This window comes from Diceros bicornis, chromosome 11, assembly GCF_020826845.1.
Source record: "Diceros bicornis minor isolate mBicDic1 chromosome 11, mDicBic1.mat.cur, whole genome shotgun sequence".
Classification (NCBI taxonomy): Eukaryota; Metazoa; Chordata; class Mammalia; order Perissodactyla; family Rhinocerotidae; genus Diceros; species Diceros bicornis.
Genome location: NC_080750.1, coordinates 46,126,418 through 46,198,506, shown reverse-complemented (window position 1 = coordinate 46,198,506; position 72,089 = coordinate 46,126,418). Strand labels below are relative to the sequence as shown.

Genomic DNA, 72,089 nt, shown 5'->3' with positions numbered 1-72,089 from the left:
AACATGCTACTGAACAACCATTGGATCAATGAAGAAATCAAAGGAGAAATAAAAAAATACCTGGAGACAAATGAAAATGAAAACACAACATACCAACTCTTATGGGATGCAGCAGAGGTGGTACTAAAAGGGAAGTTTATAGCAATATAGGCCTATCTCAACAAACAAGAAAAATCTCAAATAAGTAATCTCAAACTATACCTAAAAGAATTAGAAAGAGAAGAACAAACAAAGCTCAAAGTCAGCAGAAGGAGGGAAATAATAAAGGTCAGAGCAGAAATAAATGAATAGAGACTAAAAAAACAGTTGAAAAGATCAATGAAATTTAGAGCTGGTTCTTTGAGAAGATAAACAAAATTGACAAACCCTTAGCCAGACTCATTAGGAAAAAAATAGAGAAGGCTCAAATAAATAAAATTAGCAATGAAAGAGGAGAAATTACAACAGATACTACAGAAATACAAAGGATTATAAGAGAATACTATGAGAAGCTATATGCCAACAAATAGGATAACCTAGAAGAAATGGATAAATTCTTAGAATCATACAACCTCCTAAAACTGAATCAAGAAGAAATAGAGAACTTGAATAGACCAATCACAAGTAAAGAGATTGAAATAGTATTCAAAAACCTCCCCCAAAAACAAAAGACCAGGACCATATTTCTTCTCTGGTGAATTCTACCAAACATTCAAGGAAGATTTAATACCTATCCTTCTCAAACTCTTCCAAAAAATTGAAGAGGAGGGGAAGCTTCCTAACTCATTCTCTGAGGCCAACATTACCCTGATACAAAAACCAGACAAGGAAAACACAAAGAAGGAAAATTACAGGCCAATATCGTTCATGAACATAGATGCAAACATCCTCAACAAAATATTAGCAAATCAGATACAACAATACATTAAAAGTATCATACACCGTGATCTAGTGGGATTTATTTCAGGGACATGGGGATGGCTCAAGATCCACAAATCAATTCGTGTGATACACGACATTAACTAAATGAGGATTAAAAATCACATGACCATCTCAATAGAGGCAGAGAATGCATTTGACAAGATCCAACACCCATTTATGATATAAACTCAATAAAATGGGTATAGAAGGAAAGTACCCCAACATAATAAAAGCCATATATGACAAACTCATAGCAAACATCATACTTAATGGTGGAAAACTGAAAACCATTCCTTTGAGAACAGGAACAAGACAAGGGTGTCCACTCTTGCCACTCTTATTCAACATAGTATTGGAAGTCTTAGCTGGAGCAATTAGGCCAAAGAAGAAATACAAGAGATCCAAATTGGAAAGGAAGAAGTAAAGCTCTCACTGTTTGCAGATGACATGATTCTATATGTAGAAAACCCTAAAGAATCCACCAGAAAACTATTAGAAATAATCAACTGCAGCAAAGTTGCAGGGTAGAAAATCAACTTAAAAGATTAGTTGCGTTTCTACACACTAATAAGGCACTAGCAGAAAGAGAAGTCAAGAATACAATCCCATTTACAATCGCAACAAAAAGAATAAAATATCTAGGAATAAATTTAACCAAGGAAGTGAAAGAACTATACACTGAAAACTATGAGACATTATTGAAAGAAACTGAAGAAGATATAAACAAATGGAAAGACATTCCATGCTCATGGATTGGAAGAATAAACATAGTTAAAATATCCATATCACCTGAAGCAATCTACAGATTCAATGCAATCCCAATCAGAATCCCAATGACATTCTCCAGGGAAATAGAACAAAGAATCCTAAAATTTATATGGAACAAAAAAAGATCCCAAATAGCCAAAGCAATCCTGAGAAAAAAAGAACAAAACTGGAGGTATCACAATCCCTGACTTCAAAATATACTGCAAAGATATAGTAATCAACACAGCATGGTACTGGCAGAGAAACAGACACACAGATCAATGGAACAAAATTGAAAGCCCGGAAATAAAACCACAAATTTATGGAAAGCTAATCTTCAACAGAGGAGCCAAGAACATGCAATGGAGAAAGGAGAGTCTCCCAGTAAGTGGTGTTGGGAAAACTGGACAGCCACCTGCGAAAGAATGAAAGTAGACCGTTATCTTACACCATACACAAAAGTCAACTCAAAATGGATTAAAGACTTGGATGTAAGACTTGAAGTCATAAAACTCTTAGAAGAAAATATAGGCAGTACACTCTTTGACACCGGTCTTAGCAGTATCTTTTCGAATACCATGTCTACTCAGGCAAGGGAAACAAAAGAAAAAATAAACAAATGAGACTACATAAGACTAAAAAGCTTCTGCAAGGCAGAGGAAACCACAAACAAAATGAAAATACAACCCACCAACTGAGAGAAAATATTTGCAAATCATATATTTGACAAGGGGTTAATTTCCAAAATATATAAAGAACTCATACAGCTCAACAACAACAAAACAACTTGATCAAAAAATGGGCAGAGGATCCGAACAGACATTTTTCCAAAGAATATATACAGATGGCCAACAGGAACATGAAAAGATATTCAACATCACTAATTATTAGGGAAAGGCAAATCAAAATTATGTTGAGATATCACCTTACACCCATCAGAATGGCTATAATTAACAAGACAAGAATAACCATTGTTGGAGAGGATGTCGAGAAAAGGGAACTCTCATACACTGCTGGTGGGAATGCGAACTGGTGCAGCCACTATGGAAAACAGTATGGAGATTTCTGAAAAAATTAAAAATAGAAATACCATATGATGCAGCTATCCCAGTACCGGGTATTTATCCAAAGAACATGAAATCAACAATTCAAAGAGATTTATGTATCCCTGTGTTCATCGCACCATTATTCACAATAGCCAAGATGTGGAAGTAAGCCAAGTGCCCATCAATGGATGAATGCATAAAGAAGATGTAGTATATATATAATGTAATACTACTCAGTTATAAAAAAAGACAAAATCATGCCATTTGCAACAGCATGGATGGACCTTGAGGGGATTATGCTAAGTGAAATAAGGCAGACAGAGAAAGACACACACCTTGTGATTTCACTAATATGCAGAAGATAAATAAACTTATGGATAAGGAGAACAGATTAGTGGTTACCAGAGGGGACAGGGGTGGGGGGAGGGTGAAAGGGGTAAAGGGCCACGTATGTATGGTGATGGATAAAAACTAGACTATTGGTGGAGAACATGATGCACTCTATACGTAAACTGATATATAATAATGTACATCTGAAATTTACACAATGTTATAAGCCAATATGACCTCAATTGAGTAATTTAAAAAAATGGTGTTGGGAAAACAGGACAGCCACATGCAGAAGAATGAAACTCTGCGACTATCTCACACCATACACAAAAATTAACTCAAAATGGATTAAAGACTTGAATGTAAGACCTGAAGCCATGCAACTCCTAGAAGAACACATAGATGGTAAGCTCCTTGAATAGGTCTTGGCAATGATTTTTTCAATCCAACACTAAAAGCAAAAACAACAAAAGCAAAATAAATAAGTGGGGCTACATCATACTGAAAAGCACTGCACAGCAAAGGAAACCATCAACAAAATGAAAAGGCCACCTACTGAATGGGAGAAAATATTTGCAAATCATATATCTGATAAGTGGCTAATATAAAAGGTATATAAAGAACTCATACAATTTAACATCAAAAAAGAAATCTGATTAAAAAATGGGCAGAAGATCCAAATAGACATTTTTCCAAAGAAGATGTACAGATGGCCAACAGGCACATGAAAAGATGCTAAACATTGTAAACCATCAGGGAAATGCAAATCAAAACCAGAATGAGATATCACCTCACACCTGCTAGAATGGCTATTATCAAAAAGACAAGCAACAGCAGTGGTTGAAAAGGACGTGGAGAAAAGGGAACTTTTATGCACTGTTGGTGGAAATGCAAATTGGTGCAGCCACTATGGAAAACACTATGGAGGTTCCTCAAAAAATTAAAAAATAGAACTACCATATACTCCAGCAATTCCACTTTTGGATATTTATCCAAAGAAAAAGAAAACACTAACTCAAAAAGATATATGCACCTCCCCATTCATTGCAGCATTATTTATGATAGCCAAGATGTGGAAACAACCTAAGTGTCCATCGATGGATGAATGGATAAAGAAATTGTGGTGTATATATATATATATATAAATATAACAGAATATTATTTATCCATAAAAAAGAATGAAGTCCTGCCTGCCATTTGTGACTACATGGATGGACTTTGAGGGCAGTATGCTAAATGCAATGTCAGGCATAGAAAGACAAATACTGTAAAAAATCTCTCCTATATGTGGAACCCAAAAAAAACAAATAAACAAAAACAAACCAAGCTCATAGACAAAAAGAACAGATTGGTTGTTGCCACAGGAGGGGGATGGGAGGTGGGTGAAATGGTTGAAGTGGTTATAAATAAAAAAAAAAAAAAGAACCATCATTTATTTATTCAAGCCAGGGATCTGGAAGTCACTCGACTCCTTTTCTTTCTTCACTCCCCTGGATCTCACCAATCATTAACTGCTGTCAGATCTATCCCATAAATCTTTCTCAAATTCACTCCATTTCTTAATCCCTATTGCCACCACTTTAGCTGATGTCACCATCTGAATTATTCCAATAGCTTCCTAACTAGTTTCTTTGACTATCTTCACTTCTGCCTGGGGCACACTTGCCCCTCCATGTGCTCTGACTAATCCCTATTCATTTTTCCTTTAGGAAGATGAAAGAGAACTCTATACAGGAGGTTAGATGCTCTTGCTAAGTATTTCCACCTCCCCTCAAGCTTCTCCTATCTGTAACAGTTATCTTACTTTGTAGTATAATTTTCTTCTGCTAGCCAGTTCTATTGATATTTAAAATTGTGTCTATCTTACTCAATATTGTGTTCCTGGTGCCTAGCACAACATCTGAGACATAGGAGAGGCTTAATACATATTTTTGAGTGTTGAACAAATGAGTGAATGTTGTGTTTAGTATTCCTTTGGATGCTCTTTTCCCATTTTCATCTTTATAGTGTCAGAATATCACATAGGTTAATTATATACCAAGAGACAGCCCTTGATTAACACACGTCTCACTTGGTTATTAAACACCCATTATCTTGAATTTCACTCATGTATGGAATTTTTCTTTCATTGCTTGCAAAAGCATTTCTCACTTTTAAATTTATTTTACTTCCTACGTATCAGGGCTGTGAACGTGTATCATTTGCTGTTCTCTGGGGCCTCCTGGTTCCTCAGTACTCTTTTGTAATAATTAACTCACTTCTTTAAATTCATGAAGGTAAGTTTTCAATTAGAAGTATAGTAAAGGGTTTATCTATAAAGACAAAATATAATTGAATAGAGATTGAAAACCTTGGAAATACACCTGAGAAATTAGGATATTTACTATAGTAAACCTTTGAATTTTTGAATGATTATCTTAATCAAGCATAGTCTAAATACTTAATTTCTAAAATTAGAAACTGCCTCTGTCATGAATTTTATACACAGAATGATAAACATGTGGTGGCATGATGGCCACATAATTTAATGACACTTAACATAGGTTGGAAAAGTTACATCCTGGTGCACACTGAAAACTATTTCATTCAGAGTGGGAAATATCAGCAAACCAACACAGTATATAAAGTCACTTTCTAAAAAATCAAATATGCAGAAACCAAAGGAAATCAGGATATGCCACCCCAACATGTCCTACTCTGTCATAAGGATTATTTTGAGCTGAAGGCAATTGAGAATCAACAGATGCAGGAAGAGTTCTTTTCCCTCCTCTTTTCTGCCTTCCTTTGTGAAGATGTCCCCTTCTCCTGTTCCAGGAAGAGGAGAGCAACTCTTAGCACCAGAGATGAAGAACTGGCAACAAGATGAGTCTATAAACAAAACTTACTAAAATAACTCTTATCTTCCATTAGTTCCCCATATATTTCCTAGTCACTTTATTAACCCTCAAAGCCCAAACCCCTTTTCCTTTGTTAAAATGGTATATAAACCCCTGAGCTAAGTGCTTGAGTTTCACTTATTTTCTGTGAACTCCTATGCATGCAAAATATTAATGAAATTTGTCTTCCTTTTCTCCTGTTAATCCATCTTTTGTCAATTAAATTTGCAGGCCCCCAGGTAACAAACATAAGAGGGTAGAGGACAAAACAAAATAATTTTAACACTGAGAAAGAAAATGATAAAATCACTGTCAAAACTCTTTGGAAGCCTCAGCTTAGTGATGTTTATTTCTGGCTAGTTTCTGGTTTATCTAGAGAGCTCCCAACATGGATTTTTCGGATGGAAAAATCTTTGCTTCTTTGCAAGCACAGGGAGATGAGTCAATGGAAAGGTGAAAATGTTAGAGAGAGATGTAAATGAGTTTTCAGGTCCCTTAATAGTTGGGGAAGTTTGGAATCTAGGACGTGGGAGGGATTCATTTTAGAGAAGGATGGAGGGACAAAGAATATGTGAGGAATTATATATAGTAAAGAGGTGAAGAAGGTGACAATTGATGGAACTTCCATGGAATGGGCCTTATTTTTACAAGAAAGTAGGAGGCAAAAAGGCCTTTGGTTAGATTGGAGGCAGGAAATGTTACACAGTCTTTTCTGCTCTGTGTTTAGCACTGCACCTGCCTATTATGGGTTAAATTGGCTCTCTCTACCCCCCCCAAATTCATATGTTGAAATCCTAACCCGCAGTACCTCAGATTGTGACTTTATTTGGAAATAGGATCCTTGCAGATGTATTTAGTAAGACAAATCATACTGGAGTAGGGTGGGCCCCTAATCCAGTATGACTGATGTCCTTATAAAAAAGGGGAAATTTGGACACAGACACACATAGAAGGAAAATGATCTGAAGAGACATAGAGAAAAGATGGTCATCTACAAGCCCAGGCGAGATGCCTAGAACAGATCCTCCCTTCATAGCCCTCAGAAAGAATCAACCCTCTTGAGATCTGGATTTTGGACTTCTAGCCTTCACAACTATGAGCCAATAAATTTCTGTTGCTTAAACCATTCAGTCTGTGGTACTTTATCATGGCAACCCTAGCAAGCAAACACACTGGCCTCGGTAGTAGGAAGTCAATACATGGTGAATTGAATGCATGAATGAATAAATAAATGCATGGGTAAGTGGGGAAATGTCTCTCAGATTGGAGCAGAAGAAGAGAAATTTCAATCAATTGTTAGGTTATCCCAGAGGGTCAAAATAGTTCTCGGAGTTCAGTTGGTGACTTGGAGAAAATAGTAAATTTGCAGTCCAAATGAAGATAACCAGAAGGAAGGGGATAAATTAAAGGTTTAGCAGTGATAAGATGGAGCAAGCCAAGGATAAACCATTTTTCCTATCCCACTGAATTAGAGGGGAATTGGAAAAAGTGAACCTTTAACAAAGTGAGCAGCTGGGGATGTGTTATTAAAAAATGCTCAATATCTTTTCTGTACTAGATCTCATATTCATTGATAAGTCCTTGAAGTACTCAGGCTGATCTCTTTTAAGCTACCAGCATCCACAAAGCAGTTGGGTGTCAAGCCAGGAGCCCAAAGGTGTGTGTGTATACTAATATTACTACTTTGATAATCTTGGCATTCTTTTTGGATAGATCCTTTGTATATTTTCCTATTGTCTACCTTTATAACATTGTGAATGATTTCAGATGTTCTTCTTCACATCTTCTCAGGTGCTGTGAAGAGTTGGTGATATGTTGTAGAAGCCAAGAGAAAAGTATAAATGCTTTCTAGGTAATAAATGTCAGAATGTAGTCGTTAAGTGTCAAAATGTATTTTATAGGCAATATTTATGAAAGTGAATAACAGGTGATAATGAGTGCATTACCTTGCCATCGAAAATAAGAACACATTAAGAAATAAGGCACTAGGTTATAAATGTAGTTTATGTTATATTTGCGTTTTGGTGCCATAGGAAAATATTTATAAGATGATGTTGGACTCATGGAAGTTATAACTTTGCATAAAGGATATTTTGTGTGTCATTACAGTCTCCAGGACGTCAGTGGACCCTGCAGCATGGTGCTGATTGAGCTTTGGAGAGTCCCCAGGCTAGATTCTCAATGACCTGGGGGTGCTGCCATTTATTGGGCCTGGGTTCTTCTTACTGGAAAAGGCTTTCTATTTCTCACTTCTGTTCTTCCACTGCAATTGTTATGCTTCTAGTGTTATAGAGCTAACTTAAAAAAATTGTCTCTTGAAGTCACACAATTGACTCCTATCTCGAGGGATCATACAGAAAACATGTGTTAACCTGTTACTCTTATGTGGGCTCATTAGCAAGGGAAGTATGTAATCTATGAGAAAATTTGAGTTAATATCCTACTTCTCGTGTTGGTGAGGATAATTAACATGGTTTCCCTGCTCTGGGAAGTCATCTAGACCTATTTCTTTTTCTGTAGATCTTGGAGAGCTACCAAAACACTTCCTTTAACATGGGGTATAAGGGAAAGTATGCTTCACTACTGTTAGTCTGGGTATATTTATCTATTTCCTGCAATCTGCCATCTCCAAGCTGGAGGCCGAGGAAAGCCAGTTGTACAGTTTGAAGGCCTGAGAGCTCTGGGGATGATGTGGTAGGTTCTTATCTGAGTTAGAAGGCCTGAGAACCAGGAGTGCCAAGGGCCAGAAGAGATTGATGTCCCAACTCAATAATCAGGCAAAGAGCAAATTCAACCTTCCTCTCCCTTTTTGTTTTATTCAGGCCCTCAATAGATTGGATGATGCCCACCCACATTGGGGAGGGCTAACTGCTTTACTTAGTCCACAAATGGAAATCCTAATCTCTTCTGGAAACACCCTCACAGACACATCCAGAAATAATGTTTAACCAGCTATCTGGGCATCTCTTGGCCCTGTCAAGTTGACACACAATATTAACTATCACCACAACTCAATCCAGGAAGCTTCCTTCCATATAGAACTTTTTTTGGTATTTAACCAGTCACTAAGTCATGTTACATAGTTAACTTGTTATAGCTTTAGTAAATGAATCACAATCTTCTGGTTTGTAGCCTCTTGGCCTGGAGTAGACTTATGTCTATTTTTCACCTGTATCTCCCTTTCTAATCTGGATAATACCACTTGCTTTGGCCTGTTCCATGAATTCAACCTATAATGTCTTAGGCAAGGTCTTTTTGTCACTCCCAAGGGACCTACCAAATTGCTAGACACACAGCAGACAATGTAGATGTTGTAGAAATATAGAGTGATGTTTGCATAATTAATTACCTGAACTCAGATTGTATTCAAACAGTTGAGTTTGTCAACCAGACTGAGGTTGCCCAGGGAGCTTGTGGTTCAGTGGGCCTCTCCCAGCTGACTCACAAATACCTGGGGCAGTCAGGTCATTTGAGAACCAAAGGAAACTGGGTGAGAAACAAATGGAATGCTTCTAAATATCAGGTCATGAATGTTATTCATGTTTATTATTTTAGCTAATATTTGTTGAGCGTTTACTTTGTGCCAAACACCAGAGCCAAAGGCTTTAGATTTAACAGTAATTATGGGGAAGGTATTATTGTCTCTATTTTCAGGTAAGGAAATTAAGGCTTAGAGAATTAAGCAACTTGCTTAAAGTCACAGAGTTTCAATGGCATTTAAGTGGTCAGAATTTGAACCTAGTTCTGTATAAATTTATAGAATGTGGTCACAACCAGCGAAATACCCTTTGTTATTAAGTTACGTTTGAGAAATGGTGGACTCAACTGCTGTCAGTCAGCAAATATCTCAGTAGCGTTGATCAAAGGACTGTCAGTAGGTGCCTCTAACAACTCAGTTTCCTTCCCCAGCTTGCTCTTGGGCATTTGTTTAACTCTGCTTGACATTCTTAGGCATTTCCTATAAATGTTTCCAACTTTAGGTTGACTGTCTTTGTCCCATGTTCCCTTCAAAGGTCATAACACCGGTTTGATCTGAGGAAGTGATCTCTGCCTTACTATCCCTGCTACATAAGAATAAAGGGTCATCTGAGATTTCCTTACACAATTACTGCATAACCTACACTGGTCCCTACCCCTATAAAGGATATAAACTTACATGACCCTGGCTATTATTCCCAGGGTGATTTTAGAGTTTATGTGCGCATATGTGTGTGTGTGCATACACATTGAGAGAGCAAAGACAAAACATGATAAATTGTTGTTAACCTTAAGATCTCTTCATTTTCTTCAGTAATTGCACAAGAGTCACATGTGAAACTAATTACAGGTCACACTGACTAGTGAACCAGTTAAAATGTTTTGGGTTTATATTATTCATTAAAAGATTGAGTTTGGGGAAAAAAATCTGATTTTTTAAAAGTTATTTCCAAAAGGAGTCCAATAACTATTTAAAATCACTATAGGTGGGGTGTCCTTCTATTTCAACGAAATGATTTTCTGAAAAACATACATCTAGTCTTATTTACAAAGATCTCTGGTACATTTTATTTGGCCTTTTCTACCCACTCAACTCAGCAAAATTAGTTTTTACCCAAATGTTTTATACCTACTGCATTATTTGACCATCTATTGTCTTTCACACATTGTTGTTCTCTCTAGGTTTCATTTATTTATTATTTTAAAAGTTGTCTTTCAGTGAGTTGCCCATTTAATTACATATAGAGACATTCATGTCTGCCTGTGAAATAAAGACTACTGTCTTTTAAAGGATCACCATCATCCTACTTGGTAAATATGCACAATTCCCAGCTTGTATATAATATGGGTTTTCATGTACAGCTGTCAGTCTTGAGTGGTGGATTGCAATGAAGATTGGTCAAGACAAAATGGCACAAATACCCAGAGAATTTTTTGGATGAGGCACAGAGAGGGAAACATGAGGTTACAAGCTGGAGAAAGCAAAGTGAGTTAACACTGAATATAAGAAAAGCAGGTATCATAAATTCAGAGGATGAAACTGACCTCGGAGTTAAGGGATGGTGACATCAGAGTCAAAGGTGTCATGAGAAGGCTACTGAAGAGCTGGAGCAGAGACCTGAGGTGGTGGTGCAATTAGCACAAGAGACCAGGGAATAGAATTTAACGGAACAAGAATGCAGAGACCAGGAAGAGTCTCAGGGTCCAATAACAGTTGGTGAGTCCATACAGTTGTCTTATATAAATATAATTCCTCATCTCTGGAAAAGGGAAGGGTAATGTCTGGAAGTTGGGTGGTACTTCCAGCCTAGAGAAAGGCTTGACATTGAGGTTTTTCTGCGTAAATCATTTCAGTAAGAGGAAGACTAAGTCCTCCCGGGATATTGACTTCTTGACAGGCATATTCTGGGGAATAATGATATAATATTGGTAATTGGTAAGGCTTACTTGTGAATTATGCCATAAAATAAATATCAAATGCCGGTCTTTTTGATGCCAGATACCAGCTAAATTGTCTATGACCAGGAGTCTCAGCTATAAATATTTGCCCATCTTTTAAATAGCAATATTGGGTTTTGCTTTCAAATAATCTTAAAGCGTATCTCTGCAGTAAATAAAGAGGAAACCATAAAATTACTATAGAAATTCCAGTTTGAAGCTAGTATTCTCATGAAAATAAGCAGTCCACTGTCCCTATACAACCCATTCCTAATCAGCACTCATCACTCTTGTGTCAGAAAACTCCAATTTTGCTGGCAAGATTAGAGTTACCAACCACTTGATGAGGTCAGCAGTATGATTCATGGATGCAAAACAGGCAATTTTTGGAAAGGCCAGGTGCTGGTTTATGCAACTGGTCTGATGACAGATGCAGCAGATGGCTCAGAAAGGCAGACTTTGGAACACTACATGTGGATCTTTCCATAAACATGAATCGTTCTTGAAAAATTTATTTGGTTTATTGGATATCGTAGTCTTCTTCTCCATCAAGGATGAATGTTTCCATTTACCAATGTCAAAAGACTAAATCTTACCATTAGTTTAAGAAATCTCCAAGAGCAGAGCTTCAAAAGAGGTACTAGTATTTTCTTTTTTTAAGAGACATTTGAAACTCTGGCAAGAGTCTTGAACTATAATTTGTATAAGTTGGGATGCATTCATGGAAAAAGAGGTTATTGTACAAACTACTGGGATTCTGAAATACTGAGTTAATGTCAGTATCATAATACTAAATTAGTAAACCTACACTTTATTTCTCTTTCTCCTACAGATGGAATTTACTGGATGACCTTATATGAGTCATTCAATGTCTTTGTACCTCCATTCTTCCTTTTGAAAATGTACATTAAGTTGACACACAGTACAAATAAGAGATTATTTCTAATCCCTGGATCTTCAAGTATTTTGTATATGCTTATAATATTGTCTGTCTTCCAAATGAATTCATAAATCAATCAGATTTCAGACGAATTAGACATGGAAATGGAAAATCCTGTTTACTTCTTGTTTGAAACTGATCCATGACAGATAAGTGAAGTTTGGATCCATTGCATTTTTTCCCCCAAAATACTAAGTTTTCTTGAGCAAAACAGAATTGCTGCTTCTCCTTTCAATTTATGTTTCAAGAATCATTTGAATTTGCTCACTGTGTTTGTGAATAAATCATGTGTTTTTTTAAATAGGTCCTCCCCCTAAATATTTTATAAGCAAATTTTGTCTTTTAGGTCAAGTCTGTGGTCCTTCCTTTATTTTAGAATAATGATTTGACTCTGAGATCCTTCTTTAAAATTTAAAATGAGTGTAATATTTCTCAAAAATCATCCTGCACAAAATTAATAATAGAAGATTTTATAGAATTTGCTTCAGTTTTTACCATTAAAATACAAATGCAGCTTCTCTGGTTAATTTCAGGACAAGGAGATATCAGCAGAAAAAGAGGACATTTGTTACCAAGAGTGATCTCTAAATTAAATCACTGATTGATTGTGTTATTTTACCCGTTATATAATGAGATTCTTGATTCTAATTATATATGACAAAAATAATTTAATTAATTGGTTTTATGTGAAGTTGGTTGTCAAATTTGGCTGCTTAATGGAATCATCTAGGGAGCTTAAAATTTGATGCATAGGTCTTTCTTCCAGACACTCTGATCCAATCGGTCTGGATTTGGCTTTGGTATCAGGAGTTTTAAGAACTGAGCAGGCGGTTCTAATATGCAGCCATTGGTCTAGAGACAGGACATGATTGGGAATCAAAAAACATCAGCTCTTGACATCATAACCTACAAGTTTTAGGACGAGAGAAGAGCAAATTAATTCTGATGGTGGTTGAGAGTGGTGCCAAACACAAAGTTTTGGTCAATCTCTCATGTATGAGACGACTACCAAAAGGGGAGAATTGTTAAATTAATTAAACAAGGAGACCATTAGACTGATGTGGCTCTAATGCCATGGCGGCCTACATAAACAAGCCAAAATCTAAGCCTGTAAGCACCTTAAGGTTACAAAATTGAAACCTAAGGACAACCAATCACAACCAGCCAACTCGGTTTTAAGTTAGAGCCAATCAATAATTTTCTTTCTCTGCATCCCTCTTTTCTCTATAAAAGTCCTTCCCGTAGCTCCTGTTAGTTGAGCACTCCTAACCAACTGCAGTTTGGTGCTGCCCAATTAGAATCATTTTTTGCTCAAAAAAACTCTTAAAATTAAAAAAAAAAAAATAAAAAGACATCAGCCCCAGCAATAAGCTTCATTGAATAGGATAAAGTACCTGAGGAAAAGGAACAGGACAGAGGGTAAACATTACATTTACCACACCACTTCCAGCTAAGATAAAGTGTCAAGATGTCAGATTATGTTTTATTCTTCTCATCTAGAAGATTTGACCTTGTAAAATATAGCCTTGGATTGGCAGTGATGAAATCATCCTAGGCTTCTGGAGAGTTTATCTAATTCCTACTGTGTACATTTTCTGTGTTGTTGTAAAATGGGTAGGAATAGACCTTTGGCCTTTTCTAACCACAGTCTTCTGGCAGTAGTATCAGACTATAACAGGAGAATAAAAGCATTTTCTAAGACTCCAGTGTGATTTCTCTTTAGAAATCTTTGAGAACAATTTTTCTTTTAAGTATAATGGAAAACTTTGTCATAAATATTGAATATTTAGAAGGGTTTGAGAGACCTTTGTTCTAGACAGATTTTGAAAAATTTCTGGAGAAAGCTGGATTGGCTTTCATATAAGCATAATTATTCAGAAAATATACCAGGTTCCCTCCTAGCCAATAATAAGTCAAAACATTTCATCCTTTAATAAAAATAAGAGCTGCTACTCTAGAAAATAAAAATAGGAATGGTAGCATAAATCAGCATTTCTACAACTACAAATGTCATTTGGGTGCTTTGTCCTGTGTATACGTGGGTGACTGACTGTCATCTCATTTCTCAGCCTTCTGCATGTAACCCCGTAAGATGATCACTACTGGTTCCCAATTTGAAGAAATTTGAGTTTAGTGTGAACTGCAACTGAGGGTAGCTCTGAAGGTGATGTTGACACCTTCTGATTGCAAAAGTTACCTCTAAGTTGCTTTAGTTTTGAAGAGGCTCAGGAAGGCTCATTATGATGACCTTTCAATATTTGTTTGGTTGAGAATTAAAACATTTTGCTAATTATGTAGCAGTATTTAGAAATGATTCCAATATCATCAAACACTTTCCATATTGATCCAACTCACTGGGAAGTTAAACTAATTTATGTAATAAAATGAAAAACCTTTAAAGAAAATCTGGATGAGGGAAAATATAAAATAATGCAAGAGGGCCAGCCTCGTGGCTTGGCGGTCACGTGCGCGTGCTCTGCTGCTGGCGGCCTGGGTTCGGATCCCCGGCGCGCACTGACTTGCTGCTTCTCCGGCCATTGTGAGGCGTGTCCCACATACAGCAACTGGAAGGGTGTGCAGCTATGACATGCAACTATCTACTGGGGCTTTGGAGGAAAAAATAAATAAATAAAAATTATAAAAATAAATACATAAATAAAATAATGCAAGACAGGGAAGAAAGAGCGTAAGCATGAGGTTCTACATAGTTACTGAAGTTGAGCAGCAAATTTGGTTCTAGGCTTCCTGGTTTTCAAAGAAAAAGGGGAACAAGAAACCATGAAAGAGATGCCATCTATAAAGAGGTGTTTATAGAAGTCATCTATAAAGAGAAAACACACTAGTTCTCAGGGAACTATTCACATTATTCTCAGAAAAGAGAGGCAAGCACAATCTCCAGAAATCATTGTGTGAAGGGAGGAGAGCTTAATTTGCTCTGCGTCCTCCTTGGTAGGTCAGTAAATTCCTTAAATGTTAAATGTTTAGAAGATGTCACTTTTGTCAAGAACTTTGAGAAGGCTGGCTATCAGTCTATACTGGCTCAGTAGATGCAAAATGTGCTATCAGATCTTTTCATTGAGACCTCATCATCAATCAGATCTGAGGATTTGCAAGGAGGAGTATTTTCGTTAACCCACCAATTCTCAAATAACGTCACTACTACTGTTATATACATCTCAGTTGGATTCATTCCTGGAACTAAAATGATATTCGCATAAACATTTTGGATCTCTGTTTCTTTTAATTTACGTAGTATCTATAGATTGTTCAAGGTGTTTTTATCCCTAGCAGTGCCTCAGAATCTCCTATGGAAAAATGTATCAATATTCCCAGGCCCCATATGAGTTCCACAGAATCAGAATATCTGGTGGTAAAGGTCCAGTATCGATATTTTAAAAAGTTTTGCAAGTAATTTTGATGCAAAGCCAGGGTTGAAAATCATTTCAATAGTAGTTGCTACTGTTTGCCAAAGAAAAGAGATACACATATAAGAAGGAGGAAGAGGAGGAGAAAACGTTGGAGGAGGAGGAGGAGGAGGAGGAGGTGGGGGGGAGGAAGAGCATGAGGAACTATTAACAAGTACCTTAAATGATTGATTGGTACCAACTTTTGTATTTTACAATTGCCTCAGAATATAGCGAATTCTCGTAAAAATTTCTTCATGTGTTGTTTATAAAGACAATGGCATTTAAAAACCATAACAGCGTAGTTATTAATTACTTCTATAAAACATTTAATTTTACTTTCTCACTTTCTTCATTGTTACTCCGGATTTTCTGCTAACTTCTATAATAACAACTTGATCCAAAATAGAGGTAACTCCTGGTCACCTCTGTTTCATGCACCGATCTCTTACATTTTCATTTCCTACCTCCACTTACGTTAAGACAGTTTGCTTAAGAGGCCCTGAACAACGTGGAATGGAGATTTTGCAGAGCCGAGTGAAGTCAAAATGACCTTCAGAAGTTTCCTATTCATTATGTCTTATCTCTGTAGTTACTATGGCCAAGAACAGATGGTCTGTGAACACAGAGGCTGTACACAATGTTACCTTAAACAAATATCTCTGATGGTTCAGTGGTACAGATAGGTTATTGATCCTGAAATACTGTTTTCCAAGTTTGACGTCTGGCTTATGCCCGTCATGAACTTTATTAGTGCTTTTTTTCATATCCAAGTCTCATACAACATGTCAGTGTGATTCATCCAAAATTGGAATGTGTTTTAGACAAGACAAGTTATTTTGCAGTTTAAATTAGAAGAACAGAAAGCTTATTCTCGTTTGTGGCATGAGTTTGATACTCTACCATTTCATTGGGCTGCCTTTGAGTCTCAATCATATGGCTCATGGTGAGAATCCACCTCAAGATCCCCAATTCCTAGAGTTTAAAGTCCATCCTGTTTATCCTAAAGCTCTCTCTCTTTGCGTGGAAACCACACTTTTATGATAAACAGGTGCCAGAGATGCTTTCTACTTCCCATCTTTTCTTTCCTTGACGTATTAATACTCTACTCTGCTTCCTTCTTTTGAGTTTGTTTTGTTCAGTCTCTGGGTCTCTCTATCCATCCACCTGGGTCTCTTACTTCCTCCATTTCATCATGGGCTACAAGAATTAGTATCCCTCCTCTATCTGCTACTCACTTTGACTGGCATATTTACCAGCGGGCTGGGTAATTGCTATTATATATTTGGGAAGGAGGTCAGAGAGTAGTTTTTGACTCTTTATACGCCTGAGGTGTTTATTATTATATGAATTTTATTCTGTTTGGAGTTGAAAACTTTGACTACAATGTATGCAAATAAATGAGGAAGATATTTCTGTTCATTTGATAGAAATGAACAGATGAACTTCCTGTGACATTAGACATTTTCAACACTATTATAATTTACACTTACCTAGCATAGAAATATCAGTATCATATTTATTAACATTTATATATTAAGTGCTCGTTTGTACATGGCACTGAGCAAGGAGATGTAAAGCGTTAGAAGTTGTGTAACACAGGTCCCCACTCTCCTGGAACTTACAGTCTGGAGGATTAGAAAAGACAAAAAACTTCACAATAATTAGAAAATTCAGGCCATTTTAACTTGGAACTTACTTTCCCACTTTCTTGTCACTCCTGATATTCTGAATGTTGGTAGAGAATACTGCAAAACCACAATGATTCACTCCCTTGCATATTGGTGAATTCCTACTTCATCTGGGTCTTCAACAGCATTCTGACTTAATTCTATTCAATTCCTTTTCCTATTTCTCACAACTGTCTCACATCTCCCCCACCCCTCACACTCTTGCGTTGGTTCTTTTTTTTTGGTAAACCACTTTATTGAGTGAAACCATCACCACAATCTATGCCATAAACATATTCATCACCTCCAAAAGTTTCCTCGTGTTCTATTTATTTATTATTACTTTTGTGACTAATTCTTGGGTACGTGTTTCTTGTTACAGTCATTTCCTGAGGTTGGTTTTGTCCATCTCTAGCCTAACGACCTGGGATCCTCTCCATATCTGGATTTGGTCATAATTAGCTTGATTCACTTGGGTCATCCTGAGTCCTTTTTGGACTCCGTGCTTCTGTTCCTTCATTCTGACTTACGTCACCTTTGTTACTTTGTTCCAGTCTCTGTAGTTGTCTTGTAGTTTTGTTTGTATTCCTGTGATTTTGGTTTTGTTTGAGATGACTGTTGTTGTCGGACATGCTTAACTTAAAAGTCTCAGTCTTTCTCAGTGTTATAATAACTGCTCACTGACTTGTCTTCTTCACTCCAGTCCTGCCTATTCCATCAGCTTTCACATCGGTACTCTCCAGAGGCAATTTCCTGTACATGTAATATATGATTTTTCATATATTGATTTCTACCTGCATCTCTAACTGCACAATTTTTCTGCCATATTGTACTATTTACTGCATCCTAGTAAGTTTGAATTCTGGCACCGTTTGAGAGAGTCCAGGAGAGGTCTGGGCATTCTCAATCTGAGGTAAAAGGGTAAAAAAAAATGCAACGCCATAATAAAATAATGAGGAAAAACATTAAAAGAATTTTGCAATAAAGAAATATGAAAAACCAAAACTATAGAGAAAACTGTAAAATGCCTAGGTAACCAAGTGATGCCAGTTATAATAATAAAATATCAATTTCAACTATCAAATTCATGCAAAATTTTAAAATAACAAATCCTAGTGTTGGTGATGTGCAATTGTTTTAATGGTACTTGGGATTTGTTTTAATTGGGTATGGTAAGACATGCAGGCCCAGAAATGAAGGTCATGAAGGAAGAAATTTTTCTTGTACTCACAATCCCCTACAAGCAGGAGGCATGGCCTACCACGCAGGGCCACACGGGAAAGCATCGAGTCAAGATGAGCAGGTGAGAGAGAGACACTGCTGGGTGGGAGCCTTTATCGCCGTGTTTGCGAGAAGAGCTGGGTGAGGCGAGGTAAGGAAGCCCAGCAGGTTTAGGATTGGATAGTTTGAATAATTTTGGTGAGCTCTGGGCTGTTAGGGGTGGTTCCTAGTTGTTCAGTAATTGGCTTTGGGGTGATTCAGGTAGGGGGACGGTGTTTTCAGACTGCAAGAGCCTGATAAAATGAGGCAGATGCGGTATGAACTCTGATTGGTTGGTTTGCATACCAAAGACATGCTCCCAGGCGTGTCCTTTACTTTTTATTTTTATTTTTTTTTGTGAGCAAGGTTAGCCCTGAGGTAACACCTGTTGCCAATCCTCCTCTTTTTTGCTGAGGAAGATTGGCCCTGGGCTAACATCTGTGCCCAGCTTCCTCTACTTTATGTGGGACGCCTGCGTCAGTGTGGCTTGATGAGCCGTGTGTAGGTGCACGGCTGGGATCTGAACCCGCGAACCCTGGGCTGCCGGAAGCAGAGCATGTGAGCTTAACCACTATGCCACCAGGCTGGCCCCTTTACTATCTCTAGGAATTAGCTAACCCTGGGAGGGGCAATTCCTCCCCATCAGCAAGGCCCCAGATACCAGAACATCAAGAATACAGAAAATAAGACAATGTAGTCAATACAGTTATTATGGGTAATCTCATATACATACCATGAAAAATTGTTTCCTCTCTTGAATCATCAATTTCTTCTCCCTATGGAGAACTTAAAATACTTAAAAAGGACTTAAAATAGCTAAAAGAGTATTGCAAGAGAAGAACGAAGTTAGAGGACATTCACCAACTGATTTCAAGAATTACTATAAAGCTACAGTAATCAAGACAGAGTGGTGTTGACATAAGGATAGATAAATAGATCAATGGAACAGCATAGAAAGTCCACAAGTAGACACACAAACATCAATTGATTTTTGGAAATGTTGCCAATCGAATTCAATGGGTAAAGTAAAGTCTTTTCAACAAACGAGGCTGGAATAGCTGGTAAATATTCGGGGAAAAAGTGAATCTTGACACTCATCTCACACTGCACTCAAAATTAGTGTGAAGCACGAATCTAACATAAAAACTAAAATTACGAAGTTTCCAGGGGAAAAACCTTCTTCCATAAGAATAAAAGCTTCTGCAATATCTTCACAATCTCGAGATAGGCAAAGATTTCTTGTCGAGAGGACAACAAATCCACCAACTGTAACAGAAAGAAAATTAAGAAATTTATCTTATTGAAATTAATACATAAAGAATACATAACAGCTCAGTAGTAAAAAGATAGCGCAAAGAAAATGAGCAAAGCTCTTGAACAGATACCTCACTGAAGAGGCCATTCAAAAGGCTAATGATCAAAAGAAGAGCTGCTCAATATCATTAGTGATCAGGGAAAAGCAAATTAAGGCCACAAAGAATTACCACTTAACTCTCACTGGAATGGCTAAAATTAAAAAGACCAATAACGCCAAATACTAGTAATGAGGAAGTACAACAGGAACTCTCACTTTGGAAATTTGTTAGTGTTTGTTTGCAACCTTGGGAGTACCCCAGGTGAGATTTGGTCCCTGCACACGAAGGTCAGGGAAAGACTGAAGAAAGAGGCAGACCACTCCAGACTAGAAGGTGGCAGATTTAATAAACAAGGGAACTTATATACGAGGCTTGTCTTGGGTGGCCACAAGACTAGCTGGGCTCAGCATCCACCCGCCAGAATCTTAAAAGTTTCTATAGAGACCTTAATGGAGTTCAGTTACATATTCAGTCCAGATGGTCTCAATAACACATTACTGTCTCAAGGCTGTCCTTGAAATGGATCCTAGTGTGAGAATGGTGGGTTGAACATATATTTCAAGGACAGAGGAGGGGATAAGGAACCTCTGATTGCCTGAGGCTAGCTTGAAGGTCAACCGAGGTCATGTCCTCTTAATGACTTCCTCCAATAGTTAGGTAGTTTCATGTAAAATTAAACGTAAATTTATCTTATGACCTGGTAATTCTACTCCTAAGTATTTACCCAAGAGAATTGAAAACAAATGTCCACAAAAACACTTGCATAAGAATGTCCAAAGCAGCATTATTCACAATAACCTAAACTAGAAACAACCCACATGTTCACTAACAGGAAAACAGATACATACATTGTGGTATACTCATACAGTGGAATACTAATTAGCAAGAAAAAGGAACAAACTACTGATATATATAACAACACGAGCAAATCTCAAAAATGTTGTGTCCAGCAAAAGAAGCCAAACAAAAAAGAGAACATACCACATGGAAGTGACACATGTCAATTCTGCACATATTCCACTGGTCAAAGCAAAGGAGGCTCCACCCTCATTCACTAGGGCAGGGATGTAGAATTATCCCATAAGAGGAGAACTGATTATTTTGAAAAATAATTCAACTTATACTTAGATTATGGTATAGGAGCAATTTCCGTATTACATAGAAACTATTTCTTTGTGTTTTATATTGATATTTTCCCCCAGATTTTAATTTATATTTTGACTAAGTTTTGGCACTGTAGACTAAAAATACAGTTTTTGTTTTTGATCCTATAATTAAGTGGAGTCAATACTCAATGTCAATCCTTTTGCAGTAATTTATCCATTCATTACTTGTGGGCAGAAGTTTATCTTTTAGCAATTTCCTAAACAAAGGTTTATGTAAGTTATATTCTCTGGGTTTTAATATATTTTAAAGTATTTTTTGGTTGCCTTTATGCTTGAATGACAGTTTGACTATATATAGAATTCTTGGCTTGTACTTTCTTTGTTTGTGGACTTTGTGGGTGTTATTCTACTGTCTTCTAACAATGGATTTTTTTTCTAAAGAAGTCAGAGCTAGTCAGAATTTTTACTATAGAGGTTACTTGATCATTTTGCTTAGATAACTTTCTCTAACTCTGTTTCTTTACAGTTGTAAAATGCAGATAACAATAGTGCCTATCTCAGCGTTGTGAGGATTAAATGAGGTACTGCATGTAAAACATAAATTTGAATAATTATTATTATTATCATAATTTATTAATCTGGCTCCATTTTCTTATGGAAATGTTCTTTTCAATCTTTGATTTAATTCTTTTATTTCTGGGATATTTCCTTAATTTATATCTTATTTTTTTTCTTTTTTAGTCCTTTGATTGTTTTCTTTGGTAACACTATGTAGATACACAAATGTTGGATCTCTTTTACCTATCTTCCTAAACCCCCACTTCCTATCTAATGTTTTAAAATCTTCGCTCCTTTTATTTTACTCAATTTTGTATACGTGGCTCGGTTTCCTACTGTGCTTTCTTTCAATGTGTTTATTTTTCTCTGTGCTGCTGCCAGTTTGATTCTCATTTCTGTGATGGCTTTTCTTTTCCTTCTAGTTCTTTCTTGAGCTGATCTAGCTTATTTTCCACCTTCTATTGTTGTTTTGCCATGACTGCTCTGACTCCAGTATCTCTGATTTGTGTTTTTGTTTTAAAGAGGCACTTTCTTCATTATGCTTTTGTATGTAGTACACTATTTCTGACTACAATTTTTATTTGCTCCATGTCACTATTTCTTGGGTAATTGGTCTACGTACCTTTTATTTATTTTCCTTGTTGCTTTTCTCCTTTTTTTAAAAATAGATCTTATGTAGTTTTCTTTTTTTTAATTCTTCTTCCTTTTTGAATGAGGTAAATCATTTCTGGATAATCTACTTGCAGAAGAGTTTGATAAAGATAGGGCAGTGTTATGATGCAGGCTAATAGGAATTCTATTTATGACATGGGGCTGTATGAATTCCTTTGGATTTTATTCCTCTCTAGTCAATTAAAAATGGCACCATAGGCTGTTTTTAATCTTCATCTTTGTCTCCCACTCAGATGGGTGCCAAAATACAGCTTGTCTATGTGTTTCCTAAATTAGTTCCACTGTCTCAGATATTTTAGACTTGATGCCAAATAGGATCCAATGAGGCTTCCACTATTAGCCTACACACCTCATTTATCTTGTTTTAAGTATGAGAAAATTCTTTAAAATATCTTAGGGCATGCCACTTACTTTAGAGAAGTATGCCCTGCTGCCTTTTTTAAGCTTTTCAGCTGTGATTGTCCTCTCTTCACATCTTCCTATACTTTCTGTTTGACCTTCACAACTTTTTGTAACCCTTTTTCTGTTTTATGATTTTGAGGTTCAGATTTCTCTAGTTTAATTAAAGATAGATTTGCATTTCTGTGTCTCATATTACTTATAGAAAGGGCAATGTTTAATTTACTTCACTATGACAAAATCTGAAGTTCTTTCAGGCTCGTATTTATACATTCCAATCAATTAAGTTGCTTATTGGAAAAAAATGGTCTTAATTTTCACATGGTCTGCCCAGGCTGGATAGTAGTGTGTTTTTAAGTAGCAAACTTCTTTGCTCCTCATCATATGTGTATATACATATCTAAATCAACATCTGTATGTATTTTTATGTAGAAACTAAACTGGAAGGGAAAATTCTAAAACATTGATTGCCATTATCTATGCATGAAGGGAACCAGTGAAGTCCAAAATTTTGTAGGTATACCAGATGCTAAGAAATTGTTAACCATCTAGCATATCACAAGTACCAAATGGCGAATGATGTAGATACAAAAGTCAGGGTGTGGAACAGAAGTCCATGGAGAAGCAAATCAGGAATGAATTAGTGATTGGTGTGGGAGGAGAGATGAGGTCAAGAAGGTCTGGTTATCTTTCAACTTGCATTTCTGAGCCATGTGGGAAAACTGTGTGTGGGTGTTTTGGTCTGGTTCAAAGGATGGTGTGTCAGGAGGAAAGAGGCATGCCATGTACTTTGATTCCTCCATGCCATATTTACCCTGCCAGCCTGGAAAATATAGCCTGGAAAATTCTTACTCACTCTTTAAGATACAGTTCAAAGACGATCAGTTTTCTCTAGCTTTCTAGGTTCCTACCATCTCCTCATTCAACTTTGATTTCCTCTTGTCTCTCTTTTTGTTTACCTTATCTGTTTAAGCGTGTCTCTGTTATAGCACTTAAAAGGTCCATTTAAATTATTATTGGTTTGTCTATTTCTTTTTCTTAGATTGTGAATTCTTTGAAGGCTAGGATTTAATCTTACAATTTTCAGTTCCTAGCACACAACTTGAGATACGTTGAATTCTTAATAAAGTTTGTACATTTCATTGAATCATGTTTTTTTTTTTTATAACATTAAATGTCCTTGCATGATGGGTGCTTTAGGAGTTTGATAATGGCTAGTTCAAAAGTCTTCAATGCAGCAGTTAAAATTTTATAGTGATATTTAAAATATCTGTGTACGTTTATAGTTTGTATGATTTAAGTACCTAGAAATATTTAATATAATTACAAATATTTTAGTTATAAAGACCTATTTCATTCATTGCAAGCCTTTTTGACCATTCTGTGGAAAAATTATATTTTTAAGAAAAGTTATAGAGAATAAAATCACAGTTTGTAAAACTTTCATTGCTTGCCCTTCATGAATTTTTCAATCAATCTGAAGAATTTTAGTTTTATTCAACCTGGACTAAAGTATATTTCCTCAGGCTGTGTCTAACTCATGGCAGCAGATCAGTTACAGAATGATTCTAAGAGTTACTCTCCAATGTTTTGATGATCTGTGATCTGAACATATAGTGTATATCAGCAAAGACTATAAGTGTGATTTGCTCTGTTATTTATTTATTTATTTTTTGAGAAAGATTAGCCCTGAGTTAACATCTGTTGCCAATCCTCCTCTTTTTTGCTGAGGAGTATTGGCCTTGGGCTAACATCCATGCCCATCTTCCTCTACTTTATATGGGCTGCTGCCACAGCATGACTTTGATAATTGGTGCATAGATCCGTGCCCAGATCCGAACTGGCGAACCCAGGGCTACTGAACTTAATGGCTACGCCATCACACCGGCCCCCTTGCTCTGTTAGTTTAACAAATAAAATTTATTGAATGCTTACTATTGTCAGGCAATGTGCTAAATGCTTTGCACAAATGATCCACTGTGAGTCTGCATTTTAATTATAAAACTAAAACTTGGGGAGGTTAAGTAACATGCTTAACCCCACCCAACTGGCAAGTGACTGAACAGATAGTGTAACCTGAAAGCTTGTATTCTTAGCCACTATACTATTCCACCTCCATAAAAGATAAATGAAAAATGGCTACTGAATTTGACTCAAACAGATAAAAAATTGTTTGGTAATATTCTGATTCTGCTTATGCAGACTCAAAGTCAGGTCTAGAGAGACTCAGAGGTTTCTTGGCAAATGATACAACTTAATAGAATTTTTCAGTTATGATACAGAGCATCATGAAGCCAGTCTCAAACTCATCTGACTTGTGTGCTTGAAATTCCAATGTCTTGTGAAATGGCTGAGGATGTTTAAAATTGGAAGAAGCTGCAGTAGTATGGCCTTCCATGACCTCCTTTTCTGCCTCAGTCAGAATGATGATATGAGGCTGGGGAGAGCAACAACGTGGAGACCATTTCATAGCAACAAGGTTATTTTGCTGGGCGTAGTTTGTGTGTGTATTATGAAAGTCTCTAATTTTAATAAAAACACTCAAAAATTTTTAGTTCAAAACTGAAAAGCAGAGAATAATACTAACAAAAAAATTATCTCTTTTGTTTCATAAATGCCAATAAATAGAGAGTTTCAGAGTTAGATATGACACAGGTGTTTGTGGGAGGGAAAATATTGGTTTATATAATTATATTTGTAACAAAAAATGTAAAATTATTATTATTATTATTTTTAAATCTGAGGATATTTTCTTTCTTTTTTGTGTGTGTGAGGAAGATCAGCCCCGAGCTAACATCCATGCTAATCCTCCTCTTTTTGCTGAGGAAGACCGGCTCTGAGCTAACATCTATTGCCAATCCTCCTCCTTTTTTTCCCCAAAGCCCCAGTAGATAGTTCTATGTCATAGTTGCACATCTTTCTAGTTGCTGTATGTGGGAAGTGGCCCCAGCATGGCCAGAGAAGTGGTGCGTCGGTGTGCTCCCGGGATCCGAACCCGGGCCGCCAGTAGCGGAGCGTGTGCACTTAACCGCTAAGCCACGGGGCCGGCCCTAAAATTATTTTTAATGACCAAAGATTTTTTAAAACTTGGAAACAAAATGTCCCAGACTCTCAAATCCCAAAGAGTTAATCTGAACACATGGATATGACCTTTTGCATATTAAATCTGAAATGTAATTTTTTGATATAAGCCCAAGGTAATAAAACTAGTCAGACAAATAAACTGATGGACTATTTGAAAAAATATAGCATACATTTTCTTAAAACACAAAGTAGACCAACACATGGGCTATAATGAGTGACTCTGTGCATATTGCTTCTTCCTCTTTGTACTCTACAAATTTATGTTATGCCTAAACAGAAAAGAAAGGGAAAGAAACTGAAGAGGTGGAGGGAGCAGGACACAGGCTACTGCAGCATATCTTGCCTTCGGATCAATACAATACTTCAATACTTCGGGTGTGTGGTAAGCAGCTGTGAGAAACACAGGTGATTTGCCACCTCCCAGAGTCATATCTTTGGGGCAGAGAATGAACAGCAACTCCTGCTGCTGGCAGTAAAGTGGGCCCTTGATTTCAAAGGCTGCCAATGCAATTAATAGGATAGTATAAAACCTACTAAAACTAGACCAGAAAATATTTCTATACACAAGTATCTGAAATAAATTGGAGTACCAATTTATAGAAGAATGATTAAGCTCTATATCAGATCTGCCGTAATATTGAATTTTGCTCTTGGATCCACAGTAATATTACTAGATTATTTTTCCAAGCCAGGTAAATCTATCGACTGTAATGAATGCTCCCTCTGCATTCAGAATGTGCAGAGGCAATCCATACAGGGTTTTCACCTATCCTAACTAACTGTTATAAACAAGGCCCTTAGGGACCTTAATAGACATTTTTCCAAAGAAGACATACAAGTCACCAACAGGTACATGAAAAGGTGCTCAGCATCACTAATCATCAGGGAAATGCAAATCAAAACCACAATGAGATATCACCTCACACCTGTTAGGATGGCTATTATCAAAAAGACAAAAGATAACAAATGCCAGTTGGGGATGTGGAGAAAAGGGAACCCTTGTGCACTGTTGGTGGGAATGTAAATTGGTACAGCCACTATGGAAAACAGTATGGAGCTTCCTCGGGAAATTAAAAATAGAACTACCATATGATCTAACAATCCCACTTTTGAGTATACAGTCATGCACTGCATAATGACATTTTGATTGACAACAGACTGCATATATGACAGTGGTCCCATATTAGTGCCATATAGCCTAGGTATGTAGTAGGCCACACCATCTAGGTTTCTGTAAGTACTCTCTATGATGTTCACACAATGACAAAATCACCTAACAACACATTTCTCAGAACGCATCCCCATTGTTAAGTGACATGTGACTGTATATCCAAAGGAAATGAAATCACTATCTAGAAGAGATATCTGTATTCCCGTGTTCATTGCAGTATTATTCACAATAGCCAAGGTATGAAAACAACCTAAGTGTCCATCAAAGGACAAATGGATACAGAAAATATGGTAATATATATATAATGGAATATTATTCAGCCTAAAAGAAGAAGAAATCCTGTCATTTGCAACATGGGTGAACTTGGAGGGCATTAAGCTAAATGAAATAAGCCAGACAGAGAAAGACAAATACTTCGTGGTATCACTTACATGTGGAACCTAAAAAACAAAAGTCAAATTACAGAGACAAAGAATAGAAAAGCAGTTGCCAGGATGGGTGGAGGAGAAATAGAGGTTGGTAAAAGGGTACAAACTCTGTAATAAGATGAATAAGGCCTGAGATCTAACATACAACATGGTGACTATAGTTGATAACACTGTGTTGTAAAACTGAAATTTGCTTAGAGAGTAGACCTTAAATGTTCTCACCAAAAAAAAAAAGGTAAATATGTGAGGTGATGGATGTGTTAATTAACTCCATGGGTGGAATCCTCTCACAATGTATATGTATATCAAATCATTATGGTCTTCACTTTAAATATCCTACAATTGTATTTGTCTATTATACTTCAACAAAACTGAAGAAAAGAATAGTCAATGGAAAAATTTGTTAACAAAAAAACAAAACCCAAGGCCCATAGGAGTTACTGTAGTACATTATTATAGTGATGGATCTGAGGTAGAAAGGGAAATATTGTATATCCCTTCAGTATATGAAAAATATGAATAACTCGATCAATCAATTACTATTTACAGAGTACCTGTTGCATGCTTCGATATAAGCGATGGTTTCATTCTTGAAATCATTTATGAAATCTGAAAGAGGAAGTTTAGCAAAGTGATTAAGAGTTTAGGTTTACCTGCACCAAGAGGGCCGAGGGTTAAGGCATTGGACTTAAGGGTTTAGGTTCAAATTTTGTTTCCAGTACGTAACGGGTTGTTAATCTTAGGTAAGTTTCTCAACCTTTCTATACTTCAGTTTCCTCATTTGAAAAATGAGGATAATACCTTTGTTCTCCTACAACACAGGTTTGTGTAATGCAATTGATCTGTAAATGAGGGAATACTGTCAGTATAATGCAGTAAATGTGTTGGATCACATGAGATTTTTCTCTGCATGTTCCTGTTTTGCATCACTATGTATGAGCAGCTGAACGCAAAGTGTATGAAGGCCCTGGATGCAGTGAACTGTGGAGGAATTCAGGGCGGTGAATGGTGCAGACTGATGCCCCATCTTCCTCTTGGGTCAGTTTGACCACACGATCTGGCGTGCCATCATTGTTTGCATGCCTCTTCCTGACTTTGGTGCATATCAACTCTGAGAGCGACTTCCATCCTTTCTTACACTCCCCTCAGTCCAGCAAACTCCACATTTTTAGAAAAGTAAAGTCCTGTGTTTTCTACAGCATTTCTTCTATGTTATTGAGAAGGAGGCAAACAACACATAAGCTATCATATCTTTAATTATTAGGTATTTATCACATTTTAAAAATGTACTATTGTATTTTATTTATTTTATTTTTTTTTGCTGGGAAAGATTCTCCCTGAGCTAACAACTGTTGCCAACCTTCCTCTTTTTTTTTTTTCTCCCCAAAGCCACAGTACATAGTTGTATATTCTAGTTGTAGGTCCTTCTAGTTCTTCTGTGTGAGCCACCACCACAGCATGGCTACTGATGGACAAGTAGTGTGGTTTCACAGCTGAGAATTGAACCCAGGCCTCCAAAGTGGAGCATGTGGAACTTTAACCACTAGGCCATCGGGGCTGGCTCTAAAAATGTGCTATTTTAAATTAATTTTTATTAACGCTGTGCTTAGAAAGTTGCATACATTTTGAATGGTCTTCTTTTAGCCCTATCTCCACCATAAACTCTGCTAGTTTTAGTGCAAAATTTTGCAGAATGTGATTTTTTCAGGCATGTATGTATTGCATTTTAGTATCTATTTAGTGTTTAGGATATCTAGCTCATAGAATTTTTTTGTGGATCAAATGTGTTAATACTGTAATAATCTCTGATATCGCCACCACTTTGTTCTTGGCACTGTTCTGAGCACTTTACATGTAGATCTTAGATGAAACTGGTACTCAGTAAATATTCACTTTTACCAAAGGAAACTTTAAACTAGTTTACATGCTCATGGTGCCCTGAATCAGGGCCACAGATTATGTCATTGCATAACTCAGGGGAGGGGAGTGGTGCACGGCAAAGATATTGCATATTTGTATGTGTATATGATAATTTCCTGGTAGATGGCAGTACAGCGTCTTGTTTTTAACAAAATCATATCTTATGATGGTAGTAACCTGTCTTAAAGAAGAGGAGACTTTTCTAAGTAGTACAGAGGTGTTGCTAGGGCCAGCAAAGGACCTGCCAAGAATAGTCTTTTTAGCTCATATAAACCTCCTTTTACAGTCAGATCTCAAATTATAGGAGTATAATGTTTATTTCTATTTATTTTAAAAGTGTAATTAGTGACTTAACTCACGCATAATTGTGGCATTTTAGGTGGAGATAAGCTATAACATTCTGGCAAAGGAGGCCCCAGTGCTTTTAAGTTTGCATAAGTGATTTCTACTTAACCAAGGCTCAAGGCCAATTTGGTAAAGTGTATCTTTGATGCCCTTTTTTTTTTCTTTCTTATTCTCCTTGGGCTTTGTGATCAGATAGTCTGGGCTTGAATCTCAGATTGACCAATTCATAGCTGTGAGATCGTGATTATGTTACTTAACGTCTTTGACACTCAAGTTTTGTCATCTGTGAAATGGAGGCAATTGTACCCATTTCACAGGAGTATTTTGAGAATTAAATGAACAGAGTAAACCCGTAATTCTCACACCTCTTCTGTTGGTGGAAGGCCTGGAAGTATTTTTTTTCCAATATCGTGAAAGCTGATACTTAAAATAAAAACCAAACATATAATTTTGTGGTAAAATAACCCACAGACCTTATAGTGCCCAGTGAGAGCAGGCACAATTGGTTAAGAAAAATGTATAGAAGAAAAATCTAAATTGAGAAAGTGCAGTCCATTAACTCAGTATCTTGGGAAAAGAAAACTATAGCTCTATTTTCGTACTTTTATAACTTCAGTAATTTCTTAGAAACTCAAGGATTAGTCTGATGTGTAGAATGCTCTCAGCCCTGAACTTGCAATGTAGTATCTACTCTTTTACTCAATAGCTATTAGGCACCTTCTGTATGCCGGGCACTGGAGAGGCAGGAGTGAGCAGGACAAAATCCCTGCCTTTAAGGCTCATCCATAATTGGAGGGAGGCAAACTATACACAAACTAGACAGAGGTGAGAGGGAAGTAGAGGAAAGTTAGGAAGCCGTTGAAGGGTTCATTAGAGAGGTGAACTGATGGTGGCCTCGACTAGGGTGGCAGCAGCAGTGGCTATGAGAAGTAGTCAGATCCATAAAATGCTTGGAAGACAGAGTTTATAGAAATTGCAGTTGGATTGGACAGGGGCAGGGAAAGAAAGAAAGGAATAAGGAATGATTCCTAGACTGTTGGCCTAAGCCATCTTGTAAATGATGGTACATCAATACCCAATATACTTTATTTTCTGATCATATCTCTTCCTCCCTTTTGCCCCTCTCACCCAGGTATCAGATAATCAGTGTCCCCAAGCTGCCTTCTAGATATCCACAGTGATACTCTGTGATGCTCTGTCCAGATTTTCTCTCTCCCAAAGGGCCGCAGGCTCCCAGGTTATTTCTTCCATTGTGTGACTACCTCCAGTTGAGACTCTAAATCCTGCAGTTTTCAATTCAGTGGTAAGTCAGCTGTCAGCTATTCCCTCATTGCCTTCTGTAAACTCCCCCCAAAAGAATTTGCTTCAGAAAAAAAACATTAGTGAGCTATACAGAATTTATTAATTATGTCACAAGTGATTTGGAGGAGAGAGGTAATATTGCACGTCTATAGCAAAAAATCCAAAGTACTCCTTAAACATTTCTTTTCTCTGAAGTCCTTCTCTTTACCACAAAACTATCAAGTGCCCCATTGCTCACTTCCTTCCCTGATTTAGTGCTCAAATTTATAATTTTAGTCTCATTCCTTCCAGAGTTTTTCTGGACTTTCAAATTTTATTTTATTAAGGAAGCAGTCTAGCCTCTTCCTCAGTTCTTACCTAGTCAGTTGCATATTAATATTGGGACCCAGCAAAATAGAGTCTTCTGGTTACCAAGATGTAAGCTCTCTGCCACTTGGATGTCACAGCAGAGTTTTTTCTATTGCATACTTATTTGTGATATGTAATTCACAATATGGGGCAAAATACCAATAGATTTAACTATCCCAAGAAATATTTACCTTTAAAAAATGCATTATCAACCGAGCATAATAACTAAAGGATGTTTACTTGGTGTAGGGCAGAGTTGTGTGTGGGCGCGTGTGCGTGTGTGTGAGTGTGTCTGCTGGGTCCTTTACTCTTTCTAGGTCTCTGTTTGCTTAGTCAACCGCTCTGAGTCTTCTGCTATGATACATGGCCATGAGACTGGTTTATGGGCCAAATTTGTAAAGGAAAATGCTAATTCTGGTGTAGCCCCTGGGTGACAAAGAGGATTCAAGGTTGGCTCTGGGGGGCTTCATGCTCAAGCTGCTTCAGTGCACAGCTCCCCAAAAACACTTAACCACATATCTCAACGTCTTCTCTCAGTGTACGGTTTTGGTCTTAGGGCGATTTTAGGAATGTGTTTCCAGATCACCTGGTGTACAGTTGCACTAGTCGATTAGCATGTTCCATCTAGTGTTTCAAGCAGGTTCCACAATTTGCCTTGCGGGTGACTGAATCGTGTATATAAGGATCATTATGACCTCCTTGGCCAGGTCATGTAAGGGCCTTTTCAGTCACTTGAACTTGTATTCCAAGAAAGGGAGAGTTAATAAATTTTAGATTTCAATAGGTGATGCTTCAAATGAAATCTTAGTGTGCTCCTTGAAAGAGCTTGACATCATGTTGTCAGTCTCAGCTTTTGTTCATATTTAGACTCAGCATTTCTCTCCAAAGCTTGTGACAGGGCAAGGCGGCCTGGAGTAACTCTTGGTGAAGGCCGTCGTAGGTGATCTGAGGCAAGTCACTGGTTGAGATGTTGTTTCTCAACTCTGGGTCAAGAGAGTTTAGGTAAGTGGTTAATCTTTTCAGAGCTTTTAATACCTCTGTGACTTGCCTGCATGATTCTGTCTCTTTGGAACTCCCCTCTACCTTCCTCTACCTATTACTTATTTGGCATTAACTCCAATGCCATTTTCTTCATGAAGCCTTTTCTTTTCTATCTCAATGAAAGTGAATTGTCCTTTCTTCTTGACTCTCACAGTCCTTTGCTTTTATCTCAGCTAAAGCACTTAATTCATGTCGCCAGCATTATGCTTAATAATTCACGTCAGTCCCCCTCTTTGGAACATAGATTTCACGAGGAAAGAGCCGTGTCTTACAGTCTATTGAATGGATGCATTTATTTATTAATTTATGCACCCATTCAACAAATATTTATTAAATTCCTTTCATATTTTTTTCAGTGAACTCATGGAACTTGCAATCTTTAGGGGGAGAGAGAAAAGGAAACAGGAGGCTAGAAGGAACCATATTAGAATTCAGTGTATCAAGTGTGATGGAGGGGAAGTACAGGGTACTGTGGTGGCACACATAGTGGCATCCAGTTCAGACATGAATTTCACATGTGTGAATTGTCACTAAGTCTTTTAAGGCTTAAGGAAGGCTCACACTATCTTGGTCCTAAGGGCTATATAAAGAGGGTATGTTTTTAGAGCTTATCCTTGACCTTTCCAGTAAGGCGACTTTTCAAGACTATATTGAAGAAATGCTGAAATTGAGATTGCTTTTCCTTCCTGAGCAGGGAATATAGAAGAAGGAGGAATTGGTGAATGGGTTATTGGCTATCACTAAACATAACTGGAAGTTCAAGCACTTGTGACAGACATGGGATTTTACACAGGCAATAATTCTCTCCCTTTACCTTAGTAACTAAACTGTTATTTGATTCAGGGAAAATGTCCTCACTAAAAAAAATTCTAGTTTTCACAGATTCCCTTGCAACTATGGATAGCAAAGTGATTTAATTTTGGTCAATGAGAAATAAATAGCAGTCTGCTAGGGATTTCTGGAAAAGTTGCGTCTCAGTTCTGGTGCTAGCACTTCCTCCCAACCCCCTTTTTTTTCTTGCCTGGAACATGGACGTGAGGCTGGAGGTGGAGCAGCCACCTTTTGAGGACGAGGAGAGCATGAAAACCACATGCGAAGGAATGCAAAGTAGAAAGTTTGAGAGGACTGGGTCCATGATGGCATTAATGTGTAAATGTATTGGTCTCCAAACTTCATGTAATGGGAAACAAATAGACCCTATGTGTTTGAGCCACTTTTACTCAGGCTTCCTGCTGCTTGCAGTTAAATGCATTTGTAACTGACCCAGCTATCAATTGTAACACGAGCCTTTTAGAATTAGTCCTATGTCTTCATGATTTTCTGCTCCTCCACCACCCCACTTTCTGGAAGTCTGAAGTAATGAAAATAGTTGATTTCCTCTGTTTTAAATTATTTCATGATGTATATATAATGCCTGATTATATAGCGGAAGGGATTTGAGTATTTGTTGGAGGAAGATAAAAATGAAACAGGCAGAGCTCATCTCATTTTAATTTTATAGCGCAAAGTCTCTGCTCCTAAAAGCTGATATCTCCAACTATAATTTCACACATGAAATATCACTAGACCACACGCATGTACACTCCTACAGTTTTCTCTTTCACCTGTCACTTGTATTCCCATAATTATAAAGATAATAATATATAACACAAAGATAACTTGGCAAAAAAGTTAAATTTATAGATCAAATGCTTTAGGAAAATAGGAGAAAATCTATTCCTGAAGGTAAAGGACAAATCAACCTGTTAGCCATAAATATTTTAGTTTAACATTTGGATTATTAAATTAAGGAATTACTGTGTCTTAATATGTATGTAAAGGCTCTTTTCTGAGGACCTTAAAAACCTGATCCTATTTACTAAGAAGTTGATAGAAGCGGGAAAATTTGTATCATGTTTGATGATTGAGAAAATCATCAATCTCATCTACATACATAAACAATGTGAAAGAACATTGTAAGCTACAAAATACTACAATAACTATAAATGGTGTTATATTCAATGGGCAAACAAGTATCTTAACAAAGAGCATGGCAAGTCAAAATCTGCTAGAAAAACCAACAAACATTTCTTGAGTTCCAATATCTATGGTGACAGAACATACTGCAGATTTTTTCACAAGGGTTTTATAATTAATTCTTCTGACAACCCTATGAGATAGGCATTACAACCCATTTTATTAAAGAGGAAAAGGAGGTTTGAAGAGTTTGAAAGACAGTAGAGGATTGTGGGATAATGGCAACCTCAACTCTGCATTTCCTTTCTCTCTATTACCAACTCCAATCTATCTGCTTATCCTCAAATAAAAAACTCTGGGGTTTGTGGGGAAGAAGGCTTATTGCAAGGGATATATGATGTTAGCTGGAGGTTTTTCAAAAATGCTTTTTGTCTGGTTATGGAAGTTCCCACTTACTCTTATCTTAGTCTTAGTTTCTCAGAGGTTTTGCTTCTTTAATCGTGTATAGATCTGAATGTCATCAAAAAAATTTTTTTAATCTATTAAGATGATCACATGGTTAATTTTAATCTACTGATATGGTAAATTGTTTTGTTTGATTTTTGAATGTTGAACCAACCTTGCATTCCTAGGATATATGTCCCTTAGTCCTGAAATATTATCCTTTTATATTACTATTTTCAGAAATTACTTTACTAACATTTAGGCATCTTTAACATTTTACTTTTAAAATAGACTTTATTTTTAGAGCAGTTTTAGGTCACAGCAAAATTAAGAGGAAGGTACAGATACCCGTATACCTGTATACCCCCTCTTCCTACATGCACCTAGCCTCCCCCATTATGATTATCCCCTACTGGGTGGTATATTTGTTTCAACTGATGAACCTCCATTGACACATCATTATCACTCAGAGTCCATAATTTACATTATGTACATTCTAAGGGGTTTAGAAAATGTATAATACCTGTATCCATCATTATGGTATTGTACAGAGTATTTTCACTGTCCTAAAAATCCTCTGTGCTGCCTATTCATCCCTCCCTCCTCCTTAACCTCTGGCAACCACTGATCTTTTTATTGTCTCCACAGTTTTGCTTTTTCCAGAATGTTATATAGTTGGAGTTATATGGTATGTAACCCTTTCAGATTGGCTTCTTTCACTTAGTAATATGCCTTTAAGTTTCCTCTATGGCTTTTCATGGCTTGATAGCTCATTTCTTTTCAGCACTGAACAATATTCCATTGTCTGGATGTACCACAGTTTATTGATCAGTTCATCTACTGAAGGACGTTTTGGTTGCTTCCAAGTTTTGGAAATTATGAATAAAGCTCCTATAAACATCCATGTACAGGTTTTTGTGTGAACATAATCTTTCAACTCCTTTGAGGAAATACCAAGGAGTATGATTGCTGGATTGTATAGTAAGAGTATGTTTAGTTTTGTAAAAATCCACCAAACTGCCTTCCAAAGTGGCTGTGCCATTTTGCATTCCCACTAGCAATGTATGAGGGTTCCTGTTGTTCCATCTTCTCGTTAACATTTGCTGTTGTCAGTCTCCTGGATTTTGGCCATTCTAATAGGTGTGTAGCCATATCTTGTTTTAATTTGAATTTCCTGATGACATATTAAGTGTAGCATCTTTTCATGTGCTTATTTGCCATAGGTATATCTATGGTGAGTGTCTGTTAAGGACTTTTGCTGATTTTTTTTTTTGGTGAGGCAGATTAGCCATGAGCTAACATCTGTGCCCATCTTCCTCCATTTTGTAGATGGGATGCCACCACAGCATGGCTTGATGAGCAGTGTGTAGGTCCATGTCTGGGATCCAAACCTGTGAACCCCGAACCACTGAAGTGGAGTGTGCAAACTTAACCACTATGCCACCAAGTCAGCCCCAATTTGGCTCATTTTTAAATCAGGTTGTTTGTTTCTTTATTGTGGAGTTTTAAGAGTTCATTGTATATTTTGAATGAATCCTTTGTCAGATGTATCTTTTGCTAATATTTTCTGTCAGTCTGTGGCTTGTCTTCTAATTCTCTTGATATTGTCTTTTGCAGAGCAGAAGTTTTTAATTTTAATGAAGTTCAGTTTATCAATCATTTCTTTCATGGATCATGTCTTTGGCTTTGTATCTAAAAAGGCATTACCATACCAAAGGCTATCTAGGTTTTCTCCTATGTTATCTTCTAGGAGTTTTAAGTTTAGCCCTGAGCTAACATCCATGCCAATCCTCCTTTTTTTTTTTTTTTTTTTTGCTGAGGAAGACTGGCCCTGGGCTAACATCCATGCCCATCTTCCTCTACTTCATATGGGACACCGCCACAGCATGGCCTGATAAGCGGTGGATTGGTGCATGCCCGGGATCTGAACCCGGGCCTCCAGCAGCGGAGCACATGCACTTAACCACTGTGCCACGGGGCCAGCCCTGAGTTTTAAGTTTTGTGTTTTACATTTAGGTCTATCATCCATTTTGAGTTAATTTTTGCAAGGAGTGTAAGGTCTGTGTCTAGATTTGTTTTTTTTTTTTTTTTTGCATGTGGATGTCCTGTTGTTCCAGCACCATTTGTTGAAGAGAATATTTTTGCCCCATTGTATTGCCTTTGCTCCTTTGTAAAAGATCAGTTGACTATATTTATATGGGTCTGTTTCTGGGCTCTCTATTCTATTTGTCTATTCTTGTACCAATACCAAACTTTCTTAACTACTGTAGCTTTATAGTAAGTTTTGAAGTTGAGTAGTTTCAGTCTTCCAACTTTGTTATTCAACATTGTTTTGGCTGTTCTGGGTCTTTTGCTTCTCCATATAAACTTTAGAATCAATTTGTCTATATCCATAAAGTAACTTGTTGGCCTTTTGGTTGGGATTGCATTTAATCTATAGATCAAGTTAGGAAGAACTGACATCTTGACAATATTAAGTCTTCCTAGCCATGGTCATGGAATATATCTCCATTTATTTCATTCTTCTTTGATTTTGTTCATCAGAGTTTTACAGTTTTCCTTATATAGCTCTTGTACATATTTTGTTAGATTTATACCTAAGTATTTCATTTCTTTTTTTTTTGGTGCTAATGTAAATGGTATTGTGTTTCTAATTTCAAATTCCACTTGTTTCTTGTTGGTATATAGGAAAACAATTCACTTTTGGAAATTAACCATATATTCTGCAACTTTGCTATAATTGCTTTTTAGTTCCAGGAGTTATTTTGCTGACTCTTTTGGATTTTTTACATAGACAATTATGTCATCTGTGAACAAAGACAGTTTTATATCTTCCTTCCCAATCTGTATACCTTTTATTTTCTTTTCTTGCTTTATCACATTAGCAAGAACTTCCAGCATGAAGTTGAAAAGGAGTGGTGAGAGGGACATCCTTGCATTGTACCTGATCTTAGTGGGAAAGCTTTGAGTTTCTTACTATTAAGTATGATGTTAGCTGTAGATTTTTTGTAGATGTTCTTTATCAAATTGAGGAAGTTCCCCTGTATTCATAGTTTACTGAGAGGTTTTATCATAAATGGATTTTAGATTTTGTTAAATTCTTTTTCTGCATCTGTTAATAAGATCATGTGATTTTCTTCTTTAGCCTGTTGATTCAATGGATTACATTAATTGACTTTTGAATGTTTAACTAGCCTTGCATACCTGGGATAAATTCCACTTGGTTGTGACATGTTGTTCTTTTTATACATTGTTGGATTTGATTTGCTACTATTTTATTGAGGATTTTTATATCTATGTTCATGAGAGATATTGGTCTGTAGTTTTCTTTTCTTGTAATGTCTTTGTCTGGTTTTGGTATTAGGGTAAATGCTGGCCTCATAGAATGAGTTAGGAAGTAGGGATCTGCTTCTATCTTCTGAAAGAGACTGCAGAGAATTGGTCTAATTTAGTCCTTAAATTTTTGGTAGAATTTACCAGTGAACTCATGTGGGCCTGGTCCTTTTTGTTGTGGAAGGTTATTAATTATTGATTCAGTTTCTGTAATAGATATAGGCTTATTAAAATTGTGTGAGTTTTGGCAGATTCTGTCTTTCAAGAAGTTGATCTATTTCATTTAGGTTATCAAACTTTTGTGCATAGAGTTGTTCATAGTATTCTTTTATTATCCTTTAATAAAGGATAATTATCCCTTTATTATACCTTTTTATAAAGGGATCTGTAGTGTTATCTTCTCTTTCATTTCTGATATTAGTAATTTGTGTCTGCTTTCTTTTTTTCTTAGTTAGCCTGGCTAGAGGCTTATTGATTTCATTGATCTTTCTACCCAGCTTTTGGTTTTATTAATTTTCCCTATTGACATTCTGTTTTCAATTTTGTTGTTTTCTACTCCAGTTTTTATTATTTCTTTTCTTTGACTTACTTTGGATATAATGTGCTGCTTCTCTTTTTCTAGTTTCCTAAGGTAGAAGCTTAGATGATTGATTTTACATCTTTCTTCTTTTCTAATATATGCCTTCAATGCTATAAATTACACTCTAAGCACTACTTTCACAGCATCCCACAAATTTTGATAAGTTGTGTTTTTTTTTTTTTGTGAGGCGATCAGCCCTGTGCTAACATCTGTCAATCCTCCTCTTTTTTTTTTTTTGGCTGAGGAAGACTGGCCCTGGGCTAACATCCATGCCCATTTTCCTCCACTTTCTATGGGACTCCGCCACAGCATGGCTTGCCAAGCAGTGCATTGGTGTGTGCCTGGGATCCAAACTGGTGAACCCCAGGCCACCGCAGTGGAGTGCGCCCACTTAACCACTTGTGCAACCGGGCCAGCCCCATGTTGTGTTTTCATTTAGTTCAAAAACACTTTAAATTTTTTTTGAGATTTCTTCTTTGACCCATGTGTTATATACAAGTATGCCATTTAATCTCCATGTATTTTGGTATTTTCCAGCTATCTTTTTATTATGTATTTCTAGGTTAATTCCATTCTTGTATGAGAGAAGACACTGTACGCTTTTCAGTTTTGGAGGTTTCTATTGGGATATTCTCAAACTCAGAGATTCTTTTCTCAGCCATGTCCAGTCTACTCATAAGCCCATCAAAGGCATTTTTCATTTCTATTAACAGTGTTTTTGATCTCTTGCATTTCCTTTTGATTCTTTCCTAGAATTTCCATCTCTCTGCCTACATTGCCCATCTGTTCTTGCATATTGTTTACTTTTCCCATTAAAATCCTTGCTAGATTAATCATAGTTGTTTTATTTTATTTTATTTTTTTAAAATTTTTATTTATTTATTTTTTTCCCCCAAAGCCCCAGTAGATAGTTGTGTGTCATAGTTGCACAGCCTTCTAGCCGCTGTATGCGGGACGCGACCCCAGCATGGCCAGAGAAGCGGTGCATCGGTGCGTGCCCGGGATCCGAACCCAGGCCGCCAGCAGCAGAGCGCACGCACTTAACCGCTAAGCTACAGGGCCGGCCCTAATCATAGTTGTTCTAAATTTTTGGTCTGATAATTCCAACATCCCTGGCATGTCTGAGTCTGGTTCTAATGGTTGCTCTGTCTCTTCAAACTGTGTTTTTTGCTTTTCAGTATGTCCAGTTTTTTTTTTGATACCCATACATGATTTACTGCATAAAAGGAACTTCTGTAAATAACCTTTTAGTAATATGGTGTAAATTGTGGGGGGAAGGGAAATGTTCAATAGTCTTATGATTATATTTCAGGCTTTTAGTAAGCAATAACATGGCTGAATATTAACTAAATCTAAAAACGGGTATTGTTCTCTACTCTAGTAGTAAACCCCTCTATAGTAAATGAAAAAAAATTATAATAGTAGCAAGACTGTGAAATACTTGAGAACAAATTTAGGGAGTGAGAAAGCTAGTATTTCAGGGGCAGAGGATGAATTATTTAATAAATGGTGCTGACTCAAATGGGGATACATCATATATGATAAATTCACAAGTTAAGTAGAAAGAAATAAGATAAAGCTCCTACAATAAAATCTAGGATACATGCACAGTTTAGGTTTATGGAAGATCTTCTTAAGCAAGTCCAGAAACTTAGCAGCTATATAAATAAAGATAGACATTTGATTAAAAGTAATTAAAAATATATGGAAAAAATATAATTAACAAAACAGATAGATAACATAACTTTATTAATATAACAAATAGACAATATCACAAATAGACAAACAATAAGACAAAGTTGACTAGGTAATTAGCAAATCAAAATGACAAACAAAAGCTTAAAGGATGCCTGAATTAACTAATAATCAAGAAAAGGCAAATTTAAAGTTATAATCAGATATCACTTCACGTCCATCAGATGCTAAAATTAAAAGGACTGGTAACATCAATTGCTGCTGGGATACAGGGAATGTGAACTCTCAAACACGCTTGTGAAGATATTAATTCGACAGCTTTTGGGGAAAACAATCAGGAAACATCCATTAAAATTTTAAAAATACACATGCATTTTAACTGAGTAGTCCTTCAGTTGGGAGGCATCTCATAGAATCATGAGACTCAGTACATAAGAATACATTTTCAAAGATGTCTATTGCTGCATTATTTGTTGTAGCAAAAATAAATGAATAAGCAAATGAATAAGGGAATAAATGAATATGTAAGTAAATAAATAAAGCAAAGTAAGTTCATCAATAGAAGAATAGCTGAATAAATTACAGTATAGACACACAATTAAAAATAATTATAGCTATACTACTAGACATTACTGGAATTTTTGTGAGATGTGTGAAAAAAGCAAGAAATGTGTGTGTGTGTGTATTGAGATGGTTATTATTTTACACACGTGTTATATATGCCACTGTGTCTGTGTATATGTTTGTATGTCTTGTATAAACCTGAAAAACTATAGATGATAAATCCTAACTAATGCTAGTACCTGGAGGTGTATGGATGGTTGAGGGGCAGGTGATGTTGGTTGGCGCCTAGGGATAATAGAGGAGCAGACCAAAAAGGAAAAGATAAAAAAAAATGAATGTTTTAAATATGTGTGAATGATATCATCATATTCATTTATGTAAAATTATAAATACATATAAAAGTTAAAAAGTAGCTTGAATGATGTGCCCAATGTCATAAGGTAGGTAGTGCCTAAATGAAGATTGGAACTCATATTGTCTGATGTCACAGCTCTAGTTCTTTCCACTATTCCAGGCTTTCTTGTTTACAAATATGATCAGAGATATCAACAAATATATTATTTTTTTGGTGGTAAAGAGATTGGGCACAGTAGTGCAATGCTCTGGTTTGGGATGAACTTAAAAAATAAAATTTAACCATCCTTTAAAATTTTCACCAGCCTTTCCCATACTTAGCAAGATTACTATTAGTGATAGGTATGAGAATGTTTTTATTGACTGTATTTTTACAATTCTCACCTTCCCTCCGCCTTTTTTCCCCAGGGCCTGGGGTTTTAAGATCATGTGAATTATTTTCATTATTTGACAAAATATTAGCTGCTGTATTTGTGTCCAAAATTCATCTCCTGGATGTATTCCAACTGAGGGCTTTAAGTCCTCTTTGGGAATTCCAATTATAAAAATAATGCAAATGAATTCTTCCTTAAAGAGGAAATAGCCACTGCATACTAACAAATGAGAGGAAAATACAACATTGTTTATTGTTACCTGATGTTTTAAAATGATAAAATATTAGGTAAGATTGGAGGTTCTTTGGATAACAGGACACAACACAAAGGCACTGGGATAAATGAAATGCAGAACTCATTGTTACATACTGCTCCAAATGAGAGACACTGCCACACGGGGTCACACAGGGACATGGTAACAGCAAGATGGAGCCGTTGGAAGTGGCTTAAGTAAGGTGAGTTTAGCTAGGTTTCATGGGCTCCATGTGGCTTGGCTAATTTGAATAATTTCCAGGGCTGCTGGCATAGGGGCTGTCCCTATTTCCTGGTACCTGGCCCTGGGGAGATTAGGGCAGGTGCATTTTCGCCCTGGAGTGTGGGAGCCCTGTAAGGTAAGGGAAGTGTTTGGGGTATGGACTTAGTGGTTCAAAAAGGGGAACTCATGGGCCTCTAGTCAGGGCCTCAAAACTGAGTCAAGACAACATTTCAAAACAAAACAAGACTATATCATACCTCAGAAATGTCCAAAGTATGAAAGTGATTCCCAAATAAAAGTCTGGTTTCCTTACCTTTGGTTCCTCTGTCAGCATCATTCCTGGCTTATTGGGCTAACTAACAACCAATTTCATTTATATAATTTCTATGAATAATCAATAGGAAAATATTTTTATTACTTTCTTAATAATATACAATTCATTAGATCAAGACTATTAAAAAATCTCTTGTCTTAAATTTATATATGCATGCTAAAAATCATGCAATCATACAAAAATAGTACATACATGCTAAAAATACACACAATCACACAATTTGTGAAATCAAGATTATTAAAAAGTCTCTTTTCTTCCATTATATATACATGCTAAATATCATACAATAAACCGTGGGCCTTTTTTTCTTTTTTTAAAATTTTTTGTTTATTGCAGTAACATTGGTTTATAACATTGTATAAATTTCAGGTGTATATCACCACACCTCCATTTCTGCATGGATTACACCATGTTCACCACCCAAATATTAATTACAACCCATCACCACACACATGTGCCAAATTATCCCTTTCGCCCTCTTCCCTCCCCCCTTCACCTCTGGTAACCACCAATCCAATCCCTGTCTCTATGTGTTTGTTTATTGTTGTTATTATCTGCTACTTAATGAAGGAAATCATACGGTATTTGACCTTCTCCCTCTGACTTATTGCACTTTGCATAATACCCTCAATGTCCATCCGTGTTGTCACAGATGGCTGGATTTCATCGTTTCTTATGGCTGAATAGTATTCCATTGTGTATATATACCCCATCTTCTTTATCCATTTGTCCCTTGATGGGCACTTAGGTTTCTTCCAAGTCTTGGCTATTGTGAATAACACTGCAATGAACACAGGGGTGCATGTATCTTTACGCAGTGGTGTTTTCAAGTTCTTTGGATAAATACCCAGCAGTGGAATAGCTGGATCATATGGTAGTTCTATACTTGATTTTTTGAAGAATCTCCATAGTGTTTTCTATAGTGGCTGAACCAGTTTGCACTCCCACCAGCTGTGTATGAGAGCTCCCTTCTCTCCACATCCTCTCCAACACATTTTTTTTCCTGTCTTGTTAATTATAGCCATTCTGATGGGCGTGAGGTGATATCTCATTGTAGTTTTGATTTGCATTTCACCATGGGCCTTTAATTCACTTTCTTCTTCTAGCTTCTTTCTGAGAATTTCCTTCTATAGTCTACCCCAAAATTGTGCATTAAAATGAAGGATTAATGAGCTGGCCCCGTGGCCTAGTGCTTAAGCTTGACATGCTCTGCTTCAGCGGCCCAAGCCTGGTTTCTGGGCATGGACCTACACCACTTGTCAGTGGCCATGCTATGGTGGTGACCCACATACAAGGTAGAGGAAGATTGGCACAGATGTTAGCTCAGGGCAACTGTTCCTCAGCGAAAAAAAAAAAAAAAGAACAATTATCTTTCATCTATGGCATTATCAGCGAAGGTGAGAATTAAAATAGCATATAGCACCATAAAAATGGCCTAGCCATTGTTCCTCTACTGAATAAATTAAGGAAATACATTTGGTTGTATAACAATTGTTTCTGAATGCCATTACCATACATAAAAAGCACTGCTGAAATAATGCAAATTATACATGTACTTATGTACAATACATTGAAAAAATATTTTATGTAATAGTAATACTTCATAAACCTTTGTAAACTTTCCTTTTTTTTTTGAGGAAGAGCAGCCCTGAGCTAACATCCATACCTAAACTCCTCTTTTTGCTGAGGAAGACCGGCCCTGAGCTAACATCTATTGCCAATCTTCCTCCTTTTTTTTTTTTCCCCTTTTCTCCCCAAAGCCCCAGTAGATAGTTATACGTCATAGTTGCACATCCCTCTAGTTGCTGTATGTGGGACGCCTCCTCAGCATGGCTGGACAAGCGGTGCGTCAGTGCACACCTGGGATCCGAATCCAGGCCGCCAGTAGCGGAGCACGCACACTTAACTGCTAAGCCACGGGGCCGGCTCCTAAACTTTCCTTTAAAATTGTTTTCTTTTTAAAATATATGGCAAATAGTCAAAATAGTAGATTTGGCACTGAACAGATATTATAGAGATAAGATAGAAAACGTGTGCAAATATATTTGCCTCAATGCTCAATCCGCAATCAAAGGAACTGAGTGTGAAGGGCAGATGTAACATTTGCTCATGCTTACCACGTGCTCAACATTGGGCCTGCAATTTTGTAATCACGTAAACATCACAGCAACTTTGAGCAGTCAGTATCATCTCCATTTCACAGAGGAGGAACCTGAAGAGCAGGAACATAAGGTAATTGGCACAGCTCACATAACTAGTGAGTGGCAAGGCAAAGCTTTTCACTATAGAGTGGTTGTGTACCTCACGTGTGATGCAAAAGATGGTAGTTGTTTGGAAAAGCTGTGACAAGCAAATCCAGCTTGTGATTTCACATAAATTATTGCCAAGTATTAAAAGTGAATCAATTTTGAAGATAAATATTATGTAACTAATAGTACAAGTGGTAGGTGGACATTGCAACATGTTAGGACTAAATTAGACTGTGACTTTTTGTTTCTTCTTGACTTCTTTTTCACCTATAACTTTTTATCACACAATTACCTATAGGATAAAATTCAAAGTTTGGCATTATTCTAGACAATCTAGCTCTAGCCAGCTGGCCTCTAAATTTATCTTTCTGAGAACTCCCCACCGGAGGCCAAGAAGTTTATTTACTGCATTTCAAGGACACTGTGGGCATGGCTCACTTAAAATCCCCTCCATATTCCTTTCTGTCTATTGTTCTATTTCAAGATCTGCATTGTATCACCTCCACTATGATGCCACATAGCACAGACTCAGAATCCTCTCATTTCTCTTTATTTATAGAGCTTATTTTTTAAAGATTAATAACTTAAAAGTTATGTCTATACAGTCACGTGTTGCTTAACGATGGGGATATGTTCTGAGAAACGCATTGTTAGGCGACTTCTTTGTTGTGTGAACATTATAGAGTATACTTACACAGACCTAGATGGTATAGCCTAATACACACCTCGGTTATATGGTACTAATCTTATTGGACCACTGTGGTATACGAGGTTCATTGTTAACTGAAACATCATTATGTGGTGCATGACTGTATATTGCAGGTAATTAATCCATAAATGTTTGCTTTGTACCTTCTATATGTAAGGCACTGTATTAAATTCCCTGGGCACTGTCTTCTTGGCTTTATAATCTTACAATATAATTGAGAGGCAAGAGATCCATACGTGAAAAGTGAACTTGTAAAAAAGTGACAGTAGAGTCCATGACCGTCATTATAAACAGACAATAGGATGCACTGGAAAGGTCATAATTTAGAATTAGACACATGGATTTGCTGCTTATTTAGTGTGACCTTGGGCAATTTACTTAAGTATTCTGAAGATTTCTCATTGTAAAATAGGGGAAAATCTGTTTTGCAGACCTATTGTAAATCATAAGATGATATTTTGAAAAATAGTTTGTAAACTTTATAGTAACTTGCAAGTATATTTTTATGTATCACAGTATTTTCTATGACCGAAGAATATACTACTAATAGGAATTTTGAGAATGAGTTATGAAAAACTGGTTTCCACATATAGGCCTAGGACAACAGTAAATTTAATATGGTCAAAAAGGAGTACCGTGTAATCACAAAATTCCCACTTTAGAGTAATTAAATAAGAAACTATTCTACATATGAAAGAACTTATTAGAAAAGATTAATTTGTCTCGCCAGATTTCAAGACTTCTTATAAAACAATGGTGATTAAATCAGTGTGCTTTTGATATCAGGAGATGCAGATAGATCCCCCCCCCACACACACACACATTCATACACACACACAAACAGAAACTTGGAGTATAACAGACGTAGCATTGTAGACCATTGGGGGGAAAAGACAATTAAGTGGGGTGGACAATTGTTAACCAGATGGGAAAAAAATACAATTAGATACCAACTTCACACTCTCTATAAAGCAAATAAATAATGTTCTAGTAGACTATAGACCAGATTGTGAAAATCTAAACCTTAAAACTTTAAAAACAAAATATAGGAGAATATCTATATGACGTTAAGGTAGGAAAAGGTTTCTTAAGACAAATGAAGCACAAGTTCAAGGAAAATTGGCAAGTTTTTGACTACATTAAAATGAAAAATTTCTGTATGACTCAAGAAATCATAAGCAAAATTCAGAGCCAAAACCTTTACTGGAAGATTATATTTTCAACACTCATAACTAACAAAAACTTTGTGTCCAGAATAAATAAAGAACAGATACAAATCAATTGGTAAAACACCAAAAGTAGAAAAAAATAGTTCTAGGATATGAACAGACAATTCACAAAAGAGGAAATGCATCTAGCCAATAACTATATGCAAAGATTTTCAAGCTCTCAGTACTCTGGGAGATGCACCCATAAATCAGCAAATTTTAAAGTCTGATTATACCACCTGTTGGTGAGAATGTGGGGTGAATGAGAACTCTGACATTGCTCATGGGAATATAAATTAGCACAACTGTTTTGGAGGATAATTTCATGATTCTCAAAAAAGTCAAAGCTGCACATACTCTGCACATCAGCAATTTACTTCCACGTATTGACCCTAAATAGACTCTCATATGAGGATGATGTGTTAGGCGCAAGGATATCTATTTCAACGTTGTGTAATAGTGAAAATGATAAACGTGGGATCAGCCAATTGTCTGTCAGTAGAGAAATGAATGAGAAAGCTCTGGTTTAGTCTTACAATTAAAGGTTTAGCTGAAGGAAAAGATGAAATAAAGAAGAAAGTTATCAAAATGGGTAAATCTCAAGAACGTTAGGTGAAAAAAAGCAAGCTACAGAGTGATAGATTGAGTGATACCATGTCTACATAAAATCTATAACACTTAAAGGTATACATAGTTTATGGATGTATATCTGCATAAAATATGTTTGAAATGACACAAACGAACTACAGTTTCATGTTACATCTGGGGAAGTTGGGAAACTAGCTGGGGGTGGAGTCTTAGTTGTATCAAATGTTTTATTCCTTAAAAAAAGGAATCTGAAGCAAAAAAGAGAAAATGTCAATGTTTGAAAGATCAAGATGGTAGGGATATGAGTATAAATAATCGTTTTACTATTTTATAAAATGCTTTTCTTTTGTATCTGTCACATATTTCTTTTTTATGATTCAGTAGTTCTACTCTTAGGTATTGATCTACGAGAAATGAAAGACTTATACAAGCATGTTCATAGCAGCTTTATTCTTAATAGTGCTAAACTTGAAATAATACAAAATGTCCAACAACAGGGGGAATGAGCATCTTATGCTCATAAGATGGAATGCTACTCAACAATAAAAAGAAATGAACTGCTGCGACACTTAACAACATGGATGAATCTCATAAAAGCTTTATGTTTGGGTTAAAGAAGACACAAAAAGCAATATCGTAAGATTCCATTTATACGCAGCAGGGTTGGCTACATAATTTGTATAACCCAGTGCAAAACGAAAATGTGGGGCCAGGGTTCAAAAAGCAGGAAAAAAGTGCCTTTAAAAGTACTAAGATATAAAGCTTTTTCTTTCTTCTACAGTGTGTCTACTTGTCATGGCATTTTTTATTCGTTATATTATGTTGTTCTAAGTAAAGAAAAATTAACATTAAAATAGTTAAATTTAAATTAAATTTCATATTAAATATTAAAATTTATTGTTCATCTTTGTATTGTGCGATGCCAGTTTTAAATGCAAATATAAGTACATCTATCTCATATGCTGAAAAACTGAAATTACACAATTCGTGTTTTGTAGCTCATACATGCATATGTATTTTGTTCTACCCAACAGTGGAAATGCTGGACAAAATTAATTTAATCATTTTTATTTCACTTCTTGATACATGAACATTCTACCAACACTCTGTACCTTTGTCTTAATCGTGAATAAGGTCTGAGGGTCAAGGAACTATGGGTTACACTCCGCCCTATTGTTCCTTTCCTTTTGTATCATCATTTTCAGCATAAGTGTTGACCAAGACAAGGAAGTAACATGAATAGGGAAAGATATGATAGGGTTCCTTGGTCACTGGTGTTTCTTAGAACACTATTGCTTTCTTTCTGTGTTTGAAGCAAGTTCTGGTTGGAACAGAAAGTGTGGCCTATGAGGCTGTGGGTGACTGCACTTATTCATTCCTAGAGGCACAAATGTGCTTACCTCACTTGGAGTCTTGCCGCACTCCCACTCATTGTTCTTCCCTGGAATTCTGTCCTCGTGGAGCATTGCAAAGACCATATGTGAATGGGGAGACAGGAACGGCAGACACACATATTGCTCCATTGTCCAATCAGACTCAGTTTATAAAACACAAGTTCAAAGAGAAAATTATTAAGAATTCAAGACAGCAATAATAGTAGAGCACTACACTAAACATGGGGCCCTTTTGAACAAAGTTATATGTGTATACATTTCAGTAATATGGATGTATACAAACTCAACGAACTTAAAACCTGTGCAAATATTATATGTAAATTGTAAGTAAATAAAAAATAAAACAACAAAAAATCACACCCCTTGGTCTTCTCCTAAGAGTGAAATTGCGAAAACTTTTTATATTTTATAGATTTAATTTTTCTGGTGAATAATCACATGTCAAACAAAACAGATTACATTTACCAGTTATCAGCCTCCTCTATTTCCTCCCAGCTCTATGATCTACGTCAATAGTTACTTAAAAGTGGCAAAACTATTACACAGTCACAGAGAGTAATTTTTTGTCTTGTTCCATATTTTTTTACAAAGAAAGCATAGTTATCCGTTTGAATACTATAAGACATGAAAAGATTATAATAATCAGTCTACAATTTCACCTAAACAACAAAGTACTGTTTGCTTCTTTTATGCCTTATGGAATACGTAATGTGTTTGTAATTCATGAGAAATCTACATATATTTTTCTCTATGGTAGTATAACCCCTAGAGAGAAAAGACTTAGATAGGGTTCACGATATTTTGCCTCACTCTACTCATTTGTCCTGGTCAAGGATGCGTATTGAAGGACATTTCCCCCAGTGCCATTATAATCACACCATTGCAAAGGAATGAACTTCAGTACTGCTGAGACTTTTGTTCACACTTAGTTCTCACATCTGCAATTCACTAAAGAGCTTTCACATGCTTTCTTATGCTGTTATTTTGCCATTTTCCCAACCACTAATCTTCAGCAGGATGGTGAATTATTTTCACACTTGTCTGTAGTGCAGAAGCTAATATATTGTTTAATTACTTCTCAGTTCATCGAGGCAATGTTTGATAGAGGTACTTTATAAAGAGACTTATGAATACATTTTTTGTACCTAGTGCTGTGTTATTTGTCCAGAGCTAGTATCATTACTTTGAATATTTGCTATGTTTAAAAGAAAAAATAGTTTTAATAAAATACTACAAATGGAAAACATTTCAGGCATGAAAAAGTTTTTTTAAAACATATTGTGTCCAACAAATTGCTCAGTGCTTTTATATGTTGCCCACCTGGAGCACCCCTCAAGCCTAGGCTAGGGGTACAGCCTGGGAAGACACAAGTATTTACAAGCCTGTCCAGAGGAAGAACACAATGAATGGAAAACACCTTCTGAATCTCAAAAACCACTACTTGAATTACTATTATTTACTAACAATTCAATTTGTTCTTTCTTCTGTTTGAAAATTATATGTCTGAGCATGTTTCTCCCCGTGTTCTGCATCAGTATTTTGATCTTTTGGCTGGGTAGTTTATATTGTTATCCCCCCAAGAACTATATTCAACATGTCTGGACCCAAAAACACCATTCTCCTCTCTAAACCAGCTCTTCCTTTTCTCTTCCTTAATTCTATTTTACCATCCTCTCAACAATCAAGATTTCAGTGCTGTTTGACTTCTATGTTTTTCTTTCTCCCTCAAACCTATGTTCTGAAGATTTTTGTCTGCAAAGTGCCTCAAGAATCGATTTTCTCTTTTCCATGCCTTCTCTACAATATTATGCTAGGTCTTCCTTCTTTTCCTTTGACTGTTGCAATAGCACACAACTTTTCTTCCCTTCCTTAGTTTCTCCCCTTTTTACTGCATCAGGTATAGTCCCAGCCAGAGGGATCTTCTTAAAATGCAGTTCTGAATCTATAACTTTTAAAAAACTCAGTCAAGAAAATTAGTCTTTCTGAGGAAGACTGACAAACTGAGAGGACAAATTATTAGTTACCACTCCCCATCGTTTGCATAGGATGAATTTGCCTCAGATGTGGAGTTGGAGAGCAGTCCTGCCTCCAGGGGTCTCAATGGTCAATATCCTTCGTGGTATTGTTAGCCTGTTGGGATATAAAGAATTAGAGCTGCAAGATTCCTTTGTGTCTCTCTGACACCCAAAAAATATGCATTCCTAACCTTTACTCTCAAAAATAGTTCTTTATGACCATTTTTGTTTATTTATCTATTTATTTTTTACTGAGGAGGATTCACCCTGAGCTAACATCTGTGCCATCTTTCTCTATTTTGTATGTGGGTTACCACCACAGCGTGGCCGCCAACAAGTGGTGTAGGTCCACGCCGGGAACCAAACCTGGGCTGCTGAAGTGGGGCATGCTGAACTTAACCACTAGGCCATAGGGCCAGCTCCCCATTTTTATTTTTAACATTATGGAATATATAGAAAACTATAAAATTATAATGTACAATACAGTGGAGTAAACAGGAGGGGATGTGGGGCATCTATATGATGTTTAGTGAAAAGATTCATTACATTCATTTTATATGATATAAATATATACTTTGTAGATATTAAATATTGAATGTGTTTAAAATTTCCATATAATATCAGGATTTGTAATGAGAAGCTTGTACTTCCTTCCCTAAACATATCATTTTACTATTAGGTTTTATGCTTTCAATGGCTGTATTTAAGTCCTGATTGATACTTCTGGATGATGATCTCTTTGCTTTCTTGATAGCCATCATTAAAGAAAAATTTTGTTCACATAGGTATGTGATTTAAAAATTGAAACTCTTTTTTCAACCATTCAAGTAAAGTATTTGTAACAGTTGAAATTGTATTTAAAGCAACCCTTTCTTTTTTTCCCTCAGAGATGAAACATTGAAATTATTTTTAATGTTAATGCATTTTGAATCTACTTGAACTTTGCTGTGTCACAATTTCAAAATAATGATGAGGCTCTAATTTTCAGAATGTGGATGCATTTTTAGAGCCATCATCTACCTGAAGCTAGTTTGAATCAAAAAAGAAGCAAATTAGCCACAAACCCACAGAAGCGTTACGAATACATGATGGCAGAGAGTCAAAGCCACTGCCTGGGTACTGCTTGCCAATAATTTGGTCTATCCTCCTGCTCCCCATTCCCACCCCCTGCTGGTACACTTAGGGTTGCCTGTTGGCTCCTTGGGCATCTGGGACATGAACTCCAGTAGCTCTGTTGGCTCCTTTCCCATGACGGGCAGCAATGCATGCTGCAGCTGGCTGCTGAAAGAGACACCCAGGTGCTGGAGTACCACACACTGGCTAAATGCATGGTGGGGAAGCAGCAAGTACTAAATGAAGCTCATCAGGCTCACTGCCCACCACTGAGGGCTGCCAGGTCAGTCCTTGCTCTGCCAGGGCCGCTTCCTAGGAACCCTGGACAGAGGTGCTCATTGCCTGTGGCAACTGGTCTAGGAGCTCTCTGACTGCCAGTGCGCAGCCCCGCAGGCTTGGAGGATCAATATTTAGCATACCTGAACCTGTTTTCAGTACACAAGTACCAACAGGTTTGCCTTGGCACAGGAGTTGGAAGGCATTGCCATAAAGCTCTCTCTTCTCTCTCTCTCTTAAATAAGGCTACTTCAGGGCAGAATGGATTAGGACCCCTGTCAAGAGATATTTTCCTAGGCCAGATTGGATAGTTTTGGATCTATCTCGGGCTTTTTAACCTGAATCTGCAAAAACAGACCTCCAACATCACTCTCACTTCACCAGTAATGATGATTCCCTTGATAACTAATTAATAAATTTCATACCATGCAGATCATGGCCTCTACTACGTCCATTGATACCCTTAACCAAGTTGATCTCCAGCATATTCATGTATATGTCCCATCTCTGTTTAAACTGGATGCTTTGTATGGTGGCTTGGACGTGTCAACTCAGTTAAGCTGGGGACTTCATCCTCCAGAATAAGCCTCTCTGTGTGGTTCTTGAGGAACTTGTGTGAGAGTTGGAAGGCAGAAGTGAAGCAGTGGCTGTTACTCTCTGAAGGTGGTATTAGTTGGATGCTAAGATGAAGAAATGTAGAGGTGCCTGGGGGGTTCCAACCTGTCCTGGCTCTCCTCTGCTGCATGTCCAGCTCCTCTCCCAACTGCTCACTCTGCTGACCAATATCAGCCCCTGGCCAACCTCCGGTTGCTTGGCTGTGGACTCACAAATGTGTTAGCTACACAAAGGTGACAGCTTCCTTTAGATCTCCCCGTGAACTCCCCTTCCTAGGCCCATTTGCTGATAGATGAGCCTGGTTCTCAGATTGACAGGCGGCTGTCTCCTCTGATCCTCCAACTCCCCCTTCTGGATCCTCATTTCCCCAGCTCCACCCACAATTGTGTGACACCCAGTTCCTATTGCAAATCCGTATTCTATAACATTCATAGTGACTCTGCTGCCCTGTTTGAATCCTGTCTCATACACCTTGTTCTCCATATACCTCTATTTCTCTAACTTTCTGGTCTCATCTCTTTCTACAACCTGTATCTTCCACCAGAAATGCTTCCCCTCTCCATTTGTGATAGAAGAAATCTTATCCATCCTTTGAAAATTCATTTCCAGTATCAATTCTTTTCTGAAGTCCTCCTGGTCATCCCAAGTAGAGACAATTTCTCTCTTGAACTCCTGCACATTTGTACTTTTTATGGTTCTCTTTTCTCTCTCATTTCTTTTTTGCTGAGGAAGATTAGCCCTGAGCTAACATCTGTGCCCATCTTCTTCTATTTTGTATGTGGGTCACCACCTCAGCATGGCTGACGAGTGGTGTAGGTCTGCACCCGGGATCCGAACCTGCCAACCCAGGCTGCCAAAGCGGAACGTGCCAGACTTAACCACTACGCCATGGGGCTGGTCCCTCTCTCTTGTTTTTATAGTAAGTCATTGTATTCTTTCTAATAGAAAGCAAATCTCTTCAAAGATGGAAACTATGACTTAATCCTCTTGTACCTTAAGGCATTGCATCTGTAACATACTTAACATTCAATGAATATTTGTTGAATTGAATTGAATATAGGTACAGAAATAAAATCCCTAAGAAGTTTAGTAATTAGCCCAAGGTTATAATGGGAAGTCAGTTAACCTATTAAAAATATTTGAGGAAAATTTGGTATTACCCAACAGGCAAAGATCACTAATAAAATTTTAAAAAGTTATATGCTCTTGATGTATCATTCCAGGGCTGTTTTTTATAATGTAATGCAGATAATGCAGAGTGGAGTATTTATTTTGGTTTCTTCAAAAACAATGAAGAAAAACAAGATAAATTTGCAAGTAGGTTCATGATCATTCAAATTCAAATGATTTTTAAACTTTGTTGTTGTTAATCCAGAGAATTCATGTATATTTTTCTGCAAATGAAATTTTATGTGAAATTCCAATATATAAACAGATAAAAGCGGAGCAGCCTAGGATGATGCATAGGCCAAACCTACCCTTTCCCCACCAACCTGTGGCCTGTCAGGCACCTCTGGGGAAGCGAGGGCTCAATGAAACCCAATTTAAAAACTGCCACCACAGCATTTTCATTTGTGAGGGTTAAATCTCATTGTGTAAAGACACGGCATGTTAGACATGCAGAATGTCAGGCCCCATCCTGGACCTACTGAATTGGAATATGCTTTTTAGGAAAATTCCCAGGTGATTCTTATGCACTAAAGTCTGTGAAGCACTAATTTAGAGGATTTGGGGGATGTTAGGATAGAAAAGAGGACAAAATAAGAATTTACACATAGTAGACATAGGAAATAAGATTCAATAAATTGTATAGATGATGGAAATTGTATGATTTCCTGTATGACTCTGGGCTGGGGCTGGCCACAAGAGAAGTGCGTGCAACGTTTGGAAGGTTGGGGAAGCAGCAGCAATGACTCAGAAGGACTGGTGCAGGTTCCGGGTGCTGCTGCAGCTCAAGCGTGTGGCCCCGGATCTGCAGGTTTACCTCCTTGGGGCGGGGCAGCATGGGGCCGGCAGCCACATCTGCAGCAGCTGCTTTAGCACTTGCTGCCTCTCCTCCTTCAGCTTCTCTAAGTCCTGGGCCAGGCGCACGTGCAGCTCCACGGGGCAGGGCACCAGATACATCTGCAGGTCCCTGGAGTTGCCATGATAACGGAGAAGGAACTTGAATTCAAATCCATCTGTCTCTGAAGGACGGGTTCTTAGTTTACCACTTTATTCTGAGCCCACTGGGAAAGAATCACTTAAATCAGTAAGGTGAACTTTTAATGTGTTGTATTCTGTTTGAGAAATGAAGAAAGTGTGGGCACTTGGAATCTCAATTCTCCTTTGTAGGAGAGGGTGGTCAGTCTCCAAACTGGGCCCCTGATGCGTGTGTGCTGTGAAGTGAGGTTTAGCTCATTCTAGCAGACCGAGCTAGATTCGGGACCCACAACGGAATGTGGCAAGAGTCAGCAATTCATGGGAGTAGCTGAGTCAGATTAGAAAATTGATAAAGAGCAAATGAGGTAAGCCATGAAGATAAATATTTTTACCCACCAGGTTGACAAATAAGTAAACAAATCCCCTGATGGCAACTCTGTGAAAGAAATGGACAACGTAAATTGATAGAGGCCAGATGGGTAGTGGTATATCAAGCGGTAAAATGTGAACACACGTTGCTGTAGCAATTTTACTGCTAGGATTTTTTTCCAGTCTTGCAGGACCAGAGGAGCATACGGTCTAAGGTTAATTTTTCCCCACAACTGAGGCAAATGCCATCTGAGTACTCTACCTGATGCCTCATGAATTAGATTTTCTACCCTGACTGGTGGGAGCAGGCACTATTCCTGGCCCCGTGAGAGCACCAAATGCTGTTCCCTTGAATCCTCTCAGGTGGTTCTTTCCCTGGCCTCGAGTTGTTTCTTTACATGCAGCTGCTGGTTAGTACTCAGAGGAATACTTGAGGAGGACCCTCTGTGGGGTCCCAGCTTTCTCTCTTTGGGCAGGTTTTTTCTCCAACTCGCTGCTTTGCCAAATCTAGCCTCTTTAGTCTCACCAGAGTCTCGCTTCCCTCTCCTCAACGCAGGGAGACCTTGCCCTCAGGTTGGGCCTTGCTGAGTTCTGCCTTCCCGCATTGGAGCCTGGGAATTGTCTCAAAGCAGTCAGCTGGGACAGTCACTTGTCATTTGTTTCTTATCTCTTAAGGATTACCGTCCTTCGTTGTCCGATGTTCAGTGTCTTTAAAACCATGGTTCCATATATTTTGTCTGGTATTCTTGACTGCTTCAGGCAGAAGGGTAAATCTGACGTGTTGTTGCATCGTGGCCAGAAGCAGAAGATTTGCTTTGAAAAGAAGGATATGTGTATAGAGGATAATTACTAACGAGAGTATATGGAAATAGTTATCAATTGACAAAAACTTGTTTTGCAGCCATTTGCTCTTTCAAGTTGCATGGGTGGCTTTTTCCCAGGGCTGAACTTTGCTCTATTTGTGAAAGGGACACATCTTGGGGTGTCAGGATATGGGTGGGGGTGACATTTGCAGTCCAGATTCCTCCTTGGTGTGCTTTACCGTCCAAATGAGCAGTTCTGGAGAGGAGTCAAGGTGCTGACGTTGTGGGAAGGGCACTACTAGGTTTGGTTCTATAATTTTAGAGGCATTGTGAATTTTGTCTCATTTCAGCACAACCATTGATAGCTAAGACCCTTTAAGTGAATCTTAGCTCTTTAAAGTAATACATTTGATTCTTCTCCTAAGTGGTTTGACAGGATCGTTTCCCTTCAGGACTAACAGCTTTGCATAGCCTTATCTTTGTACCAAGAGGCCTGGTCACTAACTCTTAGCACTTTTCAGTCCTATATCTTTTTTTTTTTTTTTTTTTGGTGAGGAAGATTAGCCCTGAGCTAACATCTGTTTCCAATCCTCCTCTTTTTGTTGAGGAAGATTGGCCCTGGGCTACCATCCATGCCCATCTTTCTCTACTTTATATGTGGGACGCCTGCCACAGCATGGCTTGATAAGCGGTGTGTGGGTCTGCACCTGGGATCCAAACTGAGAACCCCGGGCTGCCAAAGAGGAGAGCATGAACTTAACCACTATGCGACGGAGCTGGCCCCAGTCCTATATGGTTTTGAATCTCAAAACAAGCCCAAATCCCTGGACAAGTCAAACACATAATACTTTATATATTTAATTCCAATGTCTCCACTTTGCCAATTTTCTGGTAAGTTTCATATAAATTTCAGCTAGAATTAATATCAGATATAAGCAATATGCATGTCCAGCTGGAGTTTAAAGATAATTTCCAATCATTTTTCCCTTTGAATGTTCCTGCCTTCTCTCGCTTTCTTCTTCTAAAGATAGGAAGTAAGTTTTCTGTGTAAAATATGAGTTTGTGTTGCTGTTGTGTGACTTTAAATCAAACCTATTTTCTGTCTTTTACTGTCACTGAAATACATTGCAAAAACTATATCACATTTTAAAAATTTTCCAAGTTCTTTTCAGATATGACACTTTTCTTTTTGTCGTGGGTTAATGAAGCTAAGCTTCCTGTTTGGTTTGTGAGTTTTATTTAAGAATGTAGTAAGAGAAACATGTAAACAAATCTTTTAATTTTTTTACTGACCCAAGGCAATAAAAAGATCTTGTTAACTTATAAAAACCCTTTTTGGATTATTTTTCCAAAATAAGAAGCTCTGCTTGCCCAAAGAAATAACAAACTGCCTTTCAGTCAGCTGCAAATGTGTATAAACAAATCTAGTGAGGAATTATCTTGGCAGAGTATGGTCAGATTTTTATCTGGAAGATTTTCTTTTATTTCCACATGACAAACATATGCTAGTGAATTCTGACCAAATGCTCGAGGTGAAATGAATTGAAGGAAACCCTTGGCAGACAGCATTTCTTTGCCTTCCCATGACACCTTACAGTGGCATAAAGATCTCCCTTAAGGGTTCACTTATATGTTAAGACACACAGGCCCAATCATTGGAATTAAGCTTCTTGGAACCGATTCACTGCAGACTAATATAACTGTATCTCTTATAAACAAATGTCGTTTAGAATAGATTTCCAACACTTTTTTTTTGAAGAAGCACACTTTATTTCACTGTAGTTCTTGCAATCTGCTCCCCAGACACTTCCTTGTTATTTTAGTCACTATCTACCGGAAAGCCACTTGACCAGCAAAGGGAAAATTTTTCTGCTGAAGCCTTCATATTTCTTTAGGTAAAAGATACTTGTTGTCACTAAATTTGTGAGTTTGATTTTTCCAAGTAATTTACATTAGATTCAGAGAACCAAGTTTCTCACCAGAAGTACTTAAATAGTTAAAAAATACATTTAGATATGATTCCTTAGTAAGAATTTTACAATGCACAGCAGTACCACCCTTAGAGCTAGATGACTAGAGCTCCTGCCCTGGGTGCCCTGACCTCCAGCCGCCTCCCTCGTCTCTGGGCCAGGGCACCTGCACACCTGGAGCTTCTGTTCTCCTCCCTCTCCCACTGCTACACGCCCTCCAGGTTCTCTAGGACCACAGAATTCCCTGTGCAAAAGCATGGGCTTGCTTTCAAGCCCCAAGCCTGCTTTTGATGACTGCACAGTCATCTTCCCCGGATGGGTCACCTGAGGCCCAAGTGAACTCTAGTTCTTCACCCCTGTGGCTGCAGAGTCACAGAGGTACTGTTGGGAGGGGCAGGAGTCAGAGCATCTAGATAAGGACTGGCTTCTCCACAGATGTGCTTTGAAGCCCAAGTGGATCTGGGTGGTGGTGGGTGGAAGCTGTGGGGGCATAGGGACCTTTGATTGAGTTCTTCCTGGGCTGTAAATGATAGGGGATGGCCTTGGATGGAGAAGGAAGAAGTCATGAAACATTGAAGTGCATATGGTTTTTCTCTGAGACAATTTATATATAGTATGTAAAGGGTATCAATAGCATTGAGTTTAAATAAAAGTACAATGAGAAGATGACAATCAAATCAGTTGTCAAGGGCAAGAGATCTTTAAATTATACATTTAAGGTCTGCAATGGTGTCTCCTCCTTTCACCTGTCCTCCTTCCTCCAAGGCCTTACCCTGAGAGTGTTCCTAGTCGGGGGGAGGAAGAGCAGGAGGCATGCTGAAGGGCTATTCCTGGGTGCACGTCACTGTCCAATTGGAGCAGAAGTGAAACTGGCCATTAGTGGTATTGGGAAGCATCATGGAATTAGCTGAAGGCAATCAAGGGTTCCATGTCCATCAACTGGGAGAGAACAAATAAGGCTTTAGCAGTCAGGTGCTCATGTTAATTTTTCTGCTGGAAATCAAGGTGGGAGGTCTTTGGTAGTAACAAGGAACTGGATTTACCCTCTTGCTTGAACAACAAAAACTGAAGAAAGTACATGAAACAGTGGTTTATCAAGACATGGGACATCATGTAACGTAGGACAGGAATCCTTGAGCGAGGAGAAGCAAATAAGGTGAGCCCTACGATTACCCCAGTTTACTGCCTGAGGGAGTTTCTGGGCCATGATGGAGAGAGGAAGAACCCAAGTAGATGTTGGTAATACCCCTGAATAGAGAAGATGAAGCTGAGAAGTCAGGTAGGCTAAAATGGGGAAAGTTTATAGGGCATTATGCTCAATGAGGTGTCAGACAAAGAAAGACAAATATTGTATGATATCACTTCTTTGTGGAATAAAAAAGGCAGAACTCACAAAAACAGAGTAGAATGGTGGTTACCAGGGGCTGGGGGTGGGGGAATTAACAGATGTCGTTTAAGGGTAAACACTTGCAACTAGTAGATAAATAAATACTGGAGGTCTAATGTACTGCATAATGATTATAGTTGACAATGCTGTATTATAAACTTCAAAGTTGCTAAGAGGCTAGATCTTGTTCTCACCACAAAAAAGTAATAATAATGTGACGTGATAGAAGTGTTAGCTAACACTACAGTGGTAATCATATTGCAGTGTATAAATGTATTAAATCAACACCTTAAACTTATACAACGTTATATGACAATTATATCTTAATTAAAAAAAAAGTATATAGGGCAGAGTACCTGAGAGGAGGGAGCTTTGTAGAACTTCAGAGGTCTGTAGAGGTCTCCCTAGAGTCTTCATCTGAGTATAGACCAGTGCTTGTGTGGGAGGAAGTTACCTGAGGCCAAGGAGGAAAAGAACACTCAAAAGGTTCATAAAGAACAATCCCAAATAGTCTAAACACTCCAATTAAAAGGCAGATATCCTCAGACTGAATATAAAAGCAATGTGGTTAGAATCTAAAATGGTACCTTGAAAGAATAATTAAACACTCTAATATTAAATCAAAGCTTAGTCACCTGAATTTTAAAAAATTACTTTAAGTTTGTAATGAAAACTGATTCATGACCATTGGGAAGATTTGTATAATTTTATAAAACTTGTATCAAAATTAAAATATATTTGTTTCAATTACATCTGTATTTTGACAAAGCTAATCACGTGTAAGCATTTAACATTTTTTTCCCAAAATTTCTTCAACTCTCATTCATAATTGTGGATGAATAAATATATGCTACAAAAAATTTTCCGTATCAATGATGCCATGGAATTTACCGTTTCCATGGTGGGGAGGTAATTTTTACTGGAAAAAGGCCTACTGAGTTTTCAGTAGGGTCTGAATAAAAAAATGATTTGTTAAAATTTGCTGGAGTCTTTTGGAGGCCTATGCTCAGTCTTCTGGACAAATGTTAGTTCATGAACTGAATTCAATATTCAGATAGGCCAGGGCATTAAACATCAGCGGAGAGTTTGCCACAAGCCAGGCACTTTTCTAAAATCCTCACAACAACTTGGTGATGCAGGTACTATTATTACCACTCTCATTTTTATAGATGAGGACCCTGAAGTCCAGAGAAGTTAAGGAATTAACCCAAGATACTCAGTAAGTGGCTCAACATGAATCACATATGTTCTGAGTAAAGAGCCAACTATTCTGATTATTAATTTATATCACATCACTTTGGCGTTTTACTTCAATCTTTCATGGTAATGAGGAAAGTATAAGCTTCTTATATTTGAACTGAATTTGTCCACAAGTATGGCAAGTGAATTCTGGATTAATCTCTTTAGATTAGGATTCTTCTTGCCCTCTTAGCTGTGTACTTGGTTTGGGGAAGTTTTGCTGGGTCAGCACTAGACTCACATGCCTCAGCAAGGAAGCTGACAGAACATGACCACTTCTTTTTATTTAGATCTGCATAAATTATTCCAGAATTTTTTTCTCCATTTTATGACATATTTCCAAATGTCTATGGATTCCATTCAAAGTAATATATCTTTATTTCTGTAACAATGCACACATTTATTTCAACATACTCAAAATCTCTTGTTGATAATGATAAGTATGTAGAATGTTGTCTTAGCTTGGGTGGCCATAACAAAATACCACACACTAGGTAGCTTGAACAACAAAAATTTATTTCTCACGGTTCTGGAGGCTAGAAGTCTGAGATCAAAGATCAAGTTGCCAATATGATTGGTTTCTGGTGAGGTTTCTCTTCTTGGCTTGTAGATAGCTGCCTTCTCTCTGTGTCCTCACAAGGCAGGGGGAGAGAGAGAGAGAGAGAGAGCGAGAGCAAGGTCTCTGGTGTCTTTTCTTATAAGGGCGCTAATCTCATCATAAGGAGTGAATTCTCACGACCTTAGCTAAACCTAATTATCTCCCAAAGTCCCAATCTCTAAATAGCATCTCATTGGAGATTAGAGCTTCAACATAGGAATTTTGAGGGCATACAATTTAGTTCATAGCAAGTATCTACATTACTTTCTCAGAGTTGCCTTCTCATACAAAAAAATCTTAAATCAATTCAAAGACTTTACCACTTTAACAAGAATTGGAAAAATAAATTCCTTTTTACTTAAATTTTTATAAAGATGATTTCGCATTCCAATTTTTATTTCAGTGAAAAGATTTTTCTTTATTCTAGTGCTGCTACAAATAGTAGGTTGGAGGTAAAAATAGGTATAGGACGCCTTTCTTAGTATTACATTTGTTTTTATGTAAAATTTTGTGATCTGAATCTTTGTGATTTTTCTCATGTACAGCACATCGTAAAAAGAGATATGCATTTCAAAAACCAATTGGTCTCAGTGGTTCCTATGGACAAAGCAATCTGGATAAATGTCACCTGGTAATATGCTTTAAAAAAAAAGAATATTACACCAAAAATGACGTGAAAAAAACATTACATTAGGAAGCACAGTCTCGCAATGGAGAACAGTGCCATCCAGAGGATAGGCAGTGTGTGTGGTAAATGGTAAAATTACTGAAGGCAAATTAGTCTGTCAAACATTTCCTTAAAAGTCTCCTCCTCCTCCTTCTACTTTGTTTTTTTTTTGTGAGGAAGATCAGCCCTGAGCTAACATCCATGCTAATCTTCCTCTTTTTGCTGAGGAAGACCGGCTCTGAGCTAACATCTATTGCCAATCCTCCCCTCTTTTTTCCCCAAAGCCCCAGTAGATAGTTGTATGTCATAGTTGCACATCTTTCTAGTTGCTGTATGTGGGACGTGGCCTTGGCGTGGCTGGAGAGGTGGTGCGTTGGTGTGCGCCTGGGATCCGAACCCGGGCCGCCAGTAGCGGAGCGCGCACACTTAACCGTTAAGCCACGGGGCCCGCCCCCCTCCTTCTCCTTGTAAAGCCTTTAAAATAATTCATGGATTCTAATTCTATTAGAATGTAATGTAAAATTTAATAACAACAACTGTTTAAGCATAACACCAGCCCTACATTTGTATTATTGTATATTACCTTCATAGCTACCCATGAGACACCATTTTAGGGTGTCACAGAGGCTCAGAAAGTTTTGCAATTGGCTCAAGTTCACAGAGTTAACATGAGAGGGACTCTCCACTCCAGCATTTGACCCTGAAGCCCATGCTTTTAACCACTATATTTGAGTTGATTCATTCAGATAAAAATATTTATTATTCAGGTGCAATCCTCAGATATTCAGGTAGAACTTGACCTGCACTAGTCCCTCCTCTGCTGTGAATTGACTGCCCTCATTCTTAGCCATTGGCTGGCTCTGTCTCGAACAGCCTGGTCAAAGAAGCCTGTACAGTCTCCCACTGTGAGAAACTGGTTGGTTATGCTCTTTCTCTATCCAGGTGAATTAGAGTTTTTCATCCCTGGGGTTGGCTGCAAACGGTAAATTTGAAACCATAAAATATCAAGTATCAAAAGGCAAATGGCTTTGCTTATTCTGACTTGGAAACTCTTCTGGAACATACCTCCAAATGACTAAAAAATCTTCTTTACTATGGTAGGATGGAAAATTTAATGCATACATTTGAGGCTGATTTTAATATCGATTGTATATGTAAGAGAATGTGGAGTTTCACTTTTGCTGTTGTCTCAGAACTGTGGTTGAAACCCAAAGCTGAAGACACGAGGCACTAAGTATTCCTAAACCATTAATAGCTGCCAAGGCTCAGTAAAGGGGCATTTGTCCCTGCCGCCACCACTAGTTACCATCTCCCTTTCGCGCCCCCCTCATTTCCTCCTGCTGTCCTGGAACTTGAGGGAGGGAGAACATTCACAATTAATGGCTAGAGCTTCCTCTCTCCCCTGCCCTTGGAGGAGGAGACAATGCTGTTTTGCCATCCAAGGAGCCAAGTAAGTCAACTTCAATAAAATCCTCAGGAAGATTGTGTGTGTCTTGAAAAAGGGGAGACTGACAGCCTGTTCTTCCAGAGATTTACTTAGCTGAAGGATCTGGAGACTAATTCTGTTGCTAAAAGTATGAATGCTTTTGAAGGATATCAGAATACGCCACCTCAAAATATGCCACTTTGGCATAAGGATTATTTTGAGCTAAAGACAATTGAGAATCAACAGATGCAGGAAGAATTCTCTGCCCTCTCCTTATCTGCCTGAAAGCAGGGCATAACTTTGCCTTTGAGGAAGTTGCCCTCACCCTTCTCCACCAGGTTGAGAAGAGTGACTCTTATCACTGAAGATAGGAATTTGACACCAAGATAAGTTTGCATAAACAATCTTACTAAAATATTTCTTATCTTCCATTAGTTCCCCCATATATTTCCTAGTCATTTCCCTATAATTTATTGTCCCTTGAAGCCCAAATCCTCTTTCCTTTGTTAAAAGGACTCCCTTAGTCTCACCAGTTCTTTGAGTTTCACTTCTCTGTGAACTCCTGTGCACGTAAATATTAATAAAAATTGTGCAGCTTTTCTCCTGTTAAATCTGTCTCTTGTTAGTTTAATTCACAGGCTCCTAGACTTAACCTAAGTGGGTAGAGGAAAGACTTTTTCTCCTCGACGCTTTTCTTTTCAGTTTTCTTCCCTCACTATGGGAAAGAAGAGGAAAATGCTTGACTGTGTCTCCTGATGTTTGAAGACATGTCGTGGTGAGGCTGAAGGAGAAAAGTTGCCCCTTGGAGGGGCCCTTGGAGACTGGGAGGATTTCAGACACAGAGAGATCCAGCATGAAACTTCACATGTACACCATTTATGTAGAGGCTGCCACATAAGGAAACTAGAAGTAAAGCAGGGACCCTCCCAACCAACATTGTGGAGACAATCATGTTAAGAAGAATTTTGTTGCCTCCGTTCCCATTGTCATTTTGTCCCCAGATCAGAGTAGCAAATATCTATAAGAAGGAAGAAAAGAAGATGTCTCAGAGACAAACCACACCTCCTTTTCCACTTCGCCATTAAAGTTTGCATGGAGTAAGGGAGAGAGTAAGAGAAGACAAGATCTTTGAGTCAAGCGTGAGATTCAAGTTTTAAAAAAATAAATAGCATCAAGTCCTAATTACTGGTAAAAAGAGGTTCTAGTAACTGAAAATGACTATGGAACCAACTTAAGACAGTGTTAAGGTAGCAATCACTCAGTTGGAGAAGCAAATTTGATCCAGTATTGCTGGTGGGCATAGTGGGAAGAAACAAGTCATTTTGTAATTCAACTCCAACAAATTAAGACTCCTCAATCAGCAGGTATATTTATAAGAGAATTATTTCCCCCAGCAAATTTCAATGTAATTTTCTTTATGGGCAAGGTTTCAATTGCTTTTTATGTTATCTAGACCATCGCTGTCCAATAGAACTTTCTGTGATGAAAATGTTCTATATGTGTGCAGTCCAATATGGTATCCAGTAGACGTATGTGGCCATCGGGCAATTGCTATGTGGCTTATGATGCTGAGGAACTGAACTTTTAATTTTAATTAATTTTGATTTAAATAGTATCATGTGGCTAATAGCTAAAGTATTAAACAGCACTGGTCTAGACTCTTGAAAAAAAATTGGGATAGAGGCAAAGGTGAAGATAAGGAAAGTTTTATGTTAATAGAACGTTTTTCTCTTCTTGTGAATTTGTTTATTCTTTTTTCAAAGGGTGGTATAGAGGCATCAATGTGTGCTAACTTGGTGAGGACCTACTTTAACTCAACTTAAAGAAAATCTTTACAGTCATAAAATTAAGTCACGTGTTTAATGACTCATTTGTTAACTTTATTGTTGAAAGAATGAAATGCTTGGATTCCACTCTCTAAAAAACTGAGCCATAGAAAATCTTTATTTAGAGATTATTTCCCCATGGGTTATTTTTCCAGAAATATTTGCTTTGACCTTAAAGTAAGGTTAAAAGTTATCCTTTCTCCCTTAAATTTATTCTGTTCCTCAATATTGCTGTCTTTTAGTTTGACTGTTTATATCAAGGAATGGCTAAATTAAGGAGTCAAGAAAGCCAAGATGGGGCAGGGACCTTTCTAGTGCATAGGAATTCTTCATAATACTCTTGCCAGAATCAAGATGGATACGATGGTGTTCTGATCTATTTCAAAAGGAGATAAGAGAAAGCTATGTTCTACTTTCTCTTATCAACATAAACCAATAGTCTGATTAATATCATCATTTCGGGTAATTGGCCGCATAAACTTTTGTTACAGCAAATAGAAAAGCAAACAAGCTTCTCTATACTGATGACGTGGTGGTCCTATCACGGATTAGGAGGAGTCCTTCTGATTGCCTACTACAGTTAAGAGAACTAAGATAGGTTTTCTTGGCTGAGGAAGTCCAGCATTCACATGATGAATATTTTTAATGTTTTTATCCAACAGGTTGGCGGAACATTTTGTAGTGAACTCATTCTGGTTTGCTCAACAGGAAGCATAGCTGCTCCAAATCAGTTATTGTCGGCGGGGGTCCCAACTGGCTTTCTGCAGGCCAAATTCTGCTAGGAGACTGACTGCCACACTGTGTTTATATTTTTGAACGTGAATACCTCTAGGTAAGCATCTCCAATTTTTCTCTATTCACACGCGGCCCCATTACACCTTTAGTGACACCTGAGGGCTTGTGAGTTGGCAATCGTCATTCCAATCAAACTGTCCTGAGATTCCTCTATACTCAAGGCAGCTCATTGACAATAACAGCTGCCCAGTCGTCTACATCTTGCTCTGTGGGGCTCAACTTAGTGGTGATGGCTTTGAACAAATTCAAAGATTTGGGGTAAAAGTCGACTCTGCTGTCAGGCAATTCTGGAGTCTTCAACTATTTAGCTCCCGCCAATTTATGATTAAAGTGAGAGATGTTGGAAAGAAGCCATATATGAGACCATTATGATAAGTTCCTCTAGGTTCTATCCTTGTAGCAAGTTAGATCAAAAGTCATCTACTTGGACTATATTAGCTTTTCCCATAAAAATGTTTTTCCTGAAATAAAATTGAATGTTATGTCCTGCTCTATAAGGAAATGTAGGATGAAAAAATTTCATTAATCAGTGTCTTCCTATAAAGACATGTGGGATACATTTCTTTATCCTTAATGCCAGAAAAGAAGTTTGACTGTCTTGAATTGGTGTACTTCTTTGTATCAGACAATGAAAATTTCCTCACCTGTAATGTTTCCTTTTTACTTTGGCTGTCAGAATATTAAAATTAACTGAAAATTATCTTCCTTTCACACTCTCTTCTTTCTCTATCTGGTTTCTCATCTCTCTTTTACCCTTGATGCTTTTTTATATGTGTGTATATAAATTTACTTGCAACTAGTTTCAATGGTCTTTTGAAAGCACATGGCTTAAAAACTGCAAATAAATTATTAATCATGAAACATAGCCATATTCAAATAGGCCAAATGACTTTTAAAGATTCTATGATTCTTTGTCTTACTCTTTCTTTCTTTTTTAAACAAACAGGAAAAAGAATGAAAAATCTAGTGCTTTAAAATATAGATTTTCTTAAGGAAATAATTAAAGACATGATATCACAGTCTAATAGAAGGAAATCTTAAATAGTACCAGATATATTCCTTAAATGCTGTTTGTAATAAGAAAACATGGACATGTCTAGCTGTATTTATAAAAACAGTGGAAATTTCTTAAGTGAATTAATGTGTATGTAACGTGGATCCATTACATAATTACATTACATACATTACATTTCAAATGGCTGCGTGGAATACTATGCAGCCATTTGAAAAGATGCTGCTATACAAGTATATTTGTCAGTGAAAGTTGTTTATAATATTGTGATTCAAAACAATGTATATAGTGTTAGATTTTTTTTAGTGCACAGGAAAATCTGGAACTTTATATATCAAAGAGTTAGCAGTAATTGCCTCTGAGTGGCTGGAATTATAAGTATTTAAAATGTATTTTATCTTTGCTTACTTGTATTTTTTTTTTTTACTTTTTAATAACAAGCATGTATTACTTTACAATAAAGGATAATAGATTTCAAATGAAAAACAAGCCTGTGGTTTGGGATTTTATTGTCATGAGTATTTGAAACAGCAGAGGAACATACACTATGAAGACAGCAGTCTACGCCAGTCTGTCAGAGGAAAATCGGGCCCAGACGAGAACTTCAAAGAGCAGCTTACAGACAAGCCCGGAGTGGGCTTTTGATCTTCAGTTTAGCATTCCCCTGAGCACCATTTAACTCTTCTTGGTTAGTGTCTGCTGATAAGAGGACAGGATTAGAGACCCACTTGCTCAGTAAAGTAGCTTTGATTTAGCAGAAGTGGAATCAAGGGATTTTTATAGATTTGGTCTATGAAGGTTTATTATCAATGCTTATTGACATTTCTGAGAGATTTTCAGAGACGCTATAGCATAAAATAATTCCGTTAATGTTTGTAAGATCTACCCCTTTTTAAGATACAGGCATTTATGGATTTAGAATGAGGGAATTGAACAGTATCCGAAAAAAATCCGTTGATGCCTAGCAGCATAGCGGGAAGAACCAGTGTTGCCCTGTTATAAGCTAGTCCTGTTATAACCTAGTTCCATTATAAGCTAGCCCTGCAAAACTATCTGGCTTTTATTCTTTTTTACTTCCACATGATTATTTTATAGCATGAGAATTTTATAAATTCCCTGCTTCCACTTCTCCACATGACAATTTGCATTGAAACCTGAGGTTTCCATTTCCAGAGCAGTCACTTTTAAAAAACAAGTCTCTTGTCATTTTCCAGAAATGGCAGCTAGTCCTGACTCAATCTTCTGGAACACTTAAAAGGTAGAGTTTGCCTCGTAGTCTGTTGGAAAATAAAACACTGGACTTGTGGATGGTGTCTGACTGATGTTTAGGGTGTGAAAATGAAGGTAGCCTTTTGGAGAACTGCTCTGTTCATGGGAAGATTGGAAGAAATGCTCTCCTCAAACCTGTTGGGTACCATCTGTCTACGGGTTTATGTAGTCATAAATCAGAGATGTAGGTGTAATGGTCTCTGCAGTAAAAACCTCACGTGGAATGAATCTCTCACTGCATCTGTTCCCAACATGACAATTAAAGTCTACCTTCTATGGCAGCTGGCATTATTGTGCCTGATCCTTTGCTCGTAAAAGACCTGAAGACACTGTCTTATTTAGATTTTTGTTTCTTATAGTGCCTAACATAGTGCTTTTCACCCTGTTCATATACAATGAATGTTTATTAAATTGACTTTATTAATATTTTTTTCTCTTTATGCTAATGAGTAAAATCTGTCAGCTAAAAAAATCACTGGTTCAAAATCTTAAGGAAAAGAGTCTATACAAGTTTGAATGACACGTCCTTGAGACAGCTCCTAATAGTCTGTGCTATAATCTGTGGTTGATACTCTCAAATAAAAAGTCTAAACTAAGTCTGGAAATCCCTTGCTAGTGATTAGTTTAGGAAAAGGCATATGGCCTCATATTACTCAATGAGATATATAAGGATATAAGTCAGTCAGTGGTTTTAAGGAAGGAAAGTATTTCACATTTTTCAGAAGGAGGTGTACTAAGAGATGGTTCATTTCATTCTTTGGATGTTATCGTATCTAGATGTGATGCTTGGAACTCCTGCGGCTACCTTGGGGCTGTGTGGAGCCAGCCTGAGGGCAAAGGCAACATACTGAAGATGGCAGAGAGGTTAAGTAGGTCTTGATGACTTTATTGAGTCACTGCATCAAACAACCCTGTAGGCTGTACTTCCTTGGGAATTCTTATCATGTGACATCATATATTTCCTTATTGTTTAAGCCAATTTGTATAAATTATTTTTTGTTATTTTTAGTTAAATGTGCTCTGACTAATACAATCTCCACTATACTCTCAAGAAGTTTTAGAGAATGTATGTGTTCTAAGTGTATACCCAGGGATGAATAACAAAAACTTCTGCCTTTGAGAGCTTATGGGTGAAAAAATAACACCCTTTAAAAGAAATGAGGCAGTTGATTAAAGAGGCCCAGATGTGGCTGAAAACCATCAATTTATTATTTCAACCCAGATGCTTATAGTTGTTTCTCTACCCTGGATGCTGGAGAGTAGAAAGAAAAGATTTTGGGTTGAATCCAGAGTTAGGGACTAGTAAGGTAAGTTAAATGGAAGGGAAAGTGGACTAAGGAACTGACCATACTGGTGCAAAATGTAATTTTTCAATGTACAAAAATGCAATAAAAAAGGTAATTTATTATACTATCCAGTCTGGAAAAGAAAGTGAAGCTGGAGAGGGCAGATGGGCTGAAGAATTGGAAATGGTTAAGCATTAGGGGATTTGGATGACGATGATGAGTAGACATAGCGGTAAAAAGGAGTGAAAACAACAGAAGCAGAGCAAGCTATCACCAGTCTTGAAACATAGGCTCAAAAATATTATGGCTATAACATTTTTATTTATTCCTTTATACAATAAATATTTCTAGTGGATTACTTTTAGAGCTTATAAGGTCCATTCCCACATTTTCCATAGTTTTTGAGTACTTTTAGTGGTTATTGGAGACCACTGGCCAGCAAAATACTAGAAAATTTTGTTCGTGCATTACAATTGTGATTCTAAAAAAGAACTTTTCAAAAAAGGTATTTTAAGCCAAAACTTCCTTGGTTCCTCCTGACAGCTATCCCATTCCGAAAGGAAATGTCTCATATTATCTTGTCCAAGGATCGTATCTTAATTTTTACTGTAATAGAAATAAAAATCCGAAATTGGTTAGATCTTTATGTCAGATATGGGAAATATGTATTCATATCTTTTTATTTTTAATACTTGCTCCCAAGGCACTCAAACGTCTGATCCAACTACATAGAAACAAAAACAAACGGCTGGATATTCACACCTATTTGACCTTAAGATATTGTCAGCTAACAATGGAGATAGTAAGTTGTAATTTTTTTCCTCCTATGAGTTTATTTCTGTCTTCATTTTAATATTAGATCCTCTTAATATTTGCTCTGGTCAAGGGATTGCTGTTAAGTTGGTGTAAATATACAAAATATGAATTAGGACTAACTCGTACTCCCCACTACTTATTGTCTAGTACATGCATTGATTATAACGAATCCACACCTCTTATGTGGCATATTGCAAAGAATCTCATTGTCTTCAAATACATGGTGGCAATGGTGATAGTTTTCAAGGAAAAATGATAGCTTTAAAAACGTGCAACTAAAGTATTGAAAGTTCGTGTTAGAGTTGCGTTGTTGATGCTGTTAATTAAACTTAAATTATTTGAGTAGGTAGCTTTCCTAAAGAAAATGATATTTTTGTTTTTACCAAGTTTCTTCTTATGAACTTCTGAAAATGTGTATATTAATTCCACAGGAATTTAGAAGTATTCTAAATTACTGGTGACAAGAAATGCATCAAATACAAAAATATTTTTAAAGAAAAAGAATATAAATCTCATACAATTTACATTTTCTCTTTGTAGCTGTCTATTTTAAGTGTCTCCAGAATATTCTTTGATCTTTGTTTTTGATAAAATTTTCAAGCCAACCACTTGTTGGAGATGACGTGATTTCAAAGGTTTTGGCAAAACCTTTAACTTGTGCGGTGTTTTTCTCTCCCAGCAATGTGATGCCAGAAATTCCCTTAAGTGTACCTCTTTCTCTACGTGAACAAATCATACCCATGTTTCAAAATCAGTTCAAATGTTACTGTCTCCTAGACTTTCTTAATTCCTTCTACTGAAAGTAACTTTTCTCTAGAATGTAGAACCTACATCTGCATTCTCAATGATATTGCCCCCAAGGAGGTGCATATTGGCTGTTGGGTAGGGGAGGGTGAAAAAGGCTTTAATATTACAATGGTTTGTGGCCTTCCAAAGCCTGATGCTACCCAACAAAATCTTGTTACTAAGTATTTAACTTCATGGAGGAGGAGCTGATGAGGCAAAAAGATGTCTAAAAAGGCTCCTTAGAGGGATGATAATAAAAAGGTTGAGACAGACGGCTCTGTGTTAAAAACCGTGTAACACATTATCCATACTTCCTCCTCATCACTACAACCTATATATCTCCAGTAGGCTTGAACTATATTTTTTTGTGTGTAACACTGTACTGTGTTCATTGTTTACAATAAATCAAGTCTATAAGCTCTTTCAAGACAGGCTCCACGGCTTATTCATAGTTATATTTCCCATATGTGGCATATTTCCCACGTGGTCTCAAAAAACTATTGACCTTAATTTCAACTCCAACTCCGAATTTTACAGTCCTCAATGTCTAGCTGTTCTTTTCCCGGTGTAGTTACCAGAATAAATGGCTGTAGGTTCCTTTGAGGAAGGATTGGAGGAATCATTACCATATATCTTTTCTACCGTGTTACAGGGTCCTTGCTCATGGGGTTTTAACATCTCCTTCAGTCAGTGAGTTCCAGATATGAACACTGCCTCAACGTCTGAACCTGGGCAATGGATCCTGACTTTTAATTGAGGCAGCTGCCCTCAGCTTTCTGATCATCCAGCCTTAAATTTGATTGCATAAATCTGTGCTGTCCAACATGGTAGCCACAAATGGCTTTTAAATTTTAAATGAATTGAAATTAAATAAACAGTTACATTCCTCAGTTACATTAGCCACATTCCTAGGATCACTCATTTCCAGGATCTCTCACTTTGGGAATCTCTCTGTTAAAATACTGGCAAAAAGTGAAACCTTGAACTTGCAAAACTGTGGGATTTCCCTGTTCATTCTCAACTAAATTGATAACTTTCAGATGGCAAAGAAAAAATTTCTACCCTCTGCTGCAAATTGAATCTGCCCTCTGGCAGCAAAGCTGCT

General features: G+C 37.3%; 2 long non-coding RNA genes across 2 annotated transcripts; both read right to left on the bottom strand.

The window, feature by feature from the left end:
• Positions 1-42,411: 42,411 nt before the first annotated feature.
• On the bottom strand, positions 42,412-48,944 carry LOC131411149 (uncharacterized). The gene is made up of 3 exons (XR_009221506.1): positions 48,581-48,944; positions 44,544-44,638; positions 42,412-42,476 (listed from the first exon to the last, which is right to left on the bottom strand). It is a non-coding gene; the product is annotated as an uncharacterized LOC131411149 (long non-coding RNA).
• Positions 48,945-50,573: 1,629 nt separating this feature from the next.
• Positions 50,574-59,715, bottom strand: LOC131411150 (uncharacterized). The gene is made up of 3 exons (XR_009221507.1): positions 59,621-59,715; positions 58,650-58,816; positions 50,574-50,704 (listed from the first exon to the last, which is right to left on the bottom strand). It is a non-coding gene; the product is annotated as an uncharacterized LOC131411150 (long non-coding RNA).
• Between the last annotated feature and the right edge of the window lie 12,374 nt (positions 59,716-72,089).